General features: G+C 47.3%; 1 protein-coding gene across 1 annotated transcript; it reads left to right on the top strand.

Moving 5' to 3' along the window:
• The first annotated feature begins 1,527 nt into the window (after nucleotides 1–1,527).
• On the top strand, nucleotides 1,528–30,585 carry LOC149439289 (uncharacterized). Its single transcript, XM_089659213.1, has 8 exons — nucleotides 1,528–1,649; nucleotides 18,340–18,449; nucleotides 21,566–21,700; nucleotides 21,787–21,910; nucleotides 22,027–22,283; nucleotides 22,362–22,568; nucleotides 22,842–22,983; nucleotides 29,067–30,585. The coding sequence occupies exons 2-8, from the start codon at nucleotides 18,366–18,368 to the stop codon at nucleotides 29,798–29,800; spliced, it is 1,683 nt and encodes a 560-aa protein (XP_089515339.1). The 5' UTR covers nucleotides 1,528–1,649; nucleotides 18,340–18,365; the 3' UTR covers nucleotides 29,801–30,585.
• The last annotated feature ends 30,363 nt before the right edge of the window (nucleotides 30,586–60,948 follow it).

The following is a 60,948-nucleotide window of genomic DNA, read 5'->3' as shown; positions in this document are numbered from 1 at the left end:
TGGTAAATAAGTGATTTTTCTCCTTCACTGATGTGCGCTAATGAGGCTGCAGTGATGGGCACTGATAGGCTGCACTGAAAGGTGGCACTGATAGGTGGCACTGATGAGGAGGCACTAGTAGGTGGCACTGATGAGGAGGCACTAGTAGGTGGCACTGTTGGGCAATGACAGGCATTACTGATGGGCACTGAAAGGCAGCACTCATGTATGGCACTGATAGGCAGCACTGATAGGCGGCACTGACAGGTGGCACTGATTGGCAGCACTGTTAGGTGGCACTGACTGGCACTGTTAGGTGGCACTGATAGGTGGCACTGGCTGGCCGCACTGATAGGTGGCACTGAAAGGCAGCTCAGATGGGCACTGATACGTGGCATTGATGAGGCACTGATGGGCACTTGCAGGTGGCATTGATGAGCACTGACAGCTAGCACTGATGGACACTGAGAGGTGGCACTGCTGGGGCTACACCAGTGGCGGACTGACCATTGGAGAACTCGGGCACTGCCCAAGGTCCCGGGGTCAGTAGGGGGCCCCATGAGATGTCCCTGGTACCTTTCATAGGCTTTTTTGGGTGTGGTTTGAGTGTGGGCGAGGACACGTGCCCCATGATCACCTATTGCTCAGGGGCCCCATGAGTTGTCAGTCCGTCCCTGGGCTACACTGATGATCAGTGCCCATGTCCCCTCTGAGGATTGCCGATTACCGGCTCTCCTCTCCTCTGGCATCTCCCTATTTACATGTGATCAGCTGTGATTGGACACAGCCGATCACATGACCGAGCCGACATCTTCAGCTCTTTCCGTTGATCGGTGATCCGCTGTGTCCGAGGGACAACGCACACTGCCAATCGCCGCACTGCGGGCCCCCGGAGCTGCGCATGCGCGGTTAGAGTGGGAGGACGTCCTCCCAGAATGAGAGAGCTGCCTTGCGCCCGTCATTTCCTTATATGGCGGGCGGGAGGAGGTTAAAGTAGTGTGATGCCGAACAGCAAAAAAAAAAAAAAAATAAAAAAAATTAAAAAAAGGAACGCTCTATTTGTGTGAAAGAAAATTATATAAATGTTATTTTGGCTACAGGGTTGCATGACTGAACTATTGCCAGTTAAAGTAGTACGATGCTGAACAGCAAAAAAAAAAAAAAAAATTAAAAAAAATGCCCTGGTCACTGGGGGAGGTGGGGGGGGGGTAAAATCTTTTGGAGGCGGTTAATAAATCGTGCTGTAATCTTACACAGTTTTGTTTCAGTTTCCTGCAACATTTCTCAGAGCTGCAGTTCTCCTGAGCGCCACAAGATGGTGATCTCACTTATACAGAGACAGGAAGTCTCTGTGGAAGAGAGGAAGGAATGTCAGGCTCAGACAGGAAGTGATGTCAGGCTCAGATGGGAAGTGATGTCAGGCTCAGATGGGAAGTGATGGCAGGCTTAGACAGGAAGTGATGGCAGACACAGAAAGGAGTGATGGCAGGCTGACACAGGAAGTGATGTCAGGCACAGACATGCAGTGGTGTCAGGCTCAGACAGGAAGTGATGTCAGGCTCAGACGGGAAGTGGTGTCAGTCTCAGACAGGAAGTGATGTCAGGTACAGCTAGGAGGCTTCATGGAGGAAGGAATATAGAGGAGCCGTTGCTGGAAGTGAGCAGAGGAGGTAATGAGGTTGTTTTATATCTGATCTCCCATCACTCTCCCATGTGGGCCACCAAATATCTCCTTCCCTCTTTACATCTCCCTGTTTTCGGCCTGACGCACACACACACGTATGAACACACGTATGAACGTACGATACAACGGGCCGCAGTCTTCGTGTCGCTCTCAGATTTTCCTCCTAGTTTAGATTCTTTCATGTTCCGAAAGGAAAATACCGAAATAAAGAAGTCACGGCGAAACGAGACGCAAGCGGTTTCATCGATCGCGCCGTCAGCAAACGTCACCCCCGAATAATCGTTTTGCCGGTGGGGGATCGGTCCGCAGGAACACACCAGCAACTGCACATATGTCATGAATTTCCACACGTGCGTTTACATGCGTCCGCCATGCGTTTTTTTTTCTTTTTCCTAGCAGGACAGGGATCCCGGAGTCACATTTGTGTGCGTTGCGTTTGCCGTGCGTTTGTGTGGGGTTTATTTTCCCCTAGCATTGGGAAGGACAAGGATCTCGGAGTCACATTCGTGTGCGCTGCGTTTACATGCGTTTTTGTGTTTTTTCCCATTGGGAAGGACAGGGATCCTGGAGTCACATTCATGTGCGTTGCGTTTACATGCGTTCGCCATGCGTTTTCCCATTGGGAAGGACAGGGATCCCGGAGTCACATTCGTGTGCGTTGCCTTTACATGCGTTCGCCGTGCGTTTTTGTGTTTTCCCATTGGGAAGGACAGGGATCTTGGAGTCACATTCGTGTGCCTTGCGTTTACCTGCGTTCGCTGTGCGTTTTTGTGTTTTTTCCCATTGGGAAGGACAGGGATCTCGGAGTCACATTTGTGTGCGCTGCGTTTACATGCGTTTTTGTTTTTTCCCATTGGGAAGGACAGGGATCTCGGAGTCACATTCGTGTGCGTTGCGTTTACATGCGTTTGCCTTGCGTTTTTGTGTTTTTTCCCATTTTAAGGACAGGGATTCCGGAGTCACATTTGTGTGCGTTGCGTTTACATGCGATTGCTGTGCGTTTTTGTGTTTTTTTCCCATTTGAAGGACAGGGATCTTGGAGTCACATTCGTGTGCGTTGCGTTTACATGCGTTTGTGCGTTTTTGTGTTTTTTTCCCATTGGGAAGTACAGGGATCTCGGAGTCACATTCGTGTGCCTTGTGTTTACCTGCGTTCGCTGTGCGTTTTTGTTTTTTCCCATTAGGAAGGACAGGGATCTGGGAGTCCCGGAATCACATTCGTGTGCGTTGCGTTTACATGCGTTTGTGTGTTTTTTCCCATTGGGAAGGACAGTGATCTCGGAGTCACATTTGTGTGCGCTGCGTTTACATGCGTTTTTGTTTTTTCCCATTGGGAAGGACAGGGATCTCGGAGTCACATTCGTGTGCGTTGCGTTTACATGCGTTTGCCTTGCGTTTTTGTGTTTTTTCCCATTTGAAGGACAGGGATTCCGGAGTCACATTCGTGTGCGTTGCGTTTACATGCGTTTGTGCGTTTTTGTGTTTTTTTCCCATTGGGAAGGACAGGGATCTCTGAGTCACATTCGTGTGCGTTGCGTTTACATGCGTTCGCCGTGCATTTTTGTTTTTTTCCATTGGGAAGGACAGGGATCTCTGAGTCACATTCGCGTGCGTTGCGTTTACATGCGTTCGCCGTGCGTTTTTGTTTTTTCCCATTGGGAAGGACAGGGATGTCGGTCATATTCGTGTGCGTTGCGTTTACATGCGTTCATGCGTTTTTGTGTTTTCCCATTGGGAAGTTCGGGGATCCTGGAGTCACATTCATGTGCATTATGTTTACATGCGTTTTTGTGTTTTTTTCCCATTGGGAAGGACAGGGATCTCTGAGTCACATTCATGTGCATTGCGTTTACATGCGTTCACCGTGCGTTTTTCGCATTGGGAAGGACAGGGATCCTGGAGTCACATTCGTGTGCGTTGCGTTTACATGCGTTTTTGTGTTTTTCGCATTGGGAAGGACAGGGATCTCGGAGTCACATTCGTGTGCGTTGTGTTTACATGCGTTCGTGCGTTTTTGTGTTTTCCCATTGGGAAGTTCGGGGATCCTGGAGTCACATTCGTGTGCATTATGTTTACATGCGTTTTTGTGTTTTTTTCCCATTTGAAGGACAGGGATCTCGGAGGCACATTCGTGTGCGTTGCGTTTACATGCGTTCGCCGTACGTTTTTTCCCATTTGAAGGACAGGGATCTCGGAGTCACATTCATGTGCGTTGCGTTTACATGCGTTTTTGTGTTTTTCCCATTGGGAAGGACGGATCTCGGAGTCACATTCATGTGCGTTGCGTTTACATGCGTTTTTGTGTTTTTCCCATTGGGAAGGACAGGGATCTCGGAGTCACATTCGTGTGCGTTGCGTTTACATGCGTTTATGCACTCACAAAACGAGATACTTAACCCCTCGCCCTCCAGAGGATACGTTCCGAGCCTCTGAAGGGCACTACTGTTGTTGTTGGCGATGTAAATGTCGGTGTCATTAATGGAATTTAACCCCTTGACGCCGATTGCACGCAAATATGCGGCATCTGGGCCGTGACGCTGAGCGGCCGCATATTTGCGTGCAATTAGTAAATACGTATGTGCTGAGAGCGCGCGCCCTACGGATATGTCCGCAACTCACGGAAAGCTCACCTTTCGATCGGGACCTTTTCTGATCATGTGACGGCGAATCACGGCGGTCACATGACCCTAAAACCCCGCCTCTCGGCCCTTTAAGAGTTTCAGAAGCTGGGAGGCGGGGTTTTAGGGTCAATGTGACCGCCGTGATTCGCCGGCGTGAAGAGGTTAAGAAGCCACGTGGAATGTTTCTCCCAGATCCAGGATGGTGAACCCCATTGGGTAGGTACCCATCCTAATACTCCCAATAGGAGTTTGTATTGTTGGCGATGTGAAACAACCCTTGTCGGTGTCATTAACCCCTCCCCCTCCAGAGGATTTACCCCCCCCCCCCTCCTTCCTGACCAAGCCATTTTTTGCGATACGGCGCTTCGTTACTTTAACGATTGCGCGGTCGTGCAACGCTGCACCCAAATGAAATTTACATCATTTCCCCCCCATGAACAGAGCCTTCTTTCGGTTGTATTTATTATTATTTATTTCAGGTACTTCTATAGCGCCGTCAATTTTACGCAGCACTTTACATATATATTCTACATTCACATCAGTCCCCGCCCCCGAGGAGCGTACAATCTAAGGTCCCTAACTCACATTCATACATACACATACTAGGGACAATTTAGACAGGAGCCAATTCACCTACCAGCATGTCTTTGGAGTGTGGGAGGAAACCGGAGTACTCAGAGGAAACCCACGCAGGCACAGGGAGAACATGCAAACTCCAGGCAGGAGGTGCCGTGGCTGAGATTCAAACCAACGACCCGAGTACTGCCAGGCGGAAGTGCTAACCATTTAGCCGCTGTGCTGCCCTGGTATTTGATCGCCTCTGCGGTTTTTTATTTTTTGCGCTATAAACAAAAAAAAAGACCGACAACTTTGAGAAAAAAAAAAATATTTGTAACTTTTTTGCTATAATTAATATCCTGTAAAATAATCAAATTTTGCCATAAATTTCAAAAAATGTATTCTGCTCCGTGACTTCGCTACAAAAAAAAATAGCAATGCGTGTAAATTAATTGGTTTACGTGAAAGTTATAGCGTCTACAAATGGCGGTATAGATACCGGATTTTTTTTTTTATACTAGTAATGGCGGCGATCAGCGACTTATTGCGGGAATGCGACCGACATTCTGACACTGGGGGGGGGGGGGGGGGGAACTGACTTGGTGTCACTGACATCCTCAATGACACCAATGCCAATAAAAAGCACTGACACTGTACTAATGGCACTGGGCAGGAAGGGGTTAATATCAGGGGCGATCAAAGGGTTAACTGTGTGCCGTATGTGTTTTACTGTGCAAGCATTCTGCTTTGTATGGCTCGGCTATGCAGAGCCATACAAAGCAGCATGCAGGAGCTGACGGGGGGAGAGATCTGTATTGTTTACATACAGAACTCTCCCCCGTCAGTGATACTCGGCGATCGATGGGTGTCGGCGGGGACTCACCATCAGGGACCCAGTGATCGACAGCTGAAGCCGCCATTGGCGGTGCAGGTAGGACGGAAATGCAAAATCACACACATATATACTGTGTGTTATATATATATATACTGTGTGTTTTTTATATATATATATATATATATATATATATATTGTTTTATTTATATATATATATATATATATATATATAATAAATAAAACACAGTATATATATATATATATATATATAACAAAGTAGTACATTATATATATACAGTTGCAAGAAAAAGTATGTGATCCCCTTGGGATTACGTGGAGTTTTGCATGAATTGGCCATAAAATGTGCTCTGAACGTCATCTAAGTCACAACAATAGAAGAACACAGTCTGCTGAACATAATACTACACAAACATTAGATGTTGCCATGGTTTAATTGCACATAACATGTAAACATTCACAGCGCAGGGAGGAAAAAGTATGTGAACCTTTGGACTTAATAACTGGTTGACCCTCCTTTGGCAGCAATAACCTCAACCAAACGTTTCCTGTAGTTGCAGATCAGACCTGCACAACGATCTGGAGTCATTTTGGACCACTCCTCTTCACAAAACTGTTTCAGTGTAGCAATATTCTTGGGATGTCTGGTGTGAATCGCTCTCTTAAGGTCATGCCACAGCATTTCAATGGGGTTGAGGTCAGGACTCTGACTGGGCCACTCCAGAAGGCGTATTCTGTGCTGTTGCAGCCATTGTTTTGTTGAATTACTTGTATGCTTTGGGTCATTGTCCTGTTGCATCACCCATCCTCTGCGGAGCTTCAGTTGGCGGACAGATGGTCGTACGTTTTCCTGCAAAATGTCTTGATAAACTCTGGAATTCATTTTCCCATCAATGACAACAATCCGTCCAGGCCCTGAGGCAGCAAAGCAGCCCCAAACCATGATGCTCCCTCCGCCATGTTTCACAGTGGGGATGAGGTTTTGATGTTGGTGTGCTGTGCCTTTTTTTCTCCACACATAGTGTTGTGTGTTCTTCCCAAACAACTCAATCTTGGTTTCATCTGTCCACAGTATATTTTGCCAGTAGTGCTGTGGAACATCCAGGTGCTCTTTTGCAAACTTCAAACGTGCTGCAATATTCTTTTTGGACAGCAATGGCTTCCTCCGTGGTGTCCTCCCATGTACTCCATTCTTGTTTAATGTTTTCCTTATTGTAGATGTGTCAACAAAAATGTTAGCATGTGCCAGAGATTTCTGTAGGTCTTTAGCTGACACTCTGGGATTCTTCTTTACCTCATGCAGCATTCTGCGCTGTGCCTTGCAGTCATTTTTACAGGACGACCGCGCCTAGGGAGAGTAGCAACAGTGCTAAACTTTCTCCATTTGTAGACAGTCTGTCTTACCGTGGACACATGAACATCAAGGCTTTTGGAGATACTTTTGTAACCCTTTCCAGCTTCATGCAAGTCAACAATTCTTGATGGTAGGTCTTCTGAGAGCTCTTTTCTGCGAGGCATGGTTCACATCAGACAGTGCTTCTTGAAACCAGTAAACCCAAAACAAGTGTGTGTTTTTTAAGGGCAGGACAGCTGTCAGCAACACATCCAATATCATCACACTGATTGGAGTCAAGGTTGGCTCACTCCTGGCTTCAATTAGCTCTGGGAGAAGTCATTAAGCTAGGGCCTCACATACTTTTTCCTCCCTGCACTGTGAATGTTTACATGTTATGTGCAATTAAACCATGGCAACATCTAATGTTTGTGTAGTATTATGTTCAGCAGACTGTGTTCTTCTATTGTTGTGACTTAGATGAAGTTCAGAGCACATTTTATGCCCAATTCATGCAAAACTCCACGTAATCCCAAGGGGTTCACATACTTTTTCTTGCAACTGTATATATATATATATATATATATATATATATATATATATATACTGTGTGTTATACTGTGTGAGATTTTTATATATATACACGCGGTTTTGTGCAGCCCTTCCGCCGTGTAGCAGTTTTTCTGCTTCAGGGCGGCGGCCAATCGGTTAAGGTGTTACTAAACCCCCAGCAGTACGATCAGCCTGTAGATGCAGTAAAGCATGCTTGTTATACTCACTGCAGAACCTAAGGGGTTAATCCTCCTCGTGTTCTCTCTGATCCTCCCCTTCCACCTGCTGATTACAGATTTCTAGCATTCACTCTGCACATGCTCAGTTTGGTGTGCATTGCTAGAGATTTTTTTTTTTTTTTGAGAGGGTGCATGTGATCAACACAGGGCCAATCAGCACTGTCCAGACAGAGGGTCTGGGGTCATGCAGCTTCATAGGACAGTGAAAGTAGAATGAAAAAGTCTTTCTACAAGATGAGGGATGTGCAAATCCTACCGTCTGATGCCCGGGACATGCCGTTCCAGGCGCCGGGCAGGTTGTTTTTCCTTTCATTTAGCCCTGCGGCTGACAAGCAGCGAGGTTTACTTGGGAAAGCGATCGGTAAACATCGGGGCGGACAGGCTGCAGCTGTGCACACTGGTCCGGGGAAGCACACCCCCCCCCCATAGACAGGAGAGGAGAGTTGTATTGTTTTGCTCCACCTCTTCCTGCCCCTCCTCTCTGTGTCTGTCCCATCCATTGGCTGTATGATTGCGGATGTCTGACCCTGCAGAGAGCAGCCTGGGGGTGAGTGGTCTCTGCCTTACCATGGAGCTTTCCCCACCTCCCTCCCCTCTCCCCATCTATCTCCCTCCCCCTCTCTGTTCTTCCAGGAGCTTCTCACTTAACCATTTATTGTCCAGTTAGCAGCTAACTCTGACAAAAGGGGGCACTCCGCTGAATCCTGACAAAAGGGGGCACTCCGCTGAATCCTGACAAAAGGGGGCACTCCGCTGAATCCTGACAAAAGGGGGCACTCTGCTGAGCCCTGACAAAAGGGGGCACTCTGCTGAGGCGTGGCAAAAAGGGGGCACTGGGCTGAACTCTGACAAAAGGGGGCACTGGGCTGAACCCCGACAAAAGGGGGCACTGGGCTGAACCCCGACAAAAGGGGGCACTGGGCTGAACCCCGACAAAAGGGGGCACTGGGCTGAGCCCCGACAAAAGGGGGCACTGGGCTGAGCCCCGACAAAAGGGGGCACTGGGCTGAACTCTGACAAAAAGGGGCACTGGGCTGAACCCCGACAAAAGGAGGCACTGGGTTGAACCCCGACAAAAAGGGGCACTGGGCTGAACTCTGACAAAAGGGGGCACTGGGCTGAGCCCTGACAAAAGGGGGCACTGGGTTGAACCCCGACAAAAAGGGGCACTGGGCTGAACCCTGACAAAAGGGGGCACTGGGCTGAACTCTGACAAAAGAGGGCACTGGGCTGAACTCTCACAAAAGGGGGAACTGGGCTGAGCCCCGACAAAAGAGGGCACTGGGCTGAACTGTGACGTAAAGGGGCACCCCGCCACATTCTGACACAAGGGGGCACTCCGCCAAAATCTTATGTAAGGATGTATTCTGCAAGGGTCCGAATGAATAGCAATATTCCAATTTGTTTTTTTCCCTCATTGGGGCCGGCGCCTCATTTACTCGCTCAGCAGATGCACATCTGCTGAGAATTTAAGAGAAACTGACACTCCCCTTTCCTGAGGAGCAGCCAATCGGTGCTCATCACATTGCAAGGTCTCTCCCCTCCCTGCTAGTCCCCGGGTGCGGTGCTGGAGACAGGCGGGGGAGGGGAGGAGGAGATAAACAGCACAATGGTAAAAACATTCAAAGTTTAGGACGCCATAATAATCGACTTACAGTGGGGCTGCGATAGTGCGGCGAGCGATCTGACACTAACTATTGCGCTGCGTTACTTTAATTGAACTGTAGTTCAGGTTATGTTGCCCCTCCCCCATATCTGTAAGGGGAAGTCTCAATTTCTCCAAATACCCCCCCCCCCTCCCCTCGGCCTTACAGCGAGAAGAAACATTTTCTGTGGAGTGGATATATTTTATGCAGTGAAAAATGCAGCTAAAGCTGTCGGGACTTGTAGTTCATTCATTCACAGAACACTACGAATGAATGACGTGGCCGTGTAGGCGGAGCCCTGCACAGCCACGCTGTTATTACCACTCCCCCTCCTGAGGATTTACCCCCCCCCCCCCCCCCTCCTGACCGGGCCATTTTTTGCGATACGGCGCTGCGTTACTTTAACTGACAATTGTGCAGTCGTGCAACACCGCACCCAAATGAAATTCATGTCCTTTTTTTCCCCCTACAAATGAAGCTTTCTTTTGGTGGTATTTGATCGCCTGTGCATTTTTATTTTTTACGCTGTAAACAAAAAAAGACCGACAATTTTGAGAAAAAAAAAATATTTTTGACCTATAAATCATATCCAGTAAATTTTTTTTAAAATAAAATTAGGACAAAATGTATTCTGCTCCGTGTCTTTGCTAAAAAAAAATCCCAATTCATGTAAATTAATTGGTTTAAGTGAAAGTTATAGCGTTTACAAATGGCGGCGAGCAGCGACTTATAGCGGGACTGTGGCGGGCATTCTGACACTGGGGGGGGGGGGACTGACTTTGTGTCAATGACATCCCCAGTGACACCAATACAGGGATCAGTGATAATAAAAAGCACCGACACTGTACTAATGGCACCGGCTGGGAAGGGCATGAAGTGACCAATGAGATTAGATAATAAAAATAAAATATTGAAGCTGTGGATGCCCAATCCCTGGCCTGACTGGGTGATATGGCGGCAGCAGCTCCTCCTCCTGTCGGGCTTGCTTCACCAGTCCAGCACTTCACCGGCAGGAGGAAATAGGTCCTGATTCCTCTATATAGATCACTAGAGGGGTCACCGGCAGGAGGAAGGAGGTCCTGATTCCTCTATATAGATCACTAGAAGGATCCCCAGTAGGAGGAAGGAGGTCCTGATTCCTCTATATAGATCTTTATATCACTAGAGGGGTCACCGGCGAGAGGAAGGAGGTCCTGATTCCTCTATATAGATCACTAGAAGGATCCCCAGTAGGAGGAAGGAGGTCCTGATTCCTCTATATAGATCTTTAGATCACTAGAGGGGTCACCGGCAGGAGGAAGGAGGTCCTGATTCCTCTATATAGATCACTGGAGTGGTCACCGGCAGGAGGTCCTAATTCCTCTATATAGATCACTAGAGGGGTCACCGGCAGGAGGAAGGAGGTCCTGATTCCTCTATATAGATCACTAGAGGGGCCACCGACAGGAGGAAGGAGGTCCCGATTCCTCTATATAGATCACTAGAGGGGCCACCGGCAGGAGGAAGGAGGTCCCGATTCCTCTATATAGATCTTTAGATCACTAGAGGGGTCACCGGCAGGAGGAAGGAGGTCCTGATTCCTCTATATAGATCTTTATATCACTAGAGGGGTCACCGGCAGGAGGAAGGAGGTCCCGATTCCTCTATATAGATCACTGGAGTGGTCACCGGCGGGAGGAAGGAGGTCCCGATTCCTCTATATAGATCACTAGAGGGGTCGCCAGCAGGAGGAAGGAGGTCCTGATTCCTCTATATAGATCTTTATATCACTAGAGGGGTCACCGGCAGGAGGAAGGAGGTCCTGATTCCTCTATGTAGATCACTAGTTGGGTCACCGGCAGGAGGAAGGAGGTCCTGATTCCTCTATATAGATCACTAGAGGGGTCACCGGCGGGAGGAAGGAGGTCCTGATTCCTCTATATAGATCTTTATATCACTAGAGGGGTCACCGGCAGGAGGAAGGAGGTCCTGATTCCTCTATATAGATCACTAGAGGGGTCACCGGCAGGAGGAAGGAGGTCCTGATTCCTCTATATAGATCACTGGAGTGGTCACCGGCAGGAGGTCCTGATTCCTCTATATAGATCACTAGAGGGGTCACCGGCAGGAGGAAGGAGGTCCTGATTCCTCTATATAGATCACTAGAGGGGCCACCGACAGGAGGAAGGAGGTCCCGATTCCTCTATATAGATCACTAGAGGGGCCACCGGCAGGAGGAAGGAGGTCCCGATTCCTCTATATAGATCTTTAGATCACTAGAGGGGTCACCGGCAGGAGGAAGGAGGTCCTGATTCCTCTATATAGATCTTTATATCACTAGAGGGGTCACCGGCAGGAGGAAGGAGGTCCCGATTCCTGTATATAGATCACTGGAGTGGTCACCGGCGGGAGGAAGGAGGTCCCGATTCCTCTATATAGATCACTAGAGGGGTCGCCAGCAGGAGGAAGGAGGTCCTGATTCCTCTATATAGATCTTTATATCACTAGAGGGGTCACCGGCAGGAGGAAGGAGGTCCTGATTCCTCTATGTAGATCACTAGTTGGGTCACCGGCAGGAGGAAGGAGGTCCTGATTCCTCTATATAGATCACTAGAGGGGTCACCGGCGGGAGGAAGGAGGTCCTGATTCCTCTATATAGATCTTTATATCACTAGAGGGGTCACCGGCAGGAGGAAGGAGGTCCTGATTCCTCTATATAGATCACTAGAGGGGTCACCGGCAGGAGGAAGGAGGTCCTGATTCCTCTATATAGATCACTAGAGGGGTCACCGGCAGGAGGAAGGAGGTCCTGATTCCTCTATATAGATCACTAGAGGGGTCACCGGCAGGAGGAAGGAGGTCCTGATTCCTCTATATAGATCACTAGAGGGATCCCCAGTAGGAGGAAGGAGGTCCTGATTCCTCTATATAGATCTTTATATCACTAGAGGGGTCACCGGCGGGAGGAAGGAGGTCCTGATTCCTCTATATAGATCTTTAGATCACTAGAGGGGTCACCGGCAGGAGGTCCTGATTCCTCTATATAGATCCTATCACTAGAGGGGTCACCGGCAGGAGGAAGGAGGTCCTGATTCCTCTATATAGATCACTAGAGGGGTCACCGGCAGGAGGAAGGAGGTCCTGATTCCTCTATATAGATCACTAGTTGGGTCACCGGCAGGAGGAAGGAGGTCCTGATTCCTCTATGTAGATCACTAGAGGGATCCCCAGTAGGAGGAAGGAGGTCCTGATTCCTCTATATAGATCTTTATATCACTAGAGGGTCACCAGCAGGAGGACAGGGAGATGGTACAGGACACGGTACAGGGAGATGGTACGGGACACGGTGCAGGGAGATGGTACGGGACACGGTACAGGGAGATGGTACGGGACACGGTACAGGGAGATGGTACGGGACACGGTACAGGGAGATGGTACGGGACACGGTACAGGGAGATGGTACGGGACACGGTACAGGGAGATGGTACGGGACATTATGGGGGAGATGGTACGGGACACGGTGCAGGGAGATGGTACAGAACACGGTGCAGGGAGATGGTACGGGACACGGTACAGGGAGATGGTACGGGACACGGTGCAGGGAGATGGTACGGGACACGGTGCAGGGAGATGGTACGGGACACGGTGCAGGGAGATGGTACGGGACACGGTACAGGGAGATGGTACAGGACACATTATGGGGGAGATGGTACGGGACACGGTGCAGGGAGATGGTACAGAACACGGTGCAGGGAGATGGTACGGGACACAGTACAGGGAGATGGTACGGGACACATTATGGGGGAGATGGTACGGGACACGGTGCAGGGAGATGGTACAGAACACGGTGCAGGGAGATGGTACGGGACACGGTACAGGGAGATGGTACGGGACACGGTGCAGGGAGATGGTACGGGACACGGTGCAGGGAGATGGTACGGGACACGGTACAGGGAGATGGTACGGGACACGGTGCAGGGAGATGGTATGGGACACATTATGGGGGAGATGGTACGGGACACGGTGCAGGGAGATGGTACGGGACACAGTACAGGGAGATGGTACGAGACACGGTGCAGGGAGATGGTACAGAACACGGTGCAGGGAGATGGTACGGGACACAGTACAGGGAGACGGTACGGGACACGGTGCAGGGAGACGGTACGAGACACGGTGCAGGGAGATGGTATGGGACACGGTACAGGGAGACGTAATGGCGACCCAGTAGAGGAAGAAGGTTGATGGAGATAATACAGTACACTGTAGAAAGACAAGACACACGACATAGGGCAATGGTACAAGGACCCAGCTCAGGGATACGGTACGTGGCACAATATAAGGACACGGTACGGGACACGGTTGAGGGACAAGGTACAGCAACACATTACAGGGTAGAGTTCAAGGAAACAGTATTACCATGGACGTTGGCAGGTAAACCACTGAGCACTGTGGGGGGGGGGGGAGGATCAGGAGAAGGAAACTCCAGGAAGAGTCATTTTTATAAGACTTCATCCAGTATTGGGTCTCCATCAGAGTGTAGTTCGGTGGTGCAGGTAGGAGAAGAATTTATCTTCTCCTTTACAGGAAATACATTTGTTTAGGATTTGGGTTTTAAGTCACCACGGTTTATATAAATGGGGTGTGTAGGAGGTGACCTGCTCCACGCACCCTCGCCATGTATCTTGTGCTCCGCTAGCCCATCTGTGGGCCCAGGACTGGCATAGCGGGGGGCCACCAGGTAGAGGGGAGTGATCAGAGTGGACTCCCGTCTGCTCTCCTTCCCTTGCCCTTCTTGTTGCTAACCCAGAAGCAACAGGTAAAACAAACCATGAAGGAATCCAATGCAGTGTGATCTGAATCTGATTAGATTCAGGGGAGCACAAGGGGGTATTATTAGAGAGAACCTGTCACATGCCCGGGACTGCGGCGGGCATTCTGGCAACACCAAGGATGTGGCATGCATATGTTGTCGGGGACACCAGGAGGCAAGTGTCCTAAAAGTAGGTGGACCTCATTCTGCCTTTGGTAGATCCTTATGTCCCCGCTCTGCCCACAGTTCACTTTCCTGGAGTGGAGAATTGTCAGGTAGAGCGTTCAGCCGCTGGCAGTTATCTTTGAAGGAAAGGAGTCTTTACCTGGTGTTGGGGACTCTGTTCGAGGAGGGGATCACCAGATATGGATCTGTTCTCAATTCCAGGGACAGAAATCTGCAGGTGTTGCACTGGACGCTCTGGTGACACCATGGGGTTAATCCTCTCTGATTTATGTCTTTTTTCTGATGCAGCTTCTTCTGAGTCTACTTAGCATAGAAAACACAATTGATTTTGGTTGCTCCAGCCTGGCCCAGGAGGGCATGGTGCTCCGACATTAATATCTTGGTAGACGATCTTTTGATCATTATGTTCTTTCCTGATATCCTCTCGGAAGAGCCGATATACCTACCTTCTTTAAAGTTGTGGCATGGCTATTAAAGCCAGAATCCTGAAGGACGAGGAAATATCTGATGCAGTTATTACCATACTTATGAGGGCCAGTAAGGCTACTTCAAGAAATATTTACCACAGGACCCGGAAATCCTATGGGACCTGTAGTGAGGCTTGGAAGGTCATCTTCACAAGTGGGATCTTGGCTTTTCTCCACACAAGGGTTGATATGATTCTGGCTCTAACTACAGTCATGGGTCAGAGTTCGGCCTCGGCAGTCCTCTCTCAGAGGTTAAATGCTTTGGTGTGTGAAAATCAATAGAAAATAGTGGACTTGGTAGTCACTTGACCCTTCTTTGGTCCTTCGAGAAGGCCAATAGAAAGATTAACTGCCAGACCGTGGCTGAAAGTTTCTGATACAATCTGACAACCTGCACCACAAAAAATGTGGAATTGTGTTTCCCGGTGGCTGAAACCTAGGAAAAAACCCAGCCAAGCACTTTCCTGCTTGGAAAGAAAAGCTGAAAACTCTTTAGGAAAAGAAGACGGCCAAAGTCGAAGGATCCCCTTGTCATGGAGAAGGATCAGGAATGGCCCCCTGTAAGGAAGAGTTTAGATATCCTCCTTTCCAAGGCTATGACAACAGGACACCACCTTCCTTACCTAACATCTAAGGGAAGGTCCCAAATAAGCTCAAAATGGAGGTCTCTATAGAACAGAAAAAAGACCAAGATCAAAGATATGTACAATTTGTGCAAGGTGTTATACATATCTTTGATCTTGGCTTTTTTCTGTTCTATGGAGACCTCCATTTTGAGCTTATTTGGGACCTTCCCTTAGATTTTAGGTAAGGAAGGTGGTGTCCTGTTGTCATTGCCTTGGAAAGGAGGATATCTAAACTCTTCCTTACAGGGGACCATTCCTGATCCTTCTCCATGACAAGGGGATCCTTCGACTTTGGCCGTCTTCTTTTCCTAAAGAGTTTTCAGCTTTTCTTTCCAAGCAGGAAAGTGCTTGGCTGGGTTTTTTCCTAGGTTTCAGCCACCGGGAAACACAATTCCACATTTTTTGTGGTGCAGGTTGTCAGATTGTATCAGAAACTTTCAGCCACGGTCTGGCAGTTAATCTTTCTATTGCCCTTCTCGAAGGACCAAAGAAGGGTCAAGTGACTACCAAGTCCACTATTTTCTATTGGTTTTCATTAGGGATGCACCGAAATTTCGGTGGCCGAAACGTTTCGGCCGAAAACACCCCTTTCGCCTGTTGGCCGAAATGAAAAAAATCACTGATACAGGTGCCGAAAAAACCCCGGCCACTGCCGCCGCCTGCCACTGCCACCACTGGCCGCCACTCAGCAGTTCTCAGCCTTAGATGAGAAACCATCGATGGGCGCTGGACATTGAGATGAGTGAAGGAAAAATTGCCGCCACTCATCTCTATGCCCTTGGAGGACCAAAGTGATGTCCTTTCTGGTTCAAGACATTTTTTTTTTTTTATAAAGCACTAGATCAATGCTTTTTTTTTTGATCCAATGCTTTACATTGTAGAGGAGAGATGTGGGGTCTTATTGACCCCATATCTCTCCATAAAGAGGACCTGTCACTAATTATTTCTATCACAAGGGATGCATGCATTTCTTGTGATAAGAATAAAAGTGATACATTTTTTTGAAAGGGACAGTGCAAAAAAAAAAATTAGATAAATTAAAAAAAAAAGTTTAAAGTGCTCCCATCCCCCCGTGCTCCCACGTAGTGATGAACGCATATGGAAGCGACGCCCACATATGTAAACGTTGTTCAAACTACACGCGTGAGGTATCGCCATGAACGTCGGAGCAAGAGCAATAATTCTCACTTTAGACCTCCTGTGTATGTTACACTGCTAACCTGTAGAAATTTTTAAAGCATCCCCCATGTAGATTTTTAAGTATTGCAGTTTCACGCCATTCCACGAGCATGCGCAATTTTAAAGCGTGACGTGTTGGGTATCTATTTACTCGCCGTAACATCCTCTTTCATATTTAAAAAAGAGTTGGGGTATATATTGGGCTTTTTTTTGTTTTTTTTTTTAATCAAAGTGTATTTTTTCTCAAAAAATATATATTCATTTTTAAAAACTGCGCATTTCGGTTTCGACTTTCGGCCAAGTGTATTTTGAATTTTTCGGTTTCGGCACCATAATTTTCATTACGGTGCACCACTAATTTTCAACGGTGTATCACTCGAGCTTATTGGGTGAAAGAAAGGCTCGGCCTTTTCCAAATTTGCACTTTTTACCAGAAGAATAGATACCTCCTGGGCTATCCGTCATCAAGCTTCAGTAGCTCAGTTCTGCAGGACCGTAAACTGGTATTTGTTTACACGTTTTCAGGGTTTTACCAGGAGGATGATAGAGGGGCTGAGAATGAGTTGTTGTTGTAATGGTTGCAGGCTGATGTGTGAGGTCATTTTTGGCCTGTTGGTGGTTGCTGTGTCACCTTCCCCTCATGGGCGTTGCTTTAGGACATCCCACCTTCCCCTCATGGGCGTTGCTTTAGGAAATCACACCTTACCGTCATGGGCGTTGCTTTAGGACATCCCATCTTCCCCTCATGGGCGTTGCTTTAGGACATCCCACCTTCCCCTCATAGGCGTTGCTTTAGGACATCACACCTTCCCCTCATGGGTGTTGCTTTAGGACATCACACCTTCCCTTCATGGGTGTTGCTTTAGGACATCACACCTTCCCTTCATGGGCGTTGCTTTAGGACATTCCATCTTCCCCTCATGGGCGTTGCTTTAGGACATCCCACCTTCCCCTCATGGGCGTTGCTTTAGGACATCCCACCTTCCCCTCATGGGCGTTGCTTTAGGACATCCCACCTTCCCCTCATGGGCGATGCTTTAGGACATCCCACCTTCCCCTCATGGGCGTTGCTTTAGGACATCCCACCTTCCCCTCATGGGCATTGCTTTAGGACATCCCACCTTCCCCTCATGGGCGTTGCTTTAGGACATCCCACCTTCCCCTAATGGGCGTTGCTTTAGGACATCCCACCTTCCCTCATGGGCGTTGCTTTAGGACATCCCACCTTCCCCTCATGGGCGTTGCTTTACGACATCCCACTTTCCCCTCATGGGCATTGCTTTAGGACATCCCTTTGAGTAAGATTTATTAAGGTCGCTCTGTGTCCCGTGATGTATTCCAAGAAATGAATTTTACAGGTAAGCCATCAAATCTGTTTTTGTGACCATAAAGGGAATCTTATTCAGCTTTCTTTGCCAGCAGATCAAAACTAAACAAAAATAAACCAATCAAAACAAAACTTTACATTGAATAATTCAAAACTAAGAAAACACTAAATTGAATGTATCTCTGTGTGTAATCCCACTGGGTACATGACAGAAACCCTCATATTATCCCCCATACACCCCCATCCTAGTATAACCAGTACAGTCCAGATAATTCTCTGTTATTACTTATTGGTCTACAGGAAAACCAGTATAGATCACAAGACCAATGAGGATGGAGGAGGACCGGAGTCACATGACTGAGAGGATACTAAACCTCATCCTGGAGATCATTTCCCTGCTCATCGGAGAGGTGAGGAGGATTCTGGGAGGTCACATGACATCACTCTTATCTCTATTAATAAAACACAGACCTGACCGGAGAGGTGAGGAGGATTCTGGGAGGTCACGTGACATCACCCCTATCTCTATTAATAAAACACAGACCTGACCCAAGAGGTGAGGAGGATTCTGGGAGGTCACATGACATCACTCTTATCTCTATTAATAAAACACAGACCTGACCCGAGAGGTGAGGAGGATTCTGGGAGGTCACATGACATGACTCATCTCAATTATTATTATTATTATACAGGATTTATATACCGCCGACAGTTTGCTCAGCGCTTTACATTATGGTAAAACACAGACCTGACCGGAGAGGTGAGGAGGATTCTGGGAGGTCACATGACATCACACTTATCTCTATTAATAAAACACAGACCTGACCGGAGAGGTGAGGAGGATTCTGGGAGGTCACATGACATCACACTTATCTCTATTAATAAAACACAGATCTGACTGGAGAGGTGAGGAGGATTCTGGGAGGTCACATGACATCACTCTTGTCTCCATTAATAAAACACAGACCTGACCGGAGAGGTGAGGAGGATTCTGGGAGGTCACATGACATCACTCTTATCTCTAATAATAAAACAGACCTGACCGGAGCGGTGAGGAGGATTCTGGGAGGTCACGTGACATCACTCTCATCTCTATTAATAAAACACAGACGTGACCGGAGAGTTGAGGAGGATTCTGGGAGGTGACATGACATCACTCTTATCTCCATTAATAAAACACAGACCTGACTGGAGAGCTGAGGAGGATTCTGGGAGGTCACATGACATCACACTTATCTCTAATAATAAAACAGACCTGACCGGAGCGGTGAGGAGGATTCTGGGAGGTCACATGACATCACACTTATCTCTATTAATAAAACACAGACCTGACCGGAGAGGTGAGGAGGATTCCGGAAAGTCACATGACATGACTCATCTCTATTAATAAAACACAGACCTGACCGGAGAGGTGAGGAGGATTCTGGGAGGTCACGTGACATCACTCTCATCTCTATTAAAACACAGACCTGACCCGAGAGGTGAGGAGGATTCTGGAAGGTCACGTGACATCACACTTATCTCTAATAATAAAACAGACCGGAGCGGTGAGGAGGATTCTGGGAGGTCACATGACATCACTCTTATCTCTATTAATAAAACACAGACGTGACCGGAGGGGTGAAGAGGATTCTGGGAGGTCACATGACATCACACTTATCTCTATTAATAAAACACAGACCTGACCCGAGAGGTGAGGAGGATTCTGGGAGGTCACGTGACATCACACTTATCTCTAATAATAAAACAGACCGGAGCGGTGAGGAGGATTCTGGGAGGTCACATGACATCACTCTTATCTCTATTAATAAAACACAGACGTGACCGGAGGGGTGAAGAGGATTCTGGGAGGTCACATGACATCACACTTATCTCTATTAATAAAACACAGACCTGACCCGAGAGGTGAGGAGGATTCTGGGAGGTCACGTGACATCACACTTATCTCTAATAATAAAACAGACCGGAGCGGTGAGGAGGATTCTGGGAGGTCACGTGACATCACTCTCATCTCTATTAATAAAACACAGACGTGACCGGAGAGGTGAGGAGGATTCTGGGAGGTCACATGACATCACTCCTATCGCTATTAATAAAACACAGACCTGACCCGAGAGGTGAGGAGGATTCTGGGAGGTCACATGACATGACTCATCTCAATAATTATTATTATTATTATACAGGATTTATATACCGCCGACACTTTGCTCAGCGCTTTACATTATGGTAAAACACAGACCTGACCGGAGAGGTGAGGAGGATTCTGGGAGGTCACATGACATCACTCTTATCTCTAATAATAAAACAGACCTGACCGGAGCGGTGGGGAGGATTCTGGGAGGTCACGTGACATCACTCTCATCTCTATTAATAAAACACAGACGTGACCGGAGAGGTGAGGAGGATTCTGGGAGGTCACATGACATCACTCCTATCTCTATTAATAAAACACAGACCTGACCGGAGAGGTGAGGAGGATTCTGGGAGGTCACATGACATCATACTTATTTCTATTATTAAAACACAGACCTGACCCGAGAGGTGAGGAGGATTCTGGGAGGTCACATGACATGACTCATCTCAATTATTATTATTATTATACAGGATTTATATACCGCCGACAGTTTGCTCAGCGCTTTACATTATGGTAAAACACAGACCTGACCGGAGAGGTGAGGAGGATTCTGGGAGGTCACATGACATCACACTTATCTCTATTAATAAAAGACAGACCTGACCGGAGCGGTGAGGAGGATTCTGGGAGGTCACATGACATCACTCTCATCTCTAATAATAAAACACAGACCTGACCTGAGAGTTGAGGAGGATTCTGGGAGGTCACATGACATCACTCTTATCTCTATTAATAAAACAAAGACGTGACCGGAGAGGTGAGGAGGATTCTGGGAGGTCACGTGACATCACACTTATCTCTATTAATAAAACACAGACGTGACCCGAGAGGTGAGGAGGATTCTGGGAGGTCACATGACATCACTCCTATCTCTATTAATAAAACACAGACCTGACCGGAGAGGTGAGGAGGATTCTGGGAGGTGACATGACATCACTCTTATCTCCATTAATAAAACACAGACCTGACCGGAGAGGTGAGGAGGATTCTGGGAGGTCACATGACATCACTCTTATCTCTAATAATAAAACAGACCTGACCGGAGAGGTGAGGAGGATTCTGGGAGGTCACATGACATCACTCCTATCTCTATTAATAAAACACAGACCTGACCGGAGAGGTGAGGAGGATTCTGGGAGGTCACATGACATCACTCTCATCTCTATTACTAAAACACAGACATGACCCGAGAGGTGAGGAGGATTCTGGGAGGTCACATGACATCACTCTTATCTCCATTAATAAAACACAGACCTGACCGGAGAGGTGAGGAGGATTCTGGGAGGTCACATGACATCACTCCTATCTCTATTAATAAAACACAGACCTGACCCGAGAGGTGAGGAGGATTCTGGGAGGTCACCTGATATCTCTATTGGTTTTTCAATACAGAGTTTTCCTCTTCTGAAGTCAGGTGACCATACGACCATCACAGTGCCTCCATGGGACTCCCTAAAACCCGAGAGAGACAACATGCAGAAGATTCTAGAAGTCACCAAGAAGATGATGGAGCTGCTGACGGGAGAGGTGAGCGGTGCCGGGAATTCTGGGACATTCTCCAGTAACAGACAAGGGGTGTGCCTGGATGGTGACTGTATCATTGTGTGTGTCAGGTTCCTATAAGATGTCAGGACGTCGCTGTCTATTTCTCCATGGAGGAGTGGGAGTATTTAGAAGGACACAAGGATCTCTACAAGGACGTCATGATGGACAATCAGCCGCCCCTCACATCACCGGGTAAGAGGAGACTTTATTGTAAAGGAGAGAGCAGTACGGAGGATCCACCTAGATCCCCCATCATCTGATAAACACATAGAAACAATGGATTCAGTCAGTGTGTGTGTTTCCTACAGATGGATCCAGGAATGGGAACCCACCAGAGAGATGTCCCCGTCCTCTGTATTCCCGGGATTCCACACGGATCAATATTAAAGAAGAGATAAAAGAGGAGGAGGATGAGGTTGGGTTGATGGAGGACCTACACAAAGATCTGTACCAGGACACCATGGTGGAGTCATCCAGCCACCAAAACCCCCCAGAGAGATGTCCCCGTCCTCTGTATTCCCGAGCCTCCACACAGGACGATCACAGCTATACAAAATATTATCAGGTAGATGAGTAACGATCGCTGGTAGTTGTGGATTTATACAATAGTATGTTACAGGGAATGTTTAATTATATCTTTCAGAGTGGAAACCTCGGGGATCATAATATTGTTGTTAAAGAAGAGTTTAAAGAGGAGGATGAGGAGTATGGAGTGATGGAGGAGTTTTCAGAAGAATTCAAGGATTTCATGGAGCCACCTAATACCAGGAACCCCCCAGAGAGATGTCTCCATCCTCTGCATTCCTGGGATTCCAAACAGGAAGGTCACACCATCCCTCACTATTACAAGGTTAGTGGGACAGGGCATCTAGAACATGGGTGTCAAACTGGCGGCCCTCCAAACTACAAGTCCCATGAGGCATTGCAAGGCTGACCGTTACAAGCATGACTTCCAAAGGTAGACGCATGATGGGACTTGTAGCTTTGCAACAGCTGGAGGACCGCCAGTTTGACACCCCTGATCTAGAACGTGGACTCGTGGAGGTGATGTGTGGATTTTTTATATGTGATGTGACGATATTAAACTTTACAGATGATCTTTTCTATCATTCTCCTGGTTTAGGGTGCAGATCTGAGCGATAGAGGATTTGAGGGTAAAGCAGAAGAAGACGAGACATATGTGAGGGACGAGCGGCAGTCTTTGGAGGAGGATGGAATAATGGTGACATTTATAGAGGAGGACACTCCTACAGAGATCAGCACAGGTGGGGCATTAATACTAAATACATCCCTCCACCTATACTGCTCACTGATTGGTCCAAAAGTAGGGCGGGGACTGGGCGATACCAGCCTGTAATATCCTGGTCACTTTTCTGAGCTGTGCTCCCCGTCCTGTATTTCTCTCAGATAATCTTTGTCCTCTGTGCTGCAGTTCATGTGTCTAGGCTGGATTTAAAACCAATTACCGCCACCTCCCCCCCCAACCCCCCCAAAAAAAAAAATTAAAAGTCAACAGCTACAAATACTGTAACTGCTGACTTTTAATTATAGGACTCTTACCTGTCCCTGCATCCAGCGGTGTCCTCACCCTGAGCTGATTCTTCAAACGGCTGTCAGGTGCTGGCACCGCCATCTTGACTAAGGGAAACTGGTTTCCAACTGCACATGCTGCACTTTGTGAATGGGCTGCAGTGATCTGGGACCTTGGAAGTGTCCCAGAGGGCTGCAGGGGGCGCCGAACTTCCGGATCCGTTCACTGTGATGAACTGAGCCAGAAGTGGGAGCGGGAACCTGTCAAAACCAGCTAATCGCTCCCCCCCCCCAAAAGGTGCCAGATATGATAGCGGAGGGGGGAGGAGGCAGAAATGCTTAGATTGTGGGGTTCAGCTGGCATCAAAATGTTGATTTCCCCATAGGCATTGCTTGACTTGGGTGTGTGCCTTAGGTCTTGTGTCCCATGCTTGGATCTAGCAATTCTCCCGGGGTTACTTGCCCTGTTGTTTGCTGACAGTGCCGGGTGGAGGGATATGTCTGTATAGTCTCAGACCCAAGGCAAGAAGATTGCTGCACATAGTATAGATCAGGGGTACTGAATTACAATTTACGGGGGTCCGGGCAGTAACATTTTTTTCTGGTGGAGGTCCGAGTGTCATGTTGGTGCTATGACCCTTCATGATCCTTCACATCACAACCTCCCCCCACCACATCCCCCTTTTTTACATCACGGATCACCCCATCACGGACCCCCCATCACGGACCCCCCATCACTGACATCCCGTCACAGACCTTGCTCATCACAGATGCCCATGACAAACTCCTCAGCACAGACCCCCCTCCATCACAGATCCCCTCCATGACAAATGTCTCAGCACAGACCCCCCTCCATCACAGATCCCCCTAATCTCAGATCCCCCTCATCACAGTCCCTGCTCATCACATATCCCCTCCATGACAATCTCCTCAGCATAGACCCCTCTCATCACAGACCCCCCTTGGCACAGATCCCTATCATCACAGATCCCCCTGAGCACTGACCCCCCATCACAGATCCCCTCATCACAGTCCCTGCTCATCACATATCCACTTCATGACAAAACCTTCAGCACAGATCCCCCTCATAACAGACCGCTCTCATCACAGACTGCTCTCATCACAGACCCCCCCTCGGCACAGATCCCCTCCATCACAGATCCCTCTCAGCACAGATTCCCTCCATCACAGATCCCCTCATCACAGATCCCTCTCAGCACAGATCCCTCATCACAGTCCCTGCTCTTCACATATCCCCTCCATGACAATCCCCTCATTACAGACCCCCCCTCATCACAGATCCCCCCATCACATCCCTGCTCTTCACATCTCTCCTCCATGACACCCCCCTCATTACAGACCCCCCTCATCACAGATCCCCCTAATCACAGAATGCCCCATCACGGACCCCCCCTTTACTGACATCCCATCACAGTCCCTGCTCATCACATATCCACTTCATGACAATCCCTTCAGCACAGATCCCCCTCATAACAGACCGCTCTCATCACAGACTGCTCTCATCACAGACCCCCCCTCAGCACAGATCCCCTCCACCACAGATCCCCCCATCACAGATCCCTCATCACAGTCCCTGATCTTCACATATCCCCTCCATGACAATCCCCTTATTACAGACCCCCCCTCATCACAGATCCCCTCATCACAGTCCCTGCTTTTCACATATCTCCTCCATGACACCCCCCTCATTACAGACCCCACTCCTCACAGATCCTCCTCATCACAGAATGCCCCATCACGGACCCCCCCATCACTGACATCCCATCACAGACCTTGCTCATCACAGATCCCCTCCATGACAAACTCCTCAGCACAGACCCCCCTCCATCACTGATCCCTCTCAGCACTGACCCCCCATCACAGACCCCTCATCACAGATCCCCTCATCACAGTCCCTGCTCATCACATATCCACTTCATGACAATCCCTTCAGCACAGATCCCCCTCATAGCAGACCACTCTCATCACAGACTGCTCTCATCACACCCCCCCTCGGCACAGATCCCTCTCAGCACAGATCCCCTCCATCACAGATCCCCCATCACAGATCCCCTCATCACAGTCCCTGCTCTTCACAGATCCCCTCCATGACAATCCCCTCATTACAGATCCCCCTCATCACAGATCCCCCTCATCACAGACCCCTCTCTTCACAGACCCCCTCATCACAGATCCCTTTCAGCACTGACCCCCCCCCCCCATCACAGATCCCCTCATCACAGATCCCTTTCAGCTCTGACCCCCCCCCCCCCATCACAGATCCCCTCATCACAGTCCATGCTCATCACAGATCCCCTCCATGACAAACTCCTCAGCACAGACCCCCCTCCACCACAGATCCCTTTCAGCACTGACCCCCCCATCACAGACCCCTCATCACAGATCCCCTCATCACAGTCCATGCTCATCACAGATCCCCTCTATGACAAACTCCTCAGCACAGACCCCTCTCATCACAGACCCCTCTCATCACAGATCCCCCTCATCACAGATCCCCCTCATCACAGACCCCTCTCATCACAGATCCCCCTCGGCACAGATCCCCTCCATCACAGATTCCCCTCATCACAGACCCCTTTCATCACAGACCCCCCCCCCCCCCCTTCATCACACATCCCCTCCATCATAGATAGGGAAGACAACTCACCGAAGTTCAAAACGAGCATCAGACTGGGGAAGAAAGGGGATTTAAGTGACTTTGAACGTGGCATGGTTGTTGGTGCCAGACGGGCTGGTCTGAGAATTTCAAAAACTGCTGATCTGCTGGGATTTTCACACACAGCCATCTCTGGAGAAATCCAGACTCATCAGACCAGGCAACGTTTTTCCCATCTTCTATTGTCCAGTTTTGGTGATCCTGTGTGAATTGTAGCCTCCGTTTCCTGTTCTTAGTTGACAGGAGTGGCACACGACGTGGTCTTCTGCTGCTGTAGCCCATCTGCTTCAAGGTTGTGCGTTCAGAGATGGTATCCTGCATACCTTGGTGTAACGAGTGGTTATTGGAGTTACTGTTGCCTTTCTTTCATCTCCAACCAGTCTGCCCATTCTCCTCTGACCTCTGACACCAACAAGACATTGACCTCTGACCTCAACAAGATATTGACCTCTGACCTCAACAAGGCATTTTCCTCCACACAACTGCCGATCACTAGATATTTTCTCTTTTCGGACCATCCTCTGGGAACCCTAGAGATGGTTGAAAATCCCGGTAGATCAGCAGTTTTTGAAATCCTCAGACCAGCCCGTCTGGCGCCAACAACCATGCCACGTTCAAAGTCACTTAAATCCCCTTTCTTCCCCATTATGATGCTCAGTTTGAACTTCAGCGAGTCGTCTTCACCACATCTAGAGGCCTTAATGCTTTGAGTTGCTGCCATGTGATTGGCTGATTAGCTATTTTGTGTTACCAAGCCTTTGAACAGGTGGTCCTCGTAAAGTGGCCGGTGAGTATCTGATGTGATTGGAGGACAGACTTTTACACGTTGACAATAATGTGATAATATCCGCAAATTTTGGAACCTTAAACAGAAAGTGATAATGGGGGAGGAGTCAGTAAGAGTCAATAAACCAATGATGGTGGTCTTTAGGATCAGTCCAGTCTTTATCTTGGTTGTTCTCCCCCCATCCTCACTCTCTGACCTCTGGTGGGGCTCAGCCCCGCTGTTCTTCATGACTAAATCATGGACTGAATCAGGGAGTGCAGGTCTTCTGGTGTTGGGAAGATGGCGATGAGTGATAGAGGGGTGTGAGGACATTCAACCCATAAACCCCTCATCACTGTCACTCCTATAAAAGACAGTTCTGTTGTGTCTTCACTCTCTGACTAAGGTCCATGAATAAAGACATTAACTACACGGCTCAAAAATGAAAGGAAGACTTTGACAACCCATCAGATCTCAATGGGGAGGAATCTCCTGCTGGATCTCTATACTGACATGGACGGGGGATGGGTGAGGAACGTAAGGATGCCTCATCGTTGGATGGAAATGAAAATGACCGACCTACAGAGGACTGAATTCAAAGACACCCCGAAAATCAAAGTGAAGAAATGATGCAGCAGGCGAGTCCATGTTGGTGAAATGTCATTGCAGCAACTCAGAATGGTCCTCAGTAGTCTGTGTGGCCCCCATGTGCTTGTATGCATGCCTGACAACGTCGGGGGAGGGTCCTAATGAGACCACGGATGGTGTCCTGGGGGATTTCCTCCCAGATCTGGACCAGGGCATCACTGAGCTCCTGGACAGTCTGAGGTGCAACCTGGCGGCGTCAGATGGACCCAAAACATGACATCCCAGAGGAGTTCTATTGGATTTGGGTCAGGTGAGTGTGGGGACCATTCAATGATATAAATTCCTTCATCCTCCAGAAACTGCCTGCATACTCTCCCCACATGAGGCCGGAACCCAGGACCCACCGCACCAGGAGGAACGCAGGACCCACTGCCCCAGGAGGAACTCAGGACTTCCGGCACCAGGAGGAACCCAGGATCCACTGCACCAGGAGGAACCCAGGACCCACCACACCAGGAGGAACCCAGGATCCACCGCACCAGGAGGAACCCAGGACCCACCGCACCAGGAGGAACCCAGGATCCACCGCACCAGGAGGAACCCAGGACCCACCGCACCAGGAGGAACCCAGGACCCACCGCACCAGGAGAAACCCAGGACCCCCTGCACCAGCATAGGGTCTGACAATGGGTCCAAGGATTTCATCCCGATACCTAATGGCAGTCAGGGTGCCATTGTCTAGCCTGTAGAGGTCTGTGCGTCCCTCCATGGATATGCCTCCCCAGACCATCACTGACCCACCACCAAAACGGTCATGCTGAACCATGTTACAGGCAGCAGAACGTTCTCCATGGCTTCTCCAGACCCTTTCACGTCTGTCACATGTGCTCAGGGGGAACCTGCTCTCATCTGTGAAAAGCACAGGGTGCCAGTGGTGGACCGGCCAATTCTGGGGTTCAATGGCCAATGCCAATCCAGCTCTATGGTGCCGGACAGTGAGCACAGGGCCCACTAGAGGACGTCGGGCCCTCAGGCCACCCTCATGAAGTCTGTTTCTGATTGTTTGGTCAGAGACATTCACACCAGTGGCCTGCTGGAGGTCATTTTGTAGGGCTCTGGCAGGGCTCATCCTGTTCCTCCTTGCACAAAGGAGCAGATATCGGTCCTGCTGATGGGTTAAGGACCTTCTACAGCCCCGTCCAGATCTCCTAGAGGAACTGCCTGTCTCCTGGAATCTCCTCCATGCTCTTGTCTCCTGGAATCTCCTCCATGCTCTTGAGACTGTGCTGGGAGACACAGCAAACCTTCTGGCAATGGCACCTATTGATGTGCCATCCTGGAGGGGTTGGACTGCCTGTGCAACCTCTGTAGGGTCCAGGTATGGCCTCATGCTACCAGTAGTGACACCGACCCTAGCCAAAGGCAAAAACATCAGAAAAGATGAGGAGGGAAAAAATGTCAGTGGCCTCCACCTGTAAAACCATTCCTGTTTTGGGGGTCGTCTTATTGTTGCCCATCTAGTGCACCTGTTCAGCTGAAACTGATAAACAACCCCCTCTGTGACTTACCTGTCCAGATCAATATCCCGGGAGTGTCACTGACTTGATGCTAGACTCGGATTACAAAGTCTTCCTTTCATTTTTTCAGCAGTGTAGTAGGAGATTTAGTTCCCTTAAGGGTGGAATTGTAAGCTCCTCAGAGGCCAAGCTGCCTGATGTGGGCGGAGTTTTGGTTTGGGGGAACCAATCAGCTCCTGTCTAATAATCCTCTTTGTCTTTCTATTGTAGTCCATGTCCGGGAGATGAGGAAAACCTCCGAGGATTGTCTCACTTTGTCTCCAGACTGGAAAGTAGAAGATGAGGACATCACACAGTCCAGTCCAGGAGGAAACCCGGCTCCCTCCAATGTCCATCCGGCACCACACACTGTACATGGACCATCGGATTCTTCGTATCCTGAGGAACCTCAAACGGTGCGGGACCTTCCAACAGAGAAGAGGTTCTCCTGCACTGAGTGCGGGAAGTGTTTTTGTTACAAATCCCGTCTCAATGTGCATAAAAGGTCTCACACGGGGGAGAAGCCTTACCCCTGCCCTGAGTGCGGGAAATGTTTTTCACAGAAGACTGAAGTTTACAGACATCAGAAATCTCACACGGGGGAGAAGCCGTATTCCTGCCCTGAGTGCGGGAAATGTTTTTCACAAAAGTCTCATCTTTACAGTCATCAGACATCTCACATGGGGGAGAAGCCGTATTGCTGTCCTGAGTGCGGGAAATGTTTTTCGCTGAAGTCCAATCTTTACAGACATCAGAGATCTCACATGGGGGAGAAGCCCTATTCCTGCCCTGAGTGCGGGAAACGTTTTTCACAGAAGTCCCATCTGTCCATGCATCAGAGGTCTCACGCGGGGGAGAAGCCGTATTCCTGCCCTGAGTGCGGGAAATGTTTTTCAGACAAGTCAAATCTTTACAGACATCAGAGACTGCACACGAGGAAGAAGCCACTTTCCTGTCCTGAGTGAGGGAAATGTTACTCTCTGAAGTCCTGTCTTCCTGGACATCAGGGATCGTGCACAACCCTCGAGGTGTATTAGTGCCTGGAGTGCGGGAAATGTCTTCTATAGGAATATTGCTGGACATCAGGGATCGTGCACAACCCTTGAGGTGTATTAGTGCCTGGAGTGCGGGAAATGTCTTCTATAGGAATGTTGCTGCACATCAGGGATCCCACACAACCCTCAAGGTATATTCATACCTGGAGTGCGGGAAATGTCTTTCCTGAACATTGCTGTCAGTGTATATTTTTATCACTGGTTCCCACAAAGTGTCAGAGCAGAGCTGGGAACACGATCCATCACTTCTCCTTGTTACCAGCACCACCTAGTGTACACCAAGCACATACCTAGGCAACATTTAACCCATTGATCACCCTAGATGTTAACCCCTTCCCAACCAGTGTCATTAGTACAGTGATCAGTGTATACTTTTAGCACTGATCACTGGTTCCCGCAAAGTGTCAGTGTCAAAATGTCCGCCACAATATCGCAGGTCGCTGATCTCCGCGATCACTACTGAAAAAAAATAAAATAAAAAATTCCAGTATACGTCCCATAGTTTGTAGACGCCATGAAGTTTGTGCGAACTAATCAATATACGCTTGTTGGGATTTTTTTTTTTTTTTTTACCAAAAACATGGAGCAGAATCCATTTTGGCCTAAATTTATGAAGAAATTAGATTTTTTAATTTTTTTTATTGGACATGTTTTATAGTAGAAAATAACAAAAAAATATTTTATTGTTTTGAAAATTGTCTGTCTGTTTTTTTTGTTATAATGCAAAAAAGTAAAAACGCAGAGGCGATTAAATACCTCCAAACGAAAGCTCCATTTGTGGGGAAAAAATTTCGTAAATTCCATTTGGGTGCGGCGTTGCATGACTGCGCGATTGTCTGTTAAAGTGACGCAGCGCCAGATTGCTGGTAAGGAAGGGTAGTATATTTTTCGGAGATGAGGTAGTTTAACCCCTCCCCCTTCCATAGGATTTACCCCCCTTCCTGACCAGGCTGTTGCGATTCCGTGCTGAGTCACTTTAACTGACAATTGCGCGGTCATGCAATGCTGCACCTGAACGAAATTTACGTCCTTTTTCCCCCACAAATGGACCTTTCTTTTGGTGGTATTTGATCGCCGGGTGCCACCGGGGAATCTCTGTCTGGGGCCCAGTAATTGACAGCTGTAGCTTCCAATGGCGGCACGGGTAAGGGGCGCGCACGCACGTGCGCGTCCCCTACCCGTGCCGCTATTGGAAGCTACCTGGAAATACAAAATCATGTGTCTATACATGTGATTTTGCGCAGCCCTGCCGCCCTGTAGCAGTAGTTCTCCTATAGGGCGGTCGGGAAGCGGGTGTCAAACTGGCGGCCCTCCAGCTGTTGCCAAACTACAAGTCCCATGAGGCATTGCAAGATTGACAGTTACAAGCGTGACTCCCGAAGGCAGATGGTTTACAGCAGCAGAAGACCACACCGGGTGCCACTCCTGTCAGCTAAGAACAGGAAACGGAGGCTACAATTCGCACAGGATCACCAAAATTGGACAATAGAAGATTGGACAAACCTTGCCAGGTCTGATGAGTCTTGATTTCAGCTGCAACATTCAGATGGTAGGGTCAGAATTGGGTGTAAACAACATGAAAGTATGGATCCATCCTGCCTTGTATCCACGGTTCAGGCTGGTGGTGGTGGTGTCATGGTGTGGGGGATCCATCCTGCCTTGTATCAACGGTTCAGGCTGGTGTTGGTGGTGTCAAGGTGTGGTGGATCCATTCTGCTTTGTATCAACGGTTCAGGCTGGTGGTGTCATGGTGTCATGGTGTGGTGAATCCATCCTGCCTTGTATCAACGGTTCAGGCTGGTGGTGGTGGTGTCATGGTGTGGTGGATCTATCCTGCCTTGTATCAACGGTTCAGGCTGGTGGTGGTGGTGTCATGGTGTGGTGGATCCATCCTGCCTGGTATCAATAGTTCAGGCTGGTGGTGGTGGTGATGATGTGGTGGATCCATCCTGCCTTGTATCAATGGTTCAGGCTGGTGGAGGTGGTGATGATATGGTGGATCCATCCTGCCTTGTATCAATGGTTTAGGCTGGTGGAGGTTGTGATGATATGGTGGATCCATCCTGCCTTGTATCAACGGTTCAGGCTGGTGGTGGTGGTGATGATGTGGTGGATCCATCCTGCCTTGTATCAGTGGTTCAGGCTGGTGGTGTCATGGTGTGGTGGATCCATCCTGCCTTGTATCAGTGGTTCAGGCTGGTGGTGTCATGGTGTGGTGGATCCATCCTGCCTTGTATCCATGGTTCATGGATGTGCAGCCGACAAATCTGCAGCAACTGCGTGACGCTATCATGACCATATGGAGCAAACTCTCTGAGGAATGTTTCCAACACCTTGTTGGATCCATGTCACGAAGAATAAAGGCAAAAGGGGGTCCAACCCTGTACTAGCAAGGTGGACCTCATACAGTGGCCGGAGACCATGTCATAGTGTACAATGGTCAGGAGCATGTCATAAACAGCCCAGGCTACAGAGTGCAGTGGTCAGGAGCATGTCATATACAGATCAGGGTACAGAGTGCGGTGGTCAGGAGCATGTCCTATACAGCCCAGGGTAGAGAGTGCGGTGGTCAGGAGCATGTCATATACAGCTCAGGGTACAGAGTGCGGTGGTTAGGAGTGTGACCTATACAGACCAGGGTACAGACTGCAGTGGTCAGGAGCATGTCATATACAGATCAGGGTACAGAGTGCGGTGGTCAGGAGCATGTCATATACAGCCCAGGCTACAGAGTGCAGTGGTCAGGAGCATGTCATATACAGATCAGGGTACAGAGTGCGGTGGTTAGGAGTGTGACCTATACAGTCCAGAGTACAGAGTGCATTGGTCAGGAGCATGTCATATACAGATCAGGGTACAGAGTGCGGTGGTCAGGAGCATGTCCTATACAGCCCAGGGTAGAGAGTGCGTTGGTCAGGAGCATGTCATATACAGCCCAGGGTACAGAGTGCGGTGGTTAGGAGTGTGACCTATACAGACCAGGGTACAGAGTGCGTTGGTCAGGAGCATGTCATATACAGACCAGGGTAGAGAGCGTGGTTGTCAAGAGCATGTCATATACAGCCCAGGGTACAGAGTGCAGTGGTCAGGAGCATGTAAATTACAGCCCAGGGTACAGAGTGCAGTGGTCAGGAGCATGTAAATTACAGCCCAGGGTACAGAGTGCAGTGGTCAGGAGCATGTAAATTACAGCCCAGGGTACAGAGTGCAGTGGTCAGGGGTATGTCATATACAGCCCAGGGTACAGAGTGCAGTGGTCAAGGGTATGTCATATACAGCCCAGGGTACAGAGTGCAGTGGTCAGGGGTATGTCATATACAGCCCAGGGTACAGAGTGCAGTGGTCAGGAGCATGTCATATACAGCCCAGGGTACAGAGTGCAGTGGTCAGGGGTATGTCATATACAGCCCAGGGTACAGAGTGCAGTGGTCAGGGGTATGTCATATACAGCCCAGGGTACAGAGTGCAGTGGTCAGGGGCATGTCATATACAGCCCAGGGTACAGAATGCCGGGGTCGGGAGCATGTCATATACAGCCCAGGGTACAGAGTGCCGGGGTCAGGAGCATGTCATATACAGCCCAGGGTACAGAGTGCAGTGGTCAGGAGCATGTCATATACAGCCCAGGGTACAGAGTGCAGTGGTCAGGGGTATGTCATATACAGCCCAGGGTACAGAGTGCCCGGGTCAGGAGCATGTCATATACAGCCCAGGGTACAGAGTGCAGTGGTCAGGAGCATGTCATATACAGCCCAGGGTACAGAGTGCAGTGGTCAGGAGCATGTCATATACAGCCCAGGGTACAGAGTGCAGTGGTCAGGAGCATGTCATATACAGCCCAGGGTACAGAGTGCAGTGGTTAGTAACAGGAGAAGTATGGTTTGGACTAAATAATTAACAAGCATTACCATAGCCATGAATCAGCTGTTATTTCTTTTCTCCCCACTTTTGTTTTCCCAGCAGGGGCACTTCATCTGTCATGTAGAGGGGGAAGTTACGATTTCAGCAATCCACCCCCTCTTCCTGTCCCTCCTCCACTGGGAGATGTGGCCACGCTTACTGAACAGACATGCACCCGAGCAGTAAACTATTTCAGGCACTGCTATTCCTCTCCATAAAGGTGTAATATATATATATATATACACACACACTATATTGCCCCAAGTATTGGGCCGCCTGCCTTTCCACACACATGACCATTAATGGCCTCCCAGTCTTAGTCCGTAGGGTTCAATATTGAGTTGGCCCCGCTCTTTCCACGCACATGACCTTTAATGGCCTCCCAGTCTTAGTCCGTAGGGTTCAATATTGAGTTGGCCCCGCCCTTACCATGCACATGACCTTTAATGGCCCCCCAGTCTTAGTCCATAGGGTTCAAAATTGAGTTGGCCCCGCCCTTTGCACCTATAACAGCTTCAACTCTTCTGGGAAGGCCGTCCACAAGGTTTAGGAGGGTGTCTATGGGAAGGTTGGACCATTCTTCCAGAAGCACATTTGTCAGGTCAGGCACTGATGTCGGGGGAGGAGGCCTGGCTCGCAGTCTCCGCTCTAATTCATCCCAAAGGTGTTCTATGGGGTTGAGGTCAGGACTCTGTGCAGGACAGTCAAGTTCCTCCACCCCAAACTGGCTCCTCCATGTCTTTATGGACCTTGCTTTGTGCACTGGTGTGCAGTCATGTTGGGACAGGAAGGGGCCATCCCCAAACTCCTCCCACAAAGTTGGGAGCATGAATTTGTCCAAAATGTCACCTTAAGAGTTCGCTTCACTGGAACTAGGGGGCCAAGCCCAACCCCTGAGTAACAACCCTACACCATAATCCCCCTCCACCAAACTTTACACTTGGCACAATGCAGTCAGGCAAGTACCGTTCTCCTGACAACCGCCAAACCCAGACACGTCCATCGGATTACCAGACAGAGAAGCGTGATTGGTCACTCCAGAGAACACGTCTCCACTGCTCTAGAGTCCAGTGGCGGCGTGCTTTACACCACGGCATCCGACGTTTTGCATTGCACTTGGTGATGGAAGGCTTGGATGCAGCTGCTCGGCCATGGAAACCCATTCCATGAAGCTCTCTACGCACTGTTGTTGGGCTCATCTGAAGGCCACACCAAGTTTGGAGGTCTTTAGCTATTGACTCTGCAGACAGTTGGCGACATGCGCACTGTGCGCTTCAGCATGCGCTGACCCCGCCCTGTCATGTGACGTGGCCTACCACTTGGTGGCTGAGTTGCTGTTGTTCCCAGTCACTTCCACTTTGTTATAATCCCACTAACAGTTGAGCGTGGAATATTTAGTAGCCAGGAAATGTCACGGATGGACTTATTGCCCAGGTGGCCACCTATCACGGGACCACGCTTGGAGTCACTGAGCTCCTGAGAGCGACCCATTCTTTCACCAATGTTTGTAGAAGCCGTCTGCATGCCTAGGGGATGGATTGTATACACCTGTGTCCATGGAGGGGATTGGAACACCTGAATCACATGATTTGGAGGTCGGACCCAATACATACATATACATAAAAGTGGTATAGACATACAGTGCTCGGCATAAATGAACACAAGAACAATTTCCACAATTTTGACAAAACTGACTTTTATAGAACATTTGTTTCTCATTACATGAAAGTAAGGTTAGCAATATAACTTTGATGACAAAATCTTCAGTTTTACTCAAATTAGTTGATGCAAAAATGAATCCACCCCACAAGAACTCCTCCATCTAGTATTCTGTATGACCTCCATGATTTGAAAGGACGGCACCAAGTCTTCTAGGCATGGAATGAACATGTTGGCGACATATTGCAACATCGATCTTTTTCCATTCTTCAAGAACGACCTCTTTTAGAGCCTGGATGCTGGATGGAGAGTGATGCTTAACTTGTCTCTTCAGAATTCCCCATAGGTGTTGGATCGGGTTCAGATCAGGAGACATACTTGGCCACTGAATCCCTTTCACCGGGTTCTTCTTCAGAGATGCAACAGTGGCCTTAGATGTGTGTTTTAGATCATTGTCATGTAGGAAAAGTGCACGATGACCAAGGGCACTGAGTGATGGGAGCATCTTCTCTTTTAATATAGAGCAGTACATCTGTGAATTCATGACACCATCAATGAAATGTGGCTCCCCAACACCAGCAGCACTCATGCAGCCCCACAGAAGGACACTGCCACCACCATGCTTCACAGTAGGCACCATGCATTTTTCTTTGTACTCCTCACCTTTGCAATGCCATACAGTTTTGAAGCCTTAAATTCCAAAAACATTTATCTTGGTCTTATCGCCCCAGAGTCCTAGTAGTCTTTCTTTTCAGCATGGGCGCTGGCAAATTCTAGGCAGGCTTTTTTGTGCATGGGCTTTAGGAGAGACTTCCTTCGTGGACGACACCCATACATGCCATTCCTCTGCAGTGTATGCTGTATGGTGTCACGGGAAACAATCACCCCAGTTTGGCTTTCTACTTCTTTAGCTAACTGCAGTGAACTTGCATGGCGATTTTCTTCAACTCTTCTCATCAGAAGACGCTCCTGTCAAGGTGTTAACTTCTGTGGTTGACCTGGATGTCTCTGTGAGATGGTTGCAGTTCCATCTTTGTTAAATTTTTGTATCACTTTTGCTCCAGTATTCTGACTGATAAGTAAAGCTTTGCTGATCTTCTTGTAGCCTTCACCTTTCTTGAGTAAAGAAATTATTTTCTTTCTCAGGCCTTGTGATATTTCTCTTCCACGTGGTGTCATTGCTGACAGCAGGAAATGGGGTGGGGCTTTCTTTGTTAAGTAATGCCCCTTTATAATCAACTGTCTGCTGGACACCTGTTTAATGGCTAATCAGACTCACCTGGAGCTGAATTCTTGTTAATTAGGATTTTGTCTAAAATGTAACTTTTCTCCTAAGACTTTCATTGGGGTGTGTTCATTTTTGCAACATGGTCTTGAAAAATACTTGTTTGTGTGTGCAAATGAACAAACCATGTCTCCAATCAATGGCCGGCATTTGTGGGAGGATTTTGTAGTATAGTGTCCTGTAGAAAATGTGGATTCTGAAAGGAAAGTAAAGGTTTTCTGACAAATGTTTTGGGGTCTGCTGGATCTAGGGGGAGATGTTGGGGAGGATTTCCCCCCCCCCACAGATTTAAGTTGTACCCCCATCTGCCATGGATGCTTTGCCCATTGAGCCCTTTCTCACATCCCTGTACTGCACATGGTCTAGGCACAGGCCGCACAGCTCCCTCCTCCTCTCATGGGACACACACAGCTCAGATCGATTCTTTTAGAAACAGACAGTATCTGCCCAGGATAGTTAAGAGGAACATGGGTTTCCTGGGTCACCGGGGAAGCGATCCGATTGGATGCTGGCTGCCCATGTGGCTCTGGCAGCCATCTTAGGTGTGGCAGAGTCTATTTAAGACCCTGGCTCCTGGGTTAGGCTTGCATTCTAGCATGTGGGTAGTATAGAGACCCACCCATCTGTCAGGGACAGTATTAGCAATAGGAAGAGGTTCCAGGTGGAGAGGGAAAGCATAGGGATTCTCCACTGTCCTGGAAACCTCCCCAGTTGGGCTCGGACCAGCCAAGCCGCATTTAGCCCCTCAAGACAGACACCCTCAACTCAGCTGAGACCTGCTCTGCTACACGCTGTTGTCATTTATGAGTGTTTCCCAGTTGGGTCTCCTTCCACCAAGCTTGTTGTAAACTGTTGTACTTTGACTGCCACCACACCATGCTGCACCCACCCATACTTGGTGCAGTCGGTAGCATTTGTAACATCTTGCAGCGGGTGATGAAGTAGCGGCAGGCACCATCATGGCATGGTTAGGATCAGGCCTGGCCCTGGTGCCTAAGTGTAATGGCTCCAATATTTCCCTGACGGAGTGAGGACAATCCCTTGCCACAGCAAAGGATGCTACTGTTAAAGGACCAACTGGTAGAGAACCACCTTTTCATCTTTACTGCCAGGCCGGAGGACTACAGGTTGTAACGTAACTGGACCCCGACTGTGCTAGGGTATTTCCGTTAGACTCCCGCTTCCCTGTCCGAACACAGATCCTCTGACACCACCGCTGATCATGCAGGAAATAGACAGCACCCGACTCTTCTTAAGACAGGAAGTCAACTGCTTTATTTCAACACAAACACAAGATATATATACAGGGCAGGGAAATACAACCAGGAACAGGAAACACAGCAGCAGGCTGCCCCATCAGGGGGAAGGGCTGCAGGAAACACCCCCCCACCAAACCAAGACACAGAACAATGGGATGCAGCACATGGCAGTGAACAATGACCAACCCCCACACCAATACACAAAGATTACATCCCATAATAGTTTGCTAGAACAATGGGATGCAGCGGGATGGCAGAGAACAATGAACAATGGAACAACCACTTGGCAGTGAACAATGGACAACCCCCCCACTCCACCTATACATGTCTACGCCATATCAGGACAGACCACCCTGTACCCCTAACAGGCACAGGGTGAGTTGAGTTACACATAAGAGGAACAACAGGGGTCCCCCACCCCCAAAAGTCACTCCCGTCACACAGGAACATAAAGGTCATTGACCACTCAATTCATATAGGGACATTCCCCCAGCTCTGTGACAGGAGGTTAAGGACTTGCTTCGCAACATGATGCACCTGTGGTCCTGGTGAGAAAGAAAGATGGAAGCCTAGGGTTCTGTGTGGACTAACGCAAGTTCAACCCCTGCACCCACAGGGCACCTACCCATTTCCTTGGGTAGAGAAATCATCAGTAACATTGGGGCAGGACAAATACTTTTCTACTCTTGACTTGTCGAGCAGCTTCTGGCAAGTCCCAGTAAGCGATCATTGATCGGTTTTTTGCTGACCACTTTACCAAGTTTTCAGTGGTGGTCCCAACCAAGGACTAGACGGCTTAGCTGTAAAAAAACGGATACCATCAGATCAAGACTTGAATTTTGAATTGGTAATCTTTTTTGAACTGTGTCGCCTCAGTGGTATCAAGAAGTTGAATTCCACTCTGTAACACCCCCAGGGTAATGGGGCCTGCGAGCAGTTCAACCACACTCTTCTGGGTATGTTGAGGAGCCTCGTGCAAGGGCACAGTGATGGCTGGCATCAGCATGTGGACACTATGGTGTGGGCTTACAACAATACAGTCCACCGTGCTACCAGGCACACGCTTTTATTCCTAATGTTCGGGCACTACGGGCGATTGCCGGTGGATCTCCTGCTGGATTCTCCAGAGAACTCCCAACCCCAAACGCCCAGCTTCTGGTCATATGAACACTGGGACCGGATGCAGAAAGCTAAACAAGTGGTTCTGGACCAGCACGAGGACTTGGAGTCAGTTTTGGGCCCAAGTGAAGTTGGTGTGTGGGATGTAGATAGTGCTCACCCTCCTGTGCCCTGGAATCAGAAGATGATCATCGGCAGGCTGACTCCCCAGAGGACACTGTGGCTCTTCACCCTTTGCAGTGCAACCACTTCTTGCAAGATACTCTATGGTTGAACGTTGTCCTGTTGTGCCTTAACCATGTTCGTTGTGATGTTTATGTTATTTTCTGTGTTGCAATGCTCAGGAAAGCATTTGTCGAGAGGGGGGAGTGTAGGCAGGTGCAGTCTGTTGTCTGCACTGCAGATGGCGCTCAAATGCAGCAGCAATGCAGAGGGCAAGGAGATCATAAGGAACGTGCTTCCTCTATGGTTTCCTGGATGCCCATGTGGCAGCCATTTTAGGTGTGACAGGGTGTATTTAGGATCCTGGCCCAGGGGTTTGGCATACATTCACTTGTGGGTATTGTAGGGACAGGTCACCCATCCATCAGGGACCGTACTAGCAGCAGGGAAAAGTTCCATTCGAGTAAGGAAAGCTTAGGGCTCTGCACTCTCATTGGCCGCCTCCACATTTGGGCTCAGAATGGCCAGGCCACATTCTGCCCCTCCAGACAGGCACTGTCATTTCAGCTGAAGCCTGCTCCTCTACATGCTGTTGGTATCCGGGAGTGTTCCCAGTTGAGCCTCCTCCCAACGGGTTGCTGTGAACTGCTTGCCTTTCCTTTAATACAAGTTCTACTATTTTCACCTGGGCTAGGTGTGTGTTATTGCCTCTGCACAAATCTGCACCCACCCACAAGCCCCCAACCCACAAACACCCTCAGCCATGGGCCAGGGTTGTGGGGGAAAGACCCATGTCCTCCTCAACATGGAATCAAGCTGCTTTGCCAGTGGATTACCCTTGCAAAGTAACCCCTTCATTTTGATGGCATGTAGCATTGTACAGTTCAGGAGGGGGTGCATGCTTTCACCTCTTTCCTGGCCATCCAGGCTGCATTCTCAGATTAAGTCTGGTATAGATTTTTAGTGGGACTTCATGCTTTTTTCATACCTTTTCGAGTGGGGTACCCCATTAATTCCAGACCAGACACAAAGGGCGTAATGTGAAAAAGGGGGAGAAGGACACACCATTTTTTTTTTTTTTATTAAACTATACCCACCCCATTGCTTGCATGGCTAGGCTTTGTCAACCATGTAAATTAATAGGACCAGTGACATCACTGGCTGTTGAAGACTCAGCAGTGCCAGCAGTCACTGGAGTCCTTAACAACCATTGGCAGCGGGAAGCTGTCATGTACACTGCTGAAAAAAATGAAAGAAACACTTTGCAAACACATCAAATCTCAATGGGGAGAAATCTCCTGCTGGATCTCTATAATGACATGGACGGGGTAATATGTTTGGAACGTAAAGATGCCCCATTATTCTATGGAAATAAAAATGATCAACCTACAGAGGACTGAATTCAAAAACACCCCGTAAATCAAAATGAAAAAAATTATGCAGCAGGCGAGTCCATTTGGCTGAAATGTCCTTGCAGCAACTCAGAATGGCCCTCAGTAGTTTGTATGGCCCCCAGGTGCTTGTATGCATGCCTGACGTCGGGGGAGGGTCCTAATGAGACAACGGAGGGTGTCCTGGGGGATGGACCAGGGCCATCACTGAGCTCCTGGACAGTCTGTGTTGCAACCTTTCGGTGTTGGATGGACTGAAATATGATATCCCAGAGCTGTTCTATTGGCTTCAGGTCAGGTGAGTATGGGGGCCATTCAATGGTATCAATTTATTCATCCTCCAGGAACTGCCTGCATACTCTCCCCACATGAGGCCGGGCATTGTTGTGCACCAGGAGGAACCCAGGACCCACCGCACCAGCGTAGGGTCTGACAATGGGTCCAAGGATTTCATCCCAATACCCAATGGCAGTCAGGGTGCCATTGTCTAGCCTGTAGAGGTCTGTGTGTCCCTCCATGGATATGCCTCCCCAGACCATCACTGACCCACCACCAAAACGGTCATGTTGAACCATGTTACAGGCAGCAGAATGTTCTCCACAGCTTCTCCAGACCCTTTTATGTCTGCCACATGTGCAGGTGTTCAATGGCAAATGCCAATCCAGCTGTATGGTGCCGGGCAGTAAGCACAGGGCCCACTAGAAGACATCGGGCCCTCAGGCTACCCTCATGAAGTCTGTTTCTGATTGTTTGGTCAGAGACATTCACACCAGTGGCGTGCTGGAGGTCATTTTGTAGGGCTCTGGCAGAACTCATCCTGTTCCTCCTTGCACAAAGGAGCAGATACCGGTCCAGCTGATGGGTTAAGGACCTTCTACGGCCCTGTCCAGCACTCCTAGAGGAACTGCCTGTCTCCTGGAATCTCCTCCATGCTCCTGTCTCCTGGAATCTCCTCCATGCTCCTGTCTCCTGGAATCTCCTCCATGCTCTTGTCTCCTGGAATCTCCTCCATGCTCTTGAGACTGTGCTGGGAGACACAGCAAACCTTCTGGCAATGGCACGTATTGATGTGCCATCCTGGAGGAGTTGGACTGCCTGTGCAACCTCCGTAGGGTCCAGGTATGGCCTCATGCTACCAGTAGTGACACTGACCCTAGCCAAATGCAAAACAAGTGAAAACAGTCAGAAAAGATGGAGTAGGGAAAAATGTCAGTGGCCTCCATCTGTAAAACCATTCCTGTTTTGGGGGTCGTCTCATTGTTTCTCATCTTGTGCACCTGTTGCTAATTTCATTAACACTAAAGCAGCTGAAACTGATTAAAAGCCCCCTCTGCTACGTACCTGACCAGATCCATATCCCAGGAGTTTCACTGACTTGATGCTAGACTCTGATTAAAAAGTCTTCCTTTCATTTTTTTGAGCCGTGTATATTAGCAGAACTAATACCATTGTTATACAGTACAGGACTTAGTAAAAACAATGGGAATATACAGTATTATTTTCAGGTGTGAAAATGACGACATGTTTTGCATTGAAAGTGGAAGTGATGGGACATTCTATTGCTTCCGCTGTGTGATGAGACACCTAGTTAACAGGTGGGAAGCCTCACTTTCATCACTCACTGTGTGAGCTGCTAGTAGTACAAAGTCATGTCAGAGTTTACTGAGCTTCATAGAGGGCCAATTGTTGCTGCCGCTTAGCTGGTGCCTCTGTGACTGAAGTTGACAATTTGCTGTGTCGGCAGTTTTCGGGAAATGTCGTCTGATCAGCATAAGCAGGTCAACGGACACGGACCAAATGACCGAAAGAGACAAAAAGGACATTGCGCAGGATTGTGACCCGGAATAAGAAAACACCTGCTGCAAAAGTGACTGCAGAGCTCAATCTCAGTCTTCACTGGTACAATTTATATCCATCATATGAAGGACAATATAGAGTTCCTTGGGACAATCTATGTCCACAATATTCAGGACAATATGGAGTCTTGTGCGGCAAATTATGCCCACCACATGCAGAGCAGTATGGAGTCTCATGACACTATCTATGTCCATAATGCACAGGACAAGACTGGATGTCTATCTAGGAACATTTATGTCAGTCATGTGCAAGACAATTTGGAGTCCCATGGGATGAACTATGTGGAGTCCCATGAGATGAACTATGTGGAGTCCCATGAGATGAACTATGTGGAGTCCCATGGGATGAACTATGTGGAGTCCCATGAGATGAACTATGTGGAGTCCCATGAGATGAACTATGTGGAGTCCCATGAGATGAACTATGTGGAGTCCCATGAGATGAACTATGTGGAGTCCCATGAGATGAACTATGCGGAGTCCCATGGGATGAACTATGCGAAGTCCCATGGGATGAACTATGCGGAGTCCCATGGGATGAACTATGCGGAGTCCCATGGGGTGAACTATGCGGAGTCCCATGGGATGAACTATGCGGAGTCCCATGGGGTGAACTATGCGGAGTCCCATGGGGTGAACTATGCGGAGTCCCATGGGGTGAACTATGCGGAGTCCCATGGGGTGAACTATGCGGAGTCCCATGAGATGAACTATGTGGAGTCCTATAGGATGAACTATGCGGAGTCCCATGAGATGAACTATGTGGAGTCCTATAGGATGAACTATGCGAAGTCCCATGGGATGAACTATGTGGAGTCCCATGGGATGAACTATGTGGAGTCCCATGGGATGAACTATGTGGAGTCCCATGGGATGAACTATGCGGAGTCCCATGGGATGAACTATGCGAAGTCCCATGGGATGAACTATGCGAAGTCCCATGGGATGAACTATGCGAAGTCCCATGGGGTGAACTATGCGGAGTCCCATGGGATGAACTATGTGGAGTCCCATGGGGTGAACTATGCGGAGTCCCATGAGATGAACTATGTGGAGTCCTATAGGATGAACTATGCGGAGTCCCATGGGATGAACTATGCGGAGTCCCATGGGATGAACTATGCGGAGTCCCATGGGATGAACTATGCGAAGTCCCATGGGATGAACTATGCGAAGTCCCATGGGATGAACTATGCGGAGTCCCATGAGATGAACTATGCGGAGTCCCATGAGATGAACTATGTAGAGTCCTATAGGATGAACTATGCGGAGTCCCATGGGATGAACTATGCGGAGTCCCATGAGATGAACTATGCGGAGTCCCATGAGATGAACTATGTGGAGTCCTATAGGATGAACTATGCGGAGTCCCATGGGATGAACTATGTGGAATCCCATGGGGCAGCATAGTGGCTAAATGGTTAGCACTTCTGCCTGGCAGTACTAAGGTCGTTGCTTCGAATCCCAACCATGGCACCACCTCTCTGGAGTTTGCATGTTCTCCCTGTGCCTGCGTGGGTTTCCTCAGGGTACTCCAGTTTCCTCCCACACTCCAAAGACATGCTGGTAGGTTAATTGGCTCCTGTCTAAATTGTCCCCAGTATGTGTATGCATGAATGTGAGTTAGGGACCTTAGATTATACACCCCTTGAGGGTTAGGGACTGATGGGAATGTACAATATATATGTAAAGTGCTACATAAATTGACGGCACTATATAAGTACCTGAAATGAAATAATAATCTATGTTTAACATAGAAGGACAATATGGAGTCATGGAGGACAATCTATATCTGCCATGTGAAGGATTATAAGGAGTCTTGTGGGACAATCTACATCCGCCATATGCAGGAGAATATGAAGTCCCGTGGGAGAAACTTCATCTGTCATATGCAGAAGAATATGTAGTTTCATTGTATAGTGTATTGCCGCATTATGCAGGACAATTTGAAATCCCTTGGGACAATCTATATCAGCCATATGTACAGTTGTGACCAAAATTATTCAACCCCCACTGAAATTGAGTGTTTTGGCCAGTTTGACATTGCTTTTGATCATTCAGTCATCTTGCTTACATTTACATTAAAGAGGCACTTGTAGGTCAGACAAATATAACATAACAGTTATAATGAAATAACCACAAATGTCTTTTCTGTGCTCACAGCATTATCAGTTTTATTCAACCCCCAAGTGACATTCAATCTTAGTACTTAGTACAGCATCCTTTTACAGTTATAACAGCTTTTAAACGTGAAGCATAGCTTGACACAAGTGTCTTGCAGCGATCTACGGGTATCTTCGCCCATTCTTCATGGGCAAAGGCCTCCAGTTCAGTCACATTCTTAGGCTTGCGCACTGCAACTGCTTTCTTTAAGTCCCACCAGAGGTTCTCAATCGGATTTAAGTCTGGTGACTGCGATGGCCACTCCAAAATGTTCCAGCCTTTCCTCTGCAACCATGCTCTAGTGGACTTGGAGGTATGCTTGGGATCATTGTCCTGTTGAAAGGTCCAACGTCTCCCAAGCCTCAGGTGTGTGACGGACTGCATCACGTTTCCATCCAATATCTCCTGGTACTGAAGAGAATTCATGGTACCTTGCACACGCTGAAGCTTCCCTGTACCTGCAGAAGCAAAACAGCCCCAAAGCATGATTGACCCTCCACCATGCTTCACAGTAGGCAAGGTGTTCTTTTCATCATAGGCCTTGTTCTTCCTCCTCCAAACATAGCGTTGATCCATGGGCCCAAACAGTTCTAATTTTGTTTCATCAGTCCACAGAACACTATCCCACAACTTTTGTGGTTTGTCCACATGGCTTTTGGCATACTGCAGTCGACTCTTCTTATTCTTTGGAGACAGCAAGGGGGTACGCCTGGGAGTTCTGGCACGGAGGCCTTCATTACGCAGTGTGCGTCTTATTGTCTGGGCTGAAACTTCTGTACCCACATCTGACAAATCTTTTCTCAGTTCCTCAGCAGTCACACGGGGACTTCTCTCCACTCTACGCTTCAGGTAGCGCACAGCAGTCGAAGTCAGCATCTTCTTTCTGCCACGACCAGGTAGCGTTTCAACAGTGCCCTTTGCCTTGAATTTGCGAATGATGCTTCCTAAGGTGTCTCTTGGTATGTTTAACATCTTTGCAATCTTCTTATAGCCATTGCCCTTCCTGTGAAGAGAAATCACCTCTTCTCTTGTCTTCCTGGACCATTCTCTTGCCTTCACCATGTTTGTAACCACACCAGTAAATGTCTAGAAGGAGCTGAGTATCACAGTCATTTTAAAGCTGCCTAATTGGTGCTTATTATGCTTGATTGCTGCTCGGTGACATCCACAGGTGTTTTCAATACCTGATGGAAAGCACCTGTATGAACCTCTGTTCTTCAGAGTGGTAGTCTTTAAGGGGTTGAATAATTGTGGCAATGAAGAAACCACATAAGAACCATTTACTACTGTATTACATAAACAATTGATGTCATTTTAGTTGCATTTGGGTAGTTACAACGTCCTTGTAGGATTTGATTCTGAATACAATTCCAAATGTACACTATAGTCCCTAAACCCCTTTACAGCATTGGGGGTTGAATAATTTTGGTCACAACTGTAGGACAATACAGAGTCTAGTGGCCAATTAATGTCAGCCATATGTAGGACAATATGAAGTCCAATGAGACGAATCAAACCCGCCATGTACAGAGCAATATGGCGTATTGTAGGAATATCTATGACCTCCATATATAGGACAACATGGAGTCTTGTGGGACAGTCTGTTTCCACTTTGTACAGGACAACATGGAGTCTTGTGGGACAGTCTGTTTCCACCTTGTACAGGACAACATGGAGTCTCGTGGGACAGTCTGTTTCCACCTTGTACAGGACAACATGGAGTCTCGTGGGACAGTCTGTTTCCACCTTGTACAGGACAACATGGAGTCTCGTGGGACAGTCTGTTTCCACCTTGTACAGGACAACATGGAGTCTCGTGGGACAGTCTGTTTCCACCTTGTACAGGACAACATAGAGTCTCGTGGGACAGTCTGTTTCCACCTTGTACAGGACAACATGGAGTCTCGTGGGACAGTCTGTTTCCACCTTGTACAGGACAACATGGAGTCTCGTGGGACAGTCTGTTTCCACCTTGTACAGGACAACATGGAGTCTTGTGGGACAGTCTGTTTCCACCTTGTACAGGACAACATGGAGTCTCGTGGGACAGTTTGTTTCCACCTTGTACAGGACAACATGGAGTCTCGTGGGACAGTCTGTTTCCATCTTGTACAGGACAACATGGAGTCTCGTGGGACAGTCTGTTTCCATCTTGTACAGGACAACATGGAGTCTCGTGGGACAATCTGCTTTTACCTTTTACAGGACAACATGGAGTCTCGTGGAACAATCTGCTTTCATCTTGTACAGGACAACATGGAGTCTCGTGGGACAATCTGCTTTCACCTTGTACAGGACAACATGGAGTCTCGTGGAACAGTCTGTTTCCATTTTGTACAGGACAACATGGAGTCTCGTGGGACAATCTGCTTTTACCTTTTACAGGACAACATGGAGTCTCGTGGAACAATCTGCTTTCATCTTGTACAGGACAACATGGAGTCTCGTGGGACAATCTGCTTTCACCTTGTACAGGACAACATTGAGTCTCGTGGGACAGTCTGTTTCCACCTTGTACAGGACAACGTGGAGTCTCGTGGAACAATCTGCTTTCACCTTGTACAGGACAACATGGAGTCTCGTGGGACAATCTGTTTCCACCTTGTACAGGACAACATGGAGTCTCGTGGGACAGTCTGTTTCCACCTTGTACAGGACAACATGGAGTCTCGTGGGACAGTCTGTTTCCATCTTGTACAGGACAACATGGAGTCTCGTGGAACAATCTGCTTTCACCTTGTACAGGACAACATGGAGTCTCGTGGGACAGTCTGTTTCCATCTTGTACAGGACAACATAGAGTCTTGTGGGACAATCTGTCATTTCCAGGCTCATCGTGGTGAAGACCTTGGCTGCACAACCAGCTAATCAATGGATCAAGCAAAGTCTGTGCTCAATGAGCTGAAACAGAAAGCAAAAATGACATAAGAGGTCTAATAGACCCCTAACATCTCCATAAAGGGTACCTGTCACCTGCCCACTGTTATCACATAGGTTACTTGTTCATTGCTTTGCGAAAGCAACAAAGCAAAAGATGAAAGTGATAAAATAAAAATAATAAAAAATAAAATGTAACAACATTAAAAATGAAAAGCACCTACACCAACTCATGCACACAAAACAATGAAAATTTGTGAGGAGGACGCACAAGGGTGTGAGATTGCACGACACATATTGGCTATACTCACACCAACCAGAGAATACATTTTTGATTCCTTATTTACGGATAACTATAACCTTACAATCTGTAAAGAAATTTAAAATGTCACCTGTTGAGAATTTTTGGCACTGTAATTTTTCCCACTTTTATGGGCACACAGTTTTTGTATCTATTTACTTGACACAACCTCATCATTTAACTACTTTCCACCCGGGCCAATTCTGGCATTTCTCTCCTACATGTAAAAATAATACATTATTTGCTAGAAAATTACTCAGTACCCCCAAACATTAAATTAAAAAAAATATATATTATATTTTTATATATATATATATATATATATATATATATATACACATACATATATACATACATATATACATACACACACATACACACGTGAAACACTCGAAAAATTAGAATATGGTGCAAAAGTTCATTGATTTCAGTGCAGCAACTTAAAAGGTGAAACTAATATATAAGATAGACTCATTACATGCAAAGCAAGATAGTTCAAGCCGTGATTTGTCATCATTGTGATGATTATGGCTTACAGCTCATGAAAACCCCAAATCCACAATCTCAGAAAATGAGAATATTGTGAAAAGGTGGAATAATCTCGGCTCAAAGTGTCCCACTCTAATCAGCTCATTCAGCCATAACATCTGCAAAGGGTTCCTGAGCCTTTAAATGGTCTGTCAGTTCAGTAGGAATCACAATCATGGGAAAGACTGCTGACCTGACACCATCACTGACACCCTCCAGAAGGAGGGAAAACCTCAAAAGGGAATTGCAAAGGAAGTTGGATGTTCCCAAAGTGCTGTATCAAAGCACATTAATAGAAAGTTGTGTGGAAGGGAAAAGTGTGGAAGAAAAAGCTGCACAAGCAGCAGGGATGACCGCAGTCTGGAGAGGATTGTCAGGAAAAGGCCATTCAAATGTGTTGGGGACTTTCACAAGGAGCGGACTGAGGCTGGAGTCAGTGCATCAAGAGCCACCACACACACAGACGGATCCTGGACATGGGCTTCAAATGTCATATTCTTCTTGTCAAGCCGCTCCTGAACAACAAACAACGTCAGAAGCGTCTTACCTGGGCTAAAGAAAAACAGACCTGGTCTGTTGCTCAGTGGTCCAAAGTCCTCTTTTCTGATGAGAGCAACTTTTGCATCTCATTTGCAAACCAAGGACCCCGAGTATGGAGGAAGAATGGAGAGGCACAAGGACCCCGAGTATGGAGGAAGAATGGAGAGGCCCAAGGACCCCGAGTATGGAGGAAGAATGGAGAGGCCCAAGGGCTCCAAGTATGGAGGAAGAATGGAGAGGCCCAAGGACCCCGAGTATGGAGGAAGAATGGAGAGGCCCAAGGACCCTGAGTATGGAGGAAGAATGGAGAGGCCCAAGGGCCTGGAGTATGGAGGAAGAATGGAGAGGCACAAGGACCCCGAGTATGGAGGAGGAATGGAGAGGCACAAGGACCCCGAGTAAGGAGGAAGAATGGAGAGGCCCAAGGACCCTGAGTATGGAGGAAGAATGGAGAGGCACACACTGCAAGATGCTTGAAGTCCAGTGTGAAGTTTCCACAGTCTGTGTTGATTTGGGGAGCCATGTCATCTGCTGGTGTTGGTCCACTGTGCTTCATTAAGTCCAGGGTCAACGCAGCCGTCTACCAGGAGATTTTGGAGCACATCATGCTTCCTTCTGCAGACGAGCTTTATGGGGATGCTGACTTCATTTTCCAGCAGGACTTGGCTCCGCCCACACTGCCAAAACACCAAAACCTGGTTCAAGGACCGTGGGATTACTGTGCTTGATTGGCCAGCAAACTTGTCTGACCTGAACCCCATAGAGAATCTATGGGGCATTGCCAAGAGAAAGATGAGAGACATGAGACCGAACAATGCAGAAGAGCTGAAGGCCGCTATTGAAGCATCCTGGTCTTCCATAACACCTCAGCAGTGCCACAGGCTGATAGCTTCCATGCCACGCCGCATTGAGGCAGTAATTGCTGCAAAAGGGGCCCAAACCAAGTACTGAGTACATATGCAGCTTCTACTTTTCAGAGGTCCGATATTGTTCTATGTACAATCCTTGTTTTATTGATTGCATGGAATATTCTCATTTTCTGAGATTGTGGATTTGGGGTTTTCATGAGCTGTAAGCCATAATCATCACAATGATGACAAATCACGGCTTGAACTATCTTGCTTTGCATGTAATGAGTCTCATATATTAGTTTCACCTTTTAAGTTGCTGCACTGAAATAAATGAACTTTTGCACCATATTCTAATTTTTCGAGTTTCACCTGTGTGTGTATGTATATATGTATGTATGTATGTATATATATATATATATATATATATATATATATATACATACATATACATACACACACACACACACAGTTGTGTTCAAAATACTAGCAGTCAGACATCACTAACCGGATCAATCACTGTTTTTGGTAGAAATGATATTTCTACATGGCAAATAATTTCCTAGCAGGTGTAGTAGAGTAATAGAAATCCAACAGACCAACAGTCATGACATGCATGCTGCTGATTCTGTGTCATTGAATCACTCATTGAGGGGCGTGTTCAAAATAATAGCCGTGTGGAGTTCTATTAGTGAGGTCATTCATTCTTTGAAAATCAGGTGGCAATTATTGCCCTTATTTAAGGAAGGAAGGCAGCAAATGTTGTACATGCTGGTTACAGTGCATTTCTCTCTGAAATTCTGAGGAAAATGGGTCGTTCCAGACATTGTTCAGAAGAACAGCGTACCTTGATTAAAAAGTTGATTGGAGAGGGGAAAACATATAAAGAAGTGCAGAAAATGATCGGCTGCTCAGCTAAAATGATCGCAAATGCTTTAAAATGGCAACCAAAACCTGAAAGATGTGGAAGAAAGCGAAAAACTACCATTGGAATGGATAGAAGAATAGCCAAAATGGGGCGGACTCAGCCAACAATCAGCTCCAGGAAGATGAAAGAAGGTGTGACGTTCCCTGTGAGGACTGTTACAATTAGAAGACGCCGATGTGAAGCCAAGCTATCTGCAAGAAGTCCCCGCAAAGTCCCACTGTTGGGAAAAAGACGTGTGCTGAAGAGGTTACAATCTGCCAAAGAGCACATTGACTGGCCTAAAGAGAAATGGTGCAACATTTTGTGGGCTGATGGAAGTAAGGTTGTTCTTTTTGGGTCTAGTGGGCGGAGACAGTTTGTCAGACGACCCCCAAACACTGAATTCAAGCCACAGTACACTGTGAAGACCGTGAAGCATGGTGGTGCAAGCATCATGATATGGGGATGTTTCTCATACTACGGTGTTGGGCCTATTTATCGCATACCAGGGATCATGGATCAGTTTGAATCCATCAGAATACTTGAAGAGGTCATGCTGCCTTATGCTGAAGAGGAAATGCCCTTGAAATGGGTGTTCCAACAAGACAACGACCCCAAACACACCAGTAAACGGGCGACACCTTGGTTCCAGACCAACAAGATGGACGTTATGGAGTGGCCAGCCCAATCCCCGGATCTTCATCCAATAGAAAACTTGTGGGGTGACATCAAAAATGCCGTTTCTGAGGCAAAACCAAGAAATAGAGAAGAACTGTGGAATGTGGTCCAATCATCCTGGGCTGGAATACCTGATCACAGGGGCCAGAAGTTGGGTGACTCCATGCAACACAGATGTACAGCAGTTCTCAGAAACAGTGCGACTACAACCAAATATTCATGAAGTCATTGCTTGTAGCCAAATTAGTGCATTTGTGACAGAAACAATTGCGTACTGTCCGTGATACTTTTTTTATTTGCACTAACATCCAATTTGAGGACAAGCTTTCGGGGAGTGTCCCCTTCTTCAAGGTTAGTACTGCTTGGACCTGAAGAAGGGGACAGTCTCCGAAAGCTTGTCCTCAAAATTGGATGTTAGTGCAAATAAAAAAAGTATCACGGACAGTACGCAATTGTTTCTGTCATGAAGTCATTCAAAGGAAAGCAAAATCTTCAAACATTTCTCAGTTTATAAAGAGAAAAAGCATGCAGCGCTAGAATATTGAGATTACCTCGTAATGCAATATGACAAACTCAATGGAGATAAACGCAGCTAGCATATAAGTACTAGTATTTACAACCCATACTGAAACACACTCTTAATCAAACTAAGGTGTACATGGTGACATGGGTGTCAAAGTCAATACATCAATGGAGTAACATAAGGAAATCTGTGACTTTTGTGGTAGGTAGTGTGGCTGTGGAATGCACTAACCAGATAGCGCATTTGATAGCGCATTGGAGTAAAATGACCTACTCCTGGTCACTGGATAGGGAACTCTGCCGGAGTGTTGGTAGTCTCTGCCACAGTCACCAGAAACATCTGTATCGATAAACGTTCATCCGATATGTTGTGGAATCCTTTCTGACAGCAACCTCCAGGGGGTGCAGTGCACGCTCATAAGACAGGAGTCACCTTGAAGGCTCGGAAATAAACCCAAAAAGAGAGGCCTCCGATAGTGTAGTAACTTTTATTAAGGGGTGTAAAAACAAATGAAGCACTTACATGATATATTCACAATTCCAGGTAGGTACAAGAATGGCCGCCCGTATCAAGGTGTGGACCATGTGGACAGTGGTAATAAGTCAAATAGCATCTCCCTAACGCGTTTCGTGGCAATGGCACGTTGTCAAAGGGAGTGAGCTGTTGATAATAGCCACCTATTTAAAGTATGTGGCATTGAAATCTATCTGGACGCTAATCGCGTCAAAATACCGCCATTGCGCATGCACGAAGCGGGTGCCGTGCGCATGCGCAGTACGATGAACTCGCGTCATCGTAAACCTTCCGCGCATGCGCAGATCGTAATTGGCGGCCATTTTCTTGGAGTCACAGTCTGCGATTCCTGTCTCTGAAGATATATAGACGATATTTTACTGCTATGGGAAGGCGATGTATTTACTTTGGATAACTTTTTTACCACCCTTAATTTTAATAATATTAATATCAAACTCACCTTTGAGCACAGCCAACAGGAAATAAACTTTTTAGACCTTACTTTGTACTGAGATGGTTCGAGCATTCTATCTAAAAGTTATTTTAAAACGACAGACCGCAACAGTTTCATTCCCAAAGATAGCTGCCACCATCCCAAATGGTTAAGTAACATCCCTAAGGGACAATTTCTTCGGATTTTCAGAAATTGTGATAAAAAAGAGGATTATCTTCTGCAATCAGAGACCCTAAAACAGAGATTCATTGACAAGGGTTACAATGCTAATACCCTGGATGAGGAAAGGCTTTTAGTGTGTAACACTGATAGAACTAATCTACTTACCACCAGGCCAAAGGTCAAAACTGAGAAATTTTGTCCCTTTATCACTAACTTTTCGGTCCAATATAGAGACATAGCCAAGATTTTTAAGAGAAACTGGTCCATCCTCAAGAACGACCCCATTATAGGGAAATATTTGCCTGAAAACCCAGACATCGCGTATCGTAAGGCACCATCCTTGAGAAACAGGTTGGCTCCAAATATAGTTAACCCACCCAAACAGCTATCTTTCTTTTTTGATCGGAAAGGGTTCTTCCCATGTAATAGGTGTATGATGTGCACCCACAATGGCATTCACAAAAATCCAGTCAAGACTTTTCACTCCAACACCACTGAGAAAACATACGACATCCAATCCACTATAACTTGCAATAGCACGCATGTTGTATATCTTCTGGAATGTGCATGCGGAAAACAGTATGTTGGCAGAACGACTAGAAGACTTCGTGATAGATTACGCGAGCATTTAAAAAATATAAAAAAGGGATTTAGAGAACATTCCCTCTCCATGCATTTCCGTCAAACGCATAATAATAACCCACACTCTCTTAAATTCATAGGAATTGACATGATTCAAAGACACTGGAGAGGAACACACAAACGCAGGGCAGTCTCCAAATTAGAAACTAAATGGATTTTTTTACTAAAGACATTTTCCCCATTGGGGTTAAATGTTGATTTGGATCTCAACTGTTTCCTAGACACTAGTTAGTTGTATCTAGGGTTGACTCCATGCGGTTTTTTTTACTTTTAGTGTGTTTTAGTACTATCTACAGATTTTATTTGTTTATGATTTTATGGTGTCTGGTATGATCACCAGACACCTAATGTTCAGATCAAAATGATCCAGCTTGACATCTTATTTATTTGATCCTCCCTTTGTTTTATTGGTGGATTTGGCTTTTGTCGCCGTACCATCCTTGGGCCATATTATTTGTGTATTATTTGTGTATTCTATCTGTTTACCTGCATATTACTATCTCTATTATCTACATTTTACAATTATATACATTTTATTCGTATAATGATGATTTTTATATAATATATTTTCTTACATATTATATTTTTATATGGTCACCAGTATAGGAATTATACTAGGTGTTAGGACGATTGCTCATAGAGACCAGCTTATAATAAACCAAAGACTGGTTTCTCTCTATATATATATTTATATACAGTTGCAAGAAAAAGTATGTGAACCCGTTGGGATTACGTGGAGTTTTGCATGAATTGGGCATAAAATGTGCTCTGAACGTCATCTAAGTCACACCAATAGAAGAACACAGTCTGCTGAACATAATACTACACAAACATTAGATGTTGCCATGGTTTAATTGCACATAACATGTAAACATTCACAGTGCAGGGAGGAAAAAGTATGTGAGGCCCTAGCTTAATGACTTCTCCCAGAGCTAATTGGAGCCAGGAGTGAGCCAACCTTGACTCCAATCAGTGTGATGATATTGGATGTGTTGCTGACAGCTGTCCTGCCCTTAAAAAACACACACCTGTTTTGGGTTTACTGGTTTCAAGAAGCACTGTCTGATGTGAACCATGCCTCGCAGAAAAGAGCTCTCAGAAGACCTACGATCAAGAATTGTTGACTTGCATGAAGCTGGAAAGGGTTACAAAAGTATCTCCAAAAGCCTTGATGTTCATGTGTCCACGGTAAGACAGACTGTCTACAAATGGAGAAAGTATAGCACTGTTGCTACTCTCCCTAGGCGCGGTCGTCCTGTAAAAATGACTGCAAGAGCACAGCGCAGAATGCTGCATGAAGTAAAGAGGAATCCCAGAGTGTCAGCTAAAGACCTACAGAAATCTCTGGCACATGCTAACATTTTTGTTGACACATCTACAATAAGGAAAACATTAAACAAGAATGGAGTACATGGGAGGACACCACAGAGGAAGCCATTGCTGTCCAAAAAGAATATTGCAGCACGTTTGAAGTTTGCAAAAGAGCACCTGGATGTTCCACAGCACTACTGGCAAAATGTACTGTGAACAGATGAAACCAAGATTGAGTTGTTTGGGAAGAACACACAACACTATGTGTGGAGAAAAAAAGGCACAACACACCAACATCAAAACCTCATCCCCACTGTGAAACATGGCGGAGGGAGCATCATGGTTTCGGGCTGCTTTGCTGCCTCAGGGCCTGGACGGATTGTTGTCATTGATGGGAAAATGAATTCCAAAGTTTATCAAGACATTTTGCAGGAAAACGTACGACCATCTGTCCGCCAATTGAAGCTCCGCAGAGGATGGGTGATGCAACAGGACAATGACCCAAAGCATACAAGTCATTCAACAAAACAATGGCTGCAACAGCACAGAATACGCCTTCTGGAGTGGCCCAGTCAGAGTCCTGACCTCAACCCGATTGAAATGCTGTGGCATGACCTTAAGAGAGCGATTCACACCAGACATCCCAAGAATATTGCTACACTGAAACAGTTTTGTGAAGAGGAGTGGTCCAAAATGACTCCAGATCGTTGTGCAGGTCTGATCTGCAACTACAGGAAACGTTTGGTTGAGGTTATTGCTGCCAAAGGAGGGTCAACCAGTTATTAAGTCCAAAGGTTCACATACTTTTTCCTCCCTGCACTGTGAATGTTTACATGTTATGTGCAATTAAACCATGGCAACATCTAATGTTTGTGTAGTATTATGTTCAGCAGACTGTGTTCTTCTATTGTTGTGACTTAGATGACGTTCAGAGCACATTTTATGCCCAATTCATGCAAAACTCCACGTAATCCCAAGGGGTTCACATACTTTTTCTTGCAACTGTATATACATTACATAATAATCTTAAGTGATATATAGATATTATACTTTTTTTAATCATTTGTTTTCAAAATAATTTTTAAAAACCTTTTTTTTTTTTTTTTTTTAAGTTTTTTACCGTGTATATTGATTTTTAATCTAATACATATATGTATATCTTGTTTTATATTATTGGTTTGTAGTATGGCTTTATCTGGGAAATGGCTTTTATGAGCAATCTGTGCTTGTACCTGTAGTCCCACAAGTCTATCATAGGGTGACCATGTCCCAGACACTCATAATGATGTACCGTTTTTGTGCCCTGTTTACTTCCCCAAAATTCGATATTAATCACCCCCTTAGCACATGAATTTCCGGCTATTATGGAGAATTAATATTCCCTGTATAAACACAGCCCAAAGTCGCTTTCACTGTGTCTTTCTCCCCTCTCTGCCAGTTCTGTCTTCAGAGACAGGAATCGCAGACTGTGACTCCAAGAAAATGGCCCCCAATTACGATCTGCGCATGCGCGGAAGGTTTACGATGACGCGAGTTCATCGTACTGCGCATGCGCGCGGCACCCGCTTCGCGCATGTGCAATGGCGGTATTTTGACGCGATTAGCGTCCAGATAGATTTCAATGCCACATACTATAAATAGGTGGCTATTATCAACAGCTCACTCCCTTTGACAACGTGCCATTGCCACGAAACGCGTTAGGGAGATGCTATTTGACTTATTACCACTGTCCACATGGTCCACACCTTGATACGGGCGGCCATTCTTGTACCTACCTGGAATTGTGAATATATCATGTAAGTGCTTCATTTGTTTTTACACCCCTTAATAAAAGTTACTACACTATCGGAGGCCTCTCTTTTTGGGTTTATTTCCGAGCCTTCAAGGTGACTCCTGTCTTATGAGCGTGCACTGCACCCCCTGGAGGTTGCTGTCAGAAAGGATTCCACAACATATCGGATGAACGTTTATCGATACAGATGTTTCTGGTGACTGTGGCAGAGACTACCAACACTCCGGCAGAGTTCCCTATCCAGTGACCAGGAGTAGGTCATTTTACTCCAATGCGCTATCAAATGCGCTATCTGGTTAGTGCATTCCACAGCCACACTACCTACCACAAAAGTCACAGATTTCCTTATGTTACTCCATTGATGTATTGACTTTGACACCCATGTCACCATGTACACCTTAGTTTGATTAAGAGTGTGTTTCAGTATGGGTTGTAAATACTAGTACTTATATGCTAGCTGCGTTTATCTCCATTGAGTTTGTCATATTGCATTACGAGGTAATCTCAATATTCTAGCCCTGCATGCTTTTTCTCTTTGTGACTGTTATCTTATGAGGCGTTTTGAGGTTTGCCTTTCACGCGAGCTGCTTTATATTCTGTTCTAATATCATCCAGCGCTCGTTTTACCCCCTTTTGTTTATTTATTTCTCAGTTTATATAGTGAATGTTTGAGTTTGTAAAGAAGAATACAAACACTTATTTTTTTGAACCGTCTAATATTCACTTTTCTTCCATTTGTTTAGAGGAACAACACAAATTTGATGTATTTTTCTTCATGTTGTGATTTGGAATAGAATGTGTCGTGTTCCCAATGCATTTGTGTGGATGGAAATAAAAGTATTAGAAGGATTTTCAGCTTTAGTCACTTTTATCAACACACTGCTATTATTTTGAACACAACTGTGTATATATATATATATTATACATATATACACACACACTGTATATATAAATACACACACATTATATACCGTATTTTTCGCTCCATAAGACGCACTTTTTTCCCCCCAAAAAAGGGGGGGAAATGTCAGTGCGTCTTATGGAGTGAATATAGAGCGGCCGGTCCGGTATTTTCACCGCCGCCGTGTCAGAATACCGGGCCGGCCTCTCAGCTCTGCAGTGGGACCTTACCTGTTCCTCTATCCAGCGGCGCGCTGTCTTCCCGGCTTCTGTAGTGTGCGTGACAGCCGAGTCCCAAGTGCGCATGTGCACGAAGCGGTGCTCTTTGTGAATGGTAAGGCGGTACCTGGGACACATGACAGATCCCAGAAGCCGCCTGACCAATCACAAAGCGCAGCGCTTCTCGTGCATGCGCACTGGGCATCCAGCTGTCCGCCGAGCGCCCACACTACAGAAGCCGGGTAGACAGCGCGCGGCTGGATAGAGGAACAGGTAAGGTCAAAGAAAAACTCTGCGGAAGTAAGAGCGGGTACCTGTCAAATTCAGGTACCCGCTCCCCCCCCTCCCCAAAGGTCAGCAGTCATCTCCTGTACTGTCCGCAGTCTCTGGTCATCTCCTGTACTGTGTCCGCAGTCTCTGGTCATCTCCTGTACTGTGTCCGCAGTCTCTGGTCATCTCCTGTACTGTGTCCGCAGTCTCTGGTCATCTCCTGTACTGTGTCCGCAGTCTCTGGTCATCTCCTGTACTGTGTCCGCAGTCTCTGGTCATCCCTGTACTGTGTCCGCAGTCTCTGATCATCTCCTGTACTGTCCGCAGTCTCTGGTCATCCCTGTGCTGTCCGCAGTCACTGGTCATCCCTGTGCTGTCCGCAGTCTCTGGTCATCTCCTGTACTGTGTCCGCAGTCTCTGGTCATCTGACGTACTGTGTCTGCAGTCTCTGGTCATCTCCTGTACTATGTCCGCAGTCTCTGGTCATCTCCTGTACTATGTCCGCAGTCTCTGGTCAATCCTGTGCTGTCCGCAGTCACTGGTCATCCCTGTGCTGTCCGCAGTCTCTGGTCATCCCTGTACTGTCTGCAGTCTCTGGTCATCTCCTGTACTGTGTCCACAGTCTCTGGTCATCTCACGTACTGTGTCCATAGTCTCTGGTCATCTCCTGTACTGTGTCCGCAGTCTCTGGTCATCTCCTGTACTGTCCGCAGTCTCTGGTCATCCCTGTACTGTGTCCGCAGTCTCTGGTCATCCCCTGTACTGTGTCCGCAGTCTCTGGTCATCCCTGTACTGTCCGCAGTCTCTGGTCATCCCCTGTACTGTGTCCGCAGTCTCTGGTCATCCCTGTACTGTCCGCAGTCTCTGGTCATCCCTGTACTGTCCGCAGTCTCTGGTCATCTCCTGTACTATGTCTGCAGTCCATTAGTTCAGAATTTTTTTTTTCCTGTTTTCTGCCTCTAAAACCTAGGTGCGTCTTATGGTCAGGTGCGTCTTATGGAGCGAAAAATACGGTATATGTGACCGGGGAGCCAGAGAACTGACTGGCAGCATTGGTTTACCAAGGAGTTGGGCGTGGACCAGATGGTCCCCAGTCATCTCTACGATCCTGGGAGGCCAGAAGTGGCGTCATGACGTTGATGATGTCATCAGACCTTCTCTTCTCAAATGATAAAGCACGTTAAATAGTCTGTGATCATGTTCCTCCAGCATTGAGACAAGGACAATGATGTTATCTAAATAGGCACTTGAGCTGCCCATAGGTTGATCTTAACTAGGCTGGCTCATCTATGGCCATTCCCACTCAACAAAAGTCAAGCTAGCGATGGAAAACCTTTGGTCGATCAGCGAATCGGTTGCAGGCTCTGATCATTGTATTCTGGCAGTGGAGGAGTCTCTCCACTAGAATACAATGGCACAGTAGGAGAATTCTTCCATCCACTTGGCTTGTGTGATTGAAAAAAATATAGTCATCTATGACCAGCCTTAGTGGGACAAAGGTCTCCCAGTGTCCAATCCCTTCAATGCTGAAAGGCATCAGGTGCACCATTAATCCCCTGGGCCATGCCAACAAACTAGGAAACCCCTGGGGGGGGGGGGGGGGAGCGGTCTTCTATTGATCATCTTCACTCATGTGTACCTCATAATACCAGGATCTCAATGAACCATTTGGCATCAAGAAGTTCCCCAATGTGATGAAGAGTGTATTGATCTGGATCTAGACATGTTCACCATTTTCCATTCTGATCACCACTTTTGGACCCAACAATGATGGTTTCAGCTTTCATTTTTTACAGGCGCTCTCACATATCATCCAATTTTTAGAAAGATATCCATCAAAATCTCATTCTAGAAAGTGTGCTGAATGCTTCATATAGGTGACGTAGGGGGACATGGCAGTAGGTCTTTTATGATCTGAGCCGTCCTTAACCCCTTGCCTTCCTGAGGATTCCCCCCCCCCCCCCCTGACCTGGCCATTTTTTGCGTTAAGGCGCTGCGTTACTTTAACTGTCAATTGCGCGGTCATGCAACGCTGCACCCAAATGAAATTTACGTCCTTTTCTCCCACAAATTGAGCTTTCTTTCGGCGGTATTTGATCGCCTGTGCATTTTTTAAATTTTTGGCGCTATGAGCAAAAAAAGACCGTCAATTTTGAGAAAAGAAAAATATTTTGGACTTTTTGCTATTAAACATGTACAGTAAAAAAAATGTTAAAAATCAAATTTCCTAATCAATGTCATCCAAAATGTCTCCTGCTCCGTGTCTTTGCTAAAAAAAAATCCCAATACGTGTATATTACTTGGTTTACGTGAAAGTTATAGCGTTTACAAATGGCGGTATAGATACTGGGATTTTTATTTTTTCCTACTAGTAATCACCGACTTACAGTGGGACTGTGTCAGGCATTCTGACACTGGTGGGGGAACTAACTTGTTGTCACTGACATCCCCAGTGACACCAATACAGTGATCAGTGCTAAAAAACAGCACTGACACTGTACTAATGGCACTGGACAGGAAGGGGTTAATGTGAAGGGCGATCAAAGTCTTAACTAAGTGTAGGGAGTATTTTACTAGGGGGCAGGGGGGTGTGCTTCACTGTAAGTACACTGATCAGGATGGCTGTGCTCAAGGGCGGACTGACAACTCATGGGGCCCCCGGGCAATAGGGGATCATGGGGCCCCTGTGTCCTTACCCACACTCAAAGTACACCCAAAAAAGCCTATTAAGAAAAAAAAAAAAAAAAGGTACCAGGGGCATTTCATGGGGCCCCCTACTGACCCCAGTGCCCGAGTGCT

The sequence above is a fragment of the Staurois parvus genome, unplaced genomic scaffold, assembly GCF_062004578.1.
Source record: "Staurois parvus isolate SC_StPar_1 unplaced genomic scaffold, SC_StPar_1.0 ptg001135l, whole genome shotgun sequence".
Classification (NCBI taxonomy): Eukaryota; Metazoa; Chordata; class Amphibia; order Anura; family Ranidae; genus Staurois; species Staurois parvus.
Note: the sequence above shows the minus strand (reverse complement) of the source record. Positions and strands in the feature narration are given on the sequence as shown.

Coding starts and splice junctions, on each gene's coding strand:
- LOC149439289 (XM_089659213.1), top strand. CDS start 18,366: ATGAGGATGGAGGAGGACCGGAGTCACATGACTGAGAGGATACTAAAC. Junction 18,450..21,565: donor TTTCCCTGCTCATCGGAGAG/GTGAGGAGGATT, acceptor TTTTCAATACAG/AGTTTTCCTCTTCTGAAGTC. Junction 21,911..22,026: donor GCCGCCCCTCACATCACCGG/GTAAGAGGAGAC, acceptor TGTTTCCTACAG/ATGGATCCAGGAATGGGAAC.